Source organism: Notamacropus eugenii, chromosome X, assembly GCF_028372415.1.
Source record: "Notamacropus eugenii isolate mMacEug1 chromosome X, mMacEug1.pri_v2, whole genome shotgun sequence".
NCBI lineage: Eukaryota > Metazoa > Chordata > Mammalia > Diprotodontia > Macropodidae > Notamacropus > Notamacropus eugenii.
In genome coordinates, this window is record NC_092879.1 from 19,671,283 (window position 1) to 19,743,371 (window position 72,089).

General features: G+C 37.6%; 2 pseudogenes; one reads left to right on the top strand and one right to left on the bottom strand.

The window, feature by feature from the left end:
• Positions 1-1,144: 1,144 nt before the first annotated feature.
• LOC140515726 (E3 ubiquitin-protein ligase DTX3L pseudogene) lies at positions 1,145-47,946 on the bottom strand (annotated as a pseudogene).
• Positions 47,947-67,441: 19,495 nt separating this feature from the next.
• Positions 67,442-72,089, top strand: part of LOC140516275 (ubiquitin-ribosomal protein eS31 fusion protein-like) — a 15,004-nt pseudogene continuing 10,356 nt past the window's right edge.

Consider the following 72,089-nt stretch of genomic DNA (forward strand, 5'->3'; position numbering starts at 1 on the left):
AAGCAATTGATTCACTTCTATATTTTCCATTTTGTTTACTTTCTGTTAGGCTTATGCATAACTGACAAGGGTGTCCCTGTGTTGCTTGTGTTACCACCTATGTGATCTTGTAATTCAGTGAATGATTGCTTTGTGAATTTGTATGCTAAGGTATTTGAAGCATATAATTTTATCACTCATATTTTGTCAATGGTTCCTTTCAGCAAAATGTAGTGTTCTTATTTATACTTTTAAAATTTTGAATCTGTTTTTAGTTTTGTCACATACCACGACTGCAACTGCTGCTTTTCAGGATTCACTTGATGCATAGTAAATTTTTTCCTATCCCATCAGTTTTATTTTGTGTATATCTTTGTTTTTTAAATGCATTTCTTGTAAGCCATAGATTGTAAAGTCTTGTATTCTTATCAAATCTGTCCTTTTTAAAACCTGAATTGCTTAATCTATTCACATTTAAAACTCTAAAAATTATATATATTATATATATATGTATATAAAATTTCCATTTGCCTCTGATGGTTTTTTTGAGATTTTTTTCTCTCTCTTTTGCTGTAAACACAGTCCTATGTCTCTTCAGTTACTTTAGCTTAATCTTTTTTTTAAAGTGGCTCTGTTCCCACTGGCAATCTTATCCTCACTCCATCTCCAATTTATTACTCCTTTCCATTTTTTCAAATTAAAAATTCAATTTTCTTTCCTGCATTTAACTATTTAATTCTTCCCCTCTTTTTCCCTCTTAATCAGTTTCCCTTTCCTCTTTTCCCCTTCACCCTGTTCATGCTCATTAGTTTTTTTTTAAATTCATGTTTTGTACCCCTTTTCAGAGAGGATTTCTCTCACTCTCTTATTCATTCTCTCTCTCCATTCTAACCCTCCACTTCCTGGTTCATGAACATTATAATAGTCTCTATTCTTCATCTTTCTCACATAATGAAAATTTTTTGAGGTATCCAGTTGGGACTTTCCCTTCTAGGCAGTTTCTGTCAATACCTTGTAGAACTTGCCCTGGAGATTCTTCTTTTCCAATTTGCCTTACTCTCAGAGTAATACCGATTCCTACAGATGACAGAGAACACAGTGTCCTGTTCAAAGGAAAAGTCTTTGTTTGGGCTTTCACCCTTATTAATGAGGCAAAAGTCAGGAAGCAGAGAATTAAAAGGATTTTATTAAAAGTGAACCTAGGAAATAACATATTGACTAGATGATCACTAAAACATCAATGCCAGGGATCCAAGATGGAGCTAGAATTTATTAATAACTTTCATAACAAAGTAAAGACACTTCAGATAGGTCCACATTAGCAAAAGGAGATGGGATATTGCATCTTAGCTTTTCCCCAACTGCTTGTACATACAGGCTAACCATATATATATAGTACAGCAGCACAACTGGCTTCATCTCACTCCTTTATCCTTAACTGCATCATCCTATTTTCTGCTGTTTGTGCCATAAAAACCTGAGCAATCATCAGTAGGTATAAGCTAGGTGGCTTGAATTTACAATAAGAAACATGTATACTGTGGTCATGAGTATCATAAATCACAATCTAGTGTTCCTATCAGTGTAATAAAATCAAATAAACTTAGGTACAAAGTCATGATCTCATGTATCCTCCAAGAAGACAAATCTTGTTAAATAAGCTCTGTATGTCAACTAAGGCAGGTTACAGATCAAGCTATTTTGAGGCCTCACCATGTACTAATTTTAGAGGGGAGATTTACATGTCAGCAAGATCACCAAGAAAACTCAGTAAATATTAACCATTTAACAAAATACCTGAGTAATACAATAGTGATCATCAATGCTAAATAACATCAATTCTCCTTGTAACCCACTCTCAATGTTCAGTTAATCAACATATTTCTCACTGAGTCCCAGATGTCCCATGTAGCTTTCTGGTCCCTGACAACATCTTCCCTTGGACATTCAGAAATAGGCCTTATTACCAGGACAACTCTGAAGTGGCCTCTTTTCAACAGATTTGCTTCTCTGGTTCCAAGGCACTTGCAGAGATTCCTAGGTAATTCTCCTCAAATCTGTTAGTAATCAAGCTCAATACAATTTAGTATAACTTCTTAATTGTGCTTTTTGTAATAACCAATTCATGTGGTGAAAAAACTGCTCAAGGCTTATGATTCTGGTCTTATTAACAATGAAGCTATGAGAACATCAAATTAGGAACCCATAATTCACCTGAAACTCCAGCAACTCTCAGTTATTACATGCCACTTACTATTTTTATCTTTTATCTTTACAATTATCAATACAATTTTATATGTAAGGTCCTGAACCCAGTTTTTAGAACTTATTATTATAACATGCTTAAGACATATATATATAAAATTGTCTCATCTTGCATGTCTGGCAATTCCCCTCTAGCAGGAGGAGAAACTTTAAGGATCTTATCCTATATATGAATACATAGCTAGTAGCACTCATTGTAAGTAGATGCTTATGAACCTTAGGTACAACAGGTTAAACAAATGAATTTGCTTAAAATATATTTATTTGGTATTGCAATGACTAACTTCCACCTTGATAAGAGCTTTGCTATGAAAGGAAGGGGAGACACAGGTATAACAAGATCAAAACTAGTCCTCTAGTCCTAAGCCTAAGAGCACAGAATGACTCCAGAAAGGCATATCAGGACAAAGCATCCTTAGCTGTGTTTTATTTCAGGTGATAGTTAAATTTTAAGAAAAGGGAATATGTAACAAAGTTCCACCTCATACACAGGGTATCATAATCAGTCAGGCTCAGGATTGTACAGGTGGCAAACAAACCTATTCAAAAAAGAATAGCACCATGGAGAAACTGAGTCAACTGAATCCTCCTTTTGACCATGGCAAGGTCATTCCCTCAACTCTTCTCAGGCTGAGATATCCATTAATAGCAATTCCCAGACTGCACTCCCTTTGGGCAGCATATGTCATCCCACCTGAATGGGGAACTATTGGCTTCATGACAATACAGATAATCATACCAGAAATACAAACTTAGGATAATATCAGGTTACAGTCCCATGAGATTTTACCTCAAATAGCAAATTTTATTAATCAAAGCTTAGAGCTAGATACAGCTGTTATTCTTCTCATGGTGTTGCAATAATAAAAGTTTACCAGGCCTTTAAAAGTTTACTCCACATCTTTTCCTTATTTTTATTTTTCTTCTCCTCTTTGAGTTTAAACTCATCCAGATGTAAAAATCAGTCCTTAGAAATCAAGAAAACAATTACATTTTGGAATTTCACAGAGACAGTGAATATATGAGAGTTTATTCAAAAACCCAGAAAAACCCTGGTCAATTGTTATCAATTTCCAGACTAACAGATATCCATCTCTTAAGGTAATCTATATTCACCCTTCAAGGCAAAAATAAATCTTTAAGATTGGAGTTTGTTGAGATCAAGTTGGATACAGAGATATCTTCATATGTACTATTCCAGGTATAATTCCATAATCTTCACAAGTAATAGGCAAATAACTTTAGGTGAAACTCACTCTTTATTATAAGCAGGCTTGACTAATTCTCCTTCATTTTTGGAAAGGGTAAAGGAGGGGATCACATTTTCTCAGGAAAATAGTTCATTGTTTAGGAATTTTACAACACTAGCAAGTTCTTTCACGGGGTTGATAAGATTTTATGAGGTGATCCAAGCAGATAATCTCAAAAAATCTTGGAAGTTTACAAATAAAAAATTATTTCACAAGGTCTTTCCTTTGTACTTTTTCCCATACAGTAAGGAATTATCAATTTTCCCTTTCAAAATATACCCAATTACACACTTGATAGATTTTTACATTATGACAATAACTGCTAATGACATAATAATTTCAAAGTAACTAGATCAAAAGAAAATTTCTGTACATCTCATACAAAAGTTTCCCAGCGTCCACAATAAAAGTAAATTTAAATCACAATAATGACATAAATACTATTATGGATTCTTAAAACATAACAGAATATAGAAGTACATTTAACTCAATGTCAACTAACATCAATTTATCTGAATGCATCTGACTCCGTTACATAGAAATCCCTTTATTTTATCACTTTTGATAATTTACACCTATCACATCTAAAACCTGGTATAAAGTTATGAAGTATGGGACAAGTGCATCTTATTAAAAATAATAATTTTAATAATAATTAACATGTATATAGTGCTTGTCTTATACCAGCACTATGTTAAGTGCTTTACAATCATATGGTCCTTACAAAAACCCTAGGAGGTAGGTGTCATTATTTCATTTTCCACTTTACAGATAGGGAAACTCAGGTAAACAGAAGTGAAATCGTACAGTCAATAAATTTCTGAGACTGGATTAATTGCTGAGACTGGACTTTTTTGACTCAGGTTTTACTGATCCATGAATTTTTTAGAATTTTTTTCTTCTGCCTTAGTGCCAAATTACATTGTACATTAAGTTCTGTTTTTACCACAATTATCCTGATAGGAGAAGACAGTTCACTATAAATGAGACCACAGAATGATTTAATTACAGGACCAAATCAAATGGTAAAGTGTAAATCTCAATTTTTCCAAGGGCCATTTACTGCTAGCCCTTCAAATTATAGGGCCAGCTACTTTCAGTTGTTTTACTGTCAAAGATTTAAAGTGATGGTCTTGTATTTTTGCCCCTCTTTTAGGATTCACTTTTCTGAAACAAAGAAACATAAACTTTTCTGAAACATAGAAACTGCAAAAATAACTCTGTTAAGGAGTAATGAAATCATAAATGCATATTTCTCACATAAGCACTAAAACACACCCTGTTAATGATTTGCTGTCCCACGTAATTCAGTGCTGCAAATACATTTCAATATTTTCCATATCATGAAGAATAACCAAGTGAAGTTTCTCACATCCTTCTTCTCTGAGGAGATCAAACTCTTTCTCACTTCTCTTTCCTAATTTCCACAACCCTTTCCTTTCAGTGCAAATGAGACAACAGTTTTTCTTAACTTCCTACCTATTTTCTCTTATTCCTAATTTGGTAAAACTTTATCTCTTCCTTTCAAGCTGAGATAAAGCCCTTCACAATTGCACCTGTCTAGTTTCTTTCATATTCTGACCAGACACTTCCCTTACAAATCATATCCCAGACTCTCTATAGAAGTCATATTCAGTTTACTGATTTTTTTTTCTTCTCTTTCTCTTTGGCCCCAGTCAGAAATTGAGAGATTCTCCTTTTTTATGTTTATGTTTAAAAGCCTAGAAAGTTCTATGTTAGCCTATGCTAGCCTATTCCTAGTACCTAGTCACCTCCCCCAATTGCTGTTACAAAGACTCTCTCAATAGCACTGAAAATCTCCGGTTTGCCTAGCCCAGAGATTTTCTAAACACCTTTAGAATCTGCATCTGATAGACTTCAATACCTAAGGTGCCATCTTTTATCAAGTCAAAATATATATTTTTCCCCATAATTTCCCCAGTCCTTATCTATGTTTATTGCTTAGTTGTGGGGCTATCAGGCAGTATGTTTCCTGAACTATTATAAATTGTCTACCCATAAGTCCCCAGAAGGCTTACTCCTCCCATTCCCTTTATGAGTACTGGCATGCAAATTCAGGCAGGGCCATCTACTCACCTGCCTCTTCCTGGTGAGTCTTTTGACTTTCCTTCTGTCTTCTTGGTGCACAAATGAAAAAAAAAAATCAGAATTTTATTTGGGAGCCTATTTCTCCATTTTCTATCCTGAATTTTGGCTACCCAAATTCACAGCTTAACTAATTGCTGGGTTGGGTCAGCTATCAGGAAGATTTTTGGTTCCAGAGGTGGAGCACGCCTACCCACAGTGACAGCCAGGAGTGAAAACCCTCAAAAATTCCAGGTGGTTCTCCATTTCTTAAAAGGAAAACTCTTTGGGCTTTTACCCTAATTAAGGAGCCAAAATTCAGGAAAAAGGCAATTAAAAAGAGTTTATTAAAAGTACATCAAAGTAGCAATACATTGACAGGCTGATCACTAGAGACGGAGCCAGTTTTTATTGATAACTTTCATAATAAGATAAAGACAACTCAAATATGTCCACATCAGCAAAAGGGGATGGGATATTACATCTCTGCCCCACTCTAATTGTTAGTAGGTGCTAGATAACTGGTTGTAGGTAACCTACAATTTGAAGGATAGCAGGAAATACAAAAGCTGAAGACTGGCTGATGCCTCCCCCAACAAAGCCTCCCTTAACAGAGCCTCCCCAACAGTGACTGACAAACAGGATTCTAGACATATGAAAATATGTCCTAAATGACTACTGATTAGGGAAATGCAAATTAAAACAGCTTTGAGGTACTACTTCATACCTATCAGACTGGCTAATATGACAGAAAAGAAAAATCACAAATGCTGGAAGGGATGTGGGAAAATAGGGACACTAAAACACTGGTAGTAGAGTTGTGAACTGATCCATCCATTCTGCAGAGCAACTTGGAACTATGCCAGAGTGCTATAAAATTGTACATACCCTTTGATACAGAAATACTACTACTAGGTTTATATTCCAAAGAAATTTAAAAGAGGGGGGAGGGGAAGGAACTATTTGTGCAAAAAAATATCTATAGTAACCCTTTTTGTGGTGGCAAAGAATTGGAAATTGAGGGGATTTCTATCAACTGGGAAAAGATGAACAACTTGTGATATATGATTGTAATGGAATACTACTGTGCTATAAGAACTTTAAATAGGATGCTTTTATAAAAACCTTGAAAGACTTACATGAACTAATGCCAAGTGAAGTGATCAAAACCAGGCAAACATTGTGTACAGTAACAGCAATATTGTATGATGATCAATTGTAAATGATTTAACTAATGTCAGCAATACAATTATACAACACAATTCCGAAGGATTCATGATGAAAAATGCTATCCATCTCCAAAGAAAGAAATAATGCAGTTGGAAAGCAGATCAAAGCATATCATTTTTCCTCTATTTTTTTCATGTTTTTGTTTGCTTTCTCTCACAACATGAGTATTATGAAAATATATTTTGCATGACTGCACATGTATAATCTATGTCAAATTGCTTGCCTCTTAAAGGGAGATAGAAGATGGAATGAGAAAAGGAACTAGGAACTCGAAACTTTAAAAAATGAATGTTAAAAATGGTTTTAACTTTGAATTAGGAAAAAGAAAATATTACTTTAAAAAATGAAGAGCAGGATGGTTCCAGAAAAATCTGGAAAGACTTCTATGAACTGATACAAAGTGAAATGAGTAGAACCAGAAGAATATTGTACACAGTAACAGCAGTATGCTATGACGATCAGCAGGAAATGACTTAGCACTTCTGATAAATATGATGATCCAAGAAAATTCTGAAAGACTCACGATGAAATATGCTATCGATCTCCAGAGAAAGAACTGATGGAGCCTAAATACAGATAAAATAATAGTAGTTTGACTTTATTTTTCTTGATTTTTCAGCAACATGACTAATATAGAAATATGTTTTGCAAGATTTCACATGTATAATTGGTATCATGTTTTTTGTGATCACCATGGATGAGGGAAAAGTATGAAAGAGAGAATTCAGAACTCAAACTTAAAAAAAGGTCTAAATTAAATAAATAATAAAGAAGAACAGTAATGAAATGAAGAACAGGAGGAAAAGTGATGGTGACAGCAAAATGTCTTAGAGACTTAGACATGGAAATAGGAAAGCCCATCAGGTATCCCACCTAAACCACTTATGAGATGTGTCATCTTGGCAAAGTCCCGTTTCATGTCTTAGCATCACTTAATTCTTCTGCCAGTTGGAGTCCAAAGAGCATCAAAATCAGAAGTCAAAGGAGATATTTCTTGTAGTTGTTTCTGTTTTTTTAGTTGTAGATATTATTGTGGTTTTCATTGTTTTTTTTCTTGTGACTAATCCTGAACAGAAAGGAATAGTCCTGAAACACCTGGAGTGCAAGGATGGTATCTGTCCATTACATTGTGGAGGAGCATTTAGTCAAAGCCAAATACCACCCCCAATGGCGACCTTCCTCCATTTCTCCCCAAAGCAAAAGGAATTGAAGGGACTGACCTTTGAAAAGGAAGAGGGATGGTTACATGAGGAAATTTGCAAACAAAAGGGTGACTCCTCAGATCTTCCAGGACATTACAATCCTAGGAATAAGAAGTACAGAAGGATGTGATGCCACTGGGGGTTAGAGGAAGAGATATGCAAGACTGGGACTAGGAGGAAAAGAGCTGGAAAGACTGTGTGGGTGGCCCTGCACATCTCCCAGATCTCTGGTATCCTAACTAGTTACAATTTATGTTCCTACACGTTCCATTTGATGGAGCCAGGAGAACAGAAATGACAAGGAAGAAGGAAATGTGACCGATGTGGAATAATGGCTCTGTCTTGTGCCTCCTGTCTGAGGTCTCCCAAGCAGAGGGTCTAAAGCACATATCTCTCATAGTCATTGAATTAGGCCTTGGTAAAGCCAAAGAGCCTCACTGTCCTCACTTGTCTGTTAAGGGTATGTCAAGTAAAGGATTCTTGGAAAATTCTGTAGTTCTAGCTATGTGGACACTGATATTTCAGGATAGTATAGGATGGCAAGAATGAATACATATGTGGTAGGATAGGGAATGAATGACTGACAAGTAGGAGCCCAAAGAGGTCCCATCCTGACCTGCATGGTCAGGAAGCCTGGACTTCACATCACAACTCATCCACTTACCAGACATGTCAGCAGGACCAAGTCACAGGACCTCACTCCTCCTTAGCTTTCTGATCTGCAAAGTCGGACCAAGAAAATGACCAATCTCACAGTTTGCTCTGAGACTCAAAAGGCACACAAAACGTAGAGCTTGGTGCATACATGAGAGTATATGTCAACTACTTGTAACTTCTTGTCTGGCAAATTCCACCGGATGGAGCCAAGAGAATGGAAATTACAAGGAAAAAGAAAATGTGACCAATGTGGAATAGTGGCTCTGATCTGTGGCCTCTACCCAAGCAGAGCGTCCAGTGCACATATCACTCATAGTCATTGCATTAGGACTTGGCCAAGATGAGAGCCTTGCTCTCTTCACTTGTCTGCTAAGGGTCTGTCAAGCAAAGGGCCCCTGAAAAAATTCTGTAGTTCTAGCTATATGGACACTGCAATTTTAGGGAATTCAGGGATGGCAAGAATGAATGCATATGTGGTGGTAATGGTGGGGAGGAGGGAAGAAATGAATGGCTGACCAGTAAAGACCCAATTCATTAAGAGGCCATATCCTGACCTGCACATTCAGGAAGCCTGGACTTCACATCCCAACTCATTCACTTACCAGTCATATCAAGAACATGAAGTCATGTGACCTCACTCCTCCTCAGCTCTCTGATCTGCAAAATCAGAGAAAGAAAATCACCAATCTCACAGTTTTCTCTGACACTCAAAATGCACACAAAATGTAGAGCTTGCTGCACATGAGGGAGTGCTTCTTTTTCTGATTACTGATGTGCCTGAGTACTTCCAAGGAAAGATGTGTCAGGAGTGCGGGGGAACTGCTTCAAAGGTCTATCAGGAGGAAACTCTCTAGCTTTCCCCAACTTAGGCCCCCAGACTTAACCTACTCAAATTTCTGAAACAAATGCAAATCTGGAAATTCACCTTTGAAAAGAAACAGTGACCTTGTCAAAATGATATTTGTCCACAGGAAGAAGACTCCTCCTCTCTTCCTGGGAATAATCCTAGAAGCAAATAACAGGGAAATAAAATTAACCTTAAAGCACTGAGTGGCCTAAGAAGGAGAATCTGACATTTGGGGGAAGCCCCAGAACCTGATCCCAGCCTGCAAGAACTTTTGCCCTTGGAAATGTCCACTAATTTTGCCACCCTTGAATATACATAGGATGAAGAAAAATGAAATGGCACCAGGGAAATACAAAAGCGAGAGGAAAAAAAAATATGCCCTTGTCCATCACTTTGGTGTCAACAGATAAAGACTTGAGTTCTTGGGGAAGGTGAAACACCTAATCAAGCCAAGGATGATGGCATGGTGAAAGGAAATGAAATACAGGAACAAAAACAATGGCAGACAGCCAAACCTCTTAGAGCCTTGAACTTGGAGCCAGGAAGGCCCGACTAGCAATCCCACCTCAGCCACATAGGAGGTGTGTCCTCCTGGCCTGAGTAACTTTCCATGTCTTAGCTTCAGTTAATTCCTCTGTCAATTGGACTAAAAAGAGCATCAGAATCAGAGGTCTGCTGTTGGATCAAAGGAGATAACATACACATATGGTACTCCTTCAATGATATTTGCTGTGCTTGTTGCAGATTTGCTAGCTGAAACTATTATTACAGCTTTTTTGTTGCTGTTCTTATTGTGATTAATCCTGAACAGGAAGGAAAAGATCTGGCAGGGCTGTAGTAGAAGAAAGGAATCTGTCCAGAACATTATGGCAGACCCTTTGGGAAAGGCCAAATGCCATGCCCAAGGGCAACCATCATCCATTTTTCTCAAAAGAAAGAACTGAAGAGACTTACATTTAGAAGGGAAGGGGGATGGTTGCTTGAGGACATTTGTGGGTGAGGGAAGCCACTTCTCAAATCTTCCAGGGTATCTCCCTCCTAGGAAGGAAATGGATAGAAATTATGTGAAGCCAAAGGGACTTAGAAGAAAAGAGATGGCAAGACTAAATGCATGGGAGGCCTTACACATGGTCCCAACTGTCTGAAATCCCAAGTACTTGCAAATATTTGTCCTGCTGACATCATTTGATGGAGCCAGAAGAATGGGAATGCCCCAAAAGAATAAGAATAAAATATGGTGGAGGTGGAGGCACACTCAGGGAAGTGTCCAGTGGCCAGAATCTTGAGTGAGCCAAACAGGGGACCTGACAAATATGGCAGACACATTCTATGGATTAGGCCTTTGAAATCCCTGGGGGCCTCACTTCCCCCACCTATCTGAAAAGGAGCTTTCAAGGAAAGGACCCCAGAAAAGGCCTATAGGTCTATGTGCACCCTGAATTTTAGGGTAATGCAGAGTTGCAAGAATGAATACATATGTGGTAGTGGGGGAGGGAGAAATGAATAGCTGACCAGCAGGGGCCCAAATCACTAAGGGGACAATATTGACCAGTCAGGAAGCCTAGACTTCACATCTCAACTCATCCACTTACCAGACGTGTCAAGAGCGCCAAGTCATGTGACCTTACTCCTTCTCAGCTCTCTGACCTGCAAAATCAGAGCATGAAAACCATGAATCCCACAGTTTGGTCTGAGGCTCAACAGGAACACACGATGTAGAGCTTGCTGCACACAAGGGAGTGCTACTTTTTCTTATTACTGATGTGCATGAACACTTCCAAGGAAAAATGTGTCAGGAGCATGGGGGAACTACTTCAAAGGTTCATCAGGAGGAAACTCTGGCTTTCCCCAACTTAGGCCTCCAGACTTAACCTACTCAAATTTCTGAAACAAATGCAAATCTGGAAACTCACCTTTGAAAAGAAACTGTGATCTTGTCAGAATGCAATTTGTCCACAAGGGGAAGGTTGCTCAGTTCTTCCTGGGAATAACCCTAGAACCAATCAACAGACAAATAAGGTTAACCTTAAGGCACTGAGAGGTCGAAAGAAGGAGAAACTAATATGGTGGGGAGGTCCCAGAATCTGAACCAAGGGGAAAAACACACACATATGTATGTATATATATTCAAGTCCATCACTTAGCATAACTTAATTTCTCCATCAACTAGACTACAAAGAGCAGGGGAATCAGAGGTCTGTTGTTGGCTCAAAGGAGATAGCACACATACACTGTATTCCATAAAAGATATTTGTGCTGGTTGTTTCTATTTCAGTATTTAGAGGTATCATTATTATTTCTGTAGCATTTGTTGTGATTAATCATGAACAGAAAGGAAAATACCTGGTATGCCTGGAGTGCAAGAATGGCATTTGTCCATCACATTAAGGCAGGGCCTCGAGGCTGGGCTGAATTTCACCCCCAAAGGGAATCATCACCCATTCTCCCCCCCAAAAAAGGAATTAAAGAAACTCACCTTTCAAAAAGAAGTGGGATAGCTGCAATAAGAACATGAGAGTGACTTCTGAAATCGTCTAGGTTAACACAGTCCTAGGAATGGGAAGTCCAGAAATGAAGTGAAGCCTCCAGGCTTAGAGGAAAAGGGAAGGCGAGAGTAACTGTGTGGGTAGCCCTATACATTGTCCCAACTATTTGAAATTTATTTTCCTGTGGCCTCCATGGATGGAGTCAAGAGAAGGGAAATGCCAAGAAAGAATCTAGTGACCAAGGTAGAGGCACACTCGAGGTAATGTCCAGAAGGCTGCATCTGGAGTCAGCCAAGCAGGGGACCTGATGTATATATCAGACACAGTCTATCAATTAGGCCTTTGAAAATCCTGTGGGCCTCATATCCCTCAATTGTCTGATAAAGAGCTTTCAAGAAAAGTTCCCCTGAAAAGGCCTGCCTATCTATCTATCTATCTATCTATCTATCTATCTATCTATCTATCTATCTATCTATCTATCTATACATCTATATCTATCTATCTATACATCTATATCTATCTATCCATATCTATCTATCTATCTATCTATCTATCTATCTATCTATCTATCTATCTATTTATCTATCTGTCTGTCTGTCTGTCTGTCTGTCTATCTATCTATCTATCTATATATAGGACCCTGAATTTTTAGGGAAGTAAGTATGGCAAGAATGGATACATATGTGACAGGGGAGGAAAAACAAAGGGCTGACCAACAGGGGTGAAAATCACTAAGAGGACACATCCTGCATGGTCAGGAAGACTGGACTTCACATCTTAGTTCATCTACTTACCAGATTTGTCAAGAGGGACAAGTCATGTGACCTTACTCCTCAGCTCTCTGATCTGCAAAATTAAAGCAAGAAAACTACCAATATCAGTTTGTTCTGAGGCTCAACAGGCATAAACAATGTAGACCTTGCAAGGAAAGATGTGTCAGGAGGGCAGGAGAACTATTTAAAAGGTCCATCAGGAGATAAGCTCCCTGGCTTTCCCTGACTTCAGCCCCCAGACCTAACCTATTCAAATTTCTGAAACAAATGCAAATCTGGAAACTCACCTTTGAAAACAAACAAGTGAGCTTGTCAAAATATTTGTCCACAAGAAGATAATTGTCCAGCTCTTCCTGAGAGTAGTTCTAGAACCAATCAACAGAGAAATGAGGTTAACCTCAAGGCACTGAGAGGCCAAAAGGACAAACTGAATTTTTTGGGAGGCCTCAGAATCTGATCCCATTCTGTAAGAACTTTTGCCCCAGAACCATTCACTTATTTTGTCACCCTTGAATACAAGTAGGATGAGGAAAAATGAAATGGCATCAGGGAAATACAAACAAGGAGTAGAAAGACATGCAGGACTTGGGGTCTTGGGGAACATGAATGCCTAAGTAAGCCAAGGGTGATGGTATCGTGAAAAAAAAAAGAAACATGGGAACAAAAATTATGCCAGATGGCCAAAAGTCTTAGAGCCTTGGACTTGGAGCCAGGAAGGCTTGACTAGCAGTCCCACCTCAGCCACATATGAAGTGTTTCCTCCTGGCCAGAGTAACTTCCCATGTCTTAGCATCATTTAATTCCTCTGTCAATTCGACTACAAAGGGCATTGGAATCAGAGATCTGCTCCTGGGCCAAAGGAGATAGAGATACTATATACACACTGTACTCCATCAATGATTTTTGCTGTGCTTGTTTCTGATTTGGTAGTAGAAATTGTTACTACAGCTGTTTCTGTTGTTGTTGTTATTGTGATTAATCCTGAACAGAAGGGGGAAAGACCTGGCATACCTGGAATGGGAACAATAAGAAAGAATAAAATGTGAGCGAGGAAGAGGCACACATATGGCAGTGTCCAGTGGCTAGCATCTGGAATCTGCCAAGCAAGGGACCTAATGTGTACATCAGACACAATCTTTCGATTAGGCCTTGGAAAACCCAAGGACCTCACTTTTCTCAGTTGTCCAATAAGGGTCTTCCACATAGAAGGCCTTTGAAAAGGCCCATAGTACTAGCTATGTGGACCATAAACTCTTAGGGAAGTCAAGCATGGCAAGAATGAATACATATGTGGCGGGGGAGAAAAAAACGATGCTTGACAGGCAGTGTTCCAAATCTCTTGGTGGTCACAACCTGACCTGCAGAGTCAGGACGCCTGGACTTTACCTCCCAATTGATCCACTTACCAGACCTGTTAAGGTAACCAAGTCACTTAACCTGTGTTATCCTCTGGTCTCTCCCCTGCAACATCGGGATAAGAAAATTACTAATCTCACAGTTTGTTCAGAGGCTCAAAAGTGACCCAAAGGGTATAACTTTCTTTACAGAAGCAAGTTATGCTTTTTAATGGTACAGATACATAAGAGTAATTGCAAAGAAAGATGGCTCAGGAGTGTAGTGGAACCATTTCATTGACCCATCAGGAGATACCAGCCTTGGGTTGCCCTGCCCCATCCCCCACCTCTATAAATTTCTTAAGCAAATTCAGTTCTGGAAACTCACCTTTCTGAAATAACAGTGAGCTTTTCAAAATGAAATTTGTCCAGAAAAGGGAGAGTGCTGAGCTCTTCACTGGAATAATCCTAGGACCCACAAATGGAGAAATCATGTTAACTTTAAGGGACTCACAGGCAAAAAGATGGAGAACCTGAAGGGAACTCACTTTTCAAAGGTCAGTGCCAGCTGTGCAGAAGATTTAGACAGCTAAGCTCTTTCTGGGAGTACTCCTGAGGATGAAGAAATGCAGACATAATGTTAACCATAAGGGACTCACAAAAAATATAGAAAACTGATTGATGGTTGACCCTTGACTCCAACCCAGACCTAGGACATCCTGTGCCACTTGCAATGTCTATTTGTCCTCCTTATATTCAACACATGCAGGAATGAGAGAAATGAAAAGGCACAAAGAACAAGAAAAACAAGTTGGAGGAAAATTAAATATATTGGTCATTGTGTCCTTTGAGGGAAAGTGGCAGAGGAAGGTGGCATCTTCATCTGCCCCAGAGGACTTCCCCCTCCATGGGAGTCTACCACTTCCTGCTACCCACTCTTCGCTAGCTTCTTCAGTTGAGGAGCCCAACATTCCTCTATCCCAATGGCTTGTGCCTTCCATCTGCTGCTGGGCTCAGTAGGTCCTCTGCAGGAAGGTGGCAAGAGGCCAGGTTAGGAGTCTTCCATTTGCCCCAAACCAACCACTTCCATCTGTACCAGTACAAAGGAACTTCTACCTCCTACTGCCAGCCCGATCTCGCAACTAAGGTGTGGAGAATCTCTGGGGCAAAGAAGAGCAACCTACCTTTTCACGTCAAGCCTTTCATCTGCTGCTGTTCCTGTCTCTTGAGGGAAGAGGAAAGTTGGTGGGGAATGGGACTTCTGACTTGGTCTCTTGCTGCAGAGGTGTGACTTTCACCTCTTGTTGTACACTTTCCCTGCCTAATTTCCACCTTTCAGAGGGAAGAGGACTAGGGAATCAGGGTTTCCCATCTGACCATCTGAATGTATGCCTCCCATCTCACGCTGTACTTCCTCCAGCCTCCATTGGGAAGAGGAGTGGTACCTCCCCGCCCCAGCCAATAAAGAATATTTTCATACCTGGTCATACCTTTCTCATTGCAGTGATTCTGAACTCCTGGAGATCATCATCCAAACCACATTCTACACCCCCTACCAGCCAATTACTTATTCCCATCCCTCTCAACCTTCTCAGCCCTAAGTAACTCTCATATCACCCAATCTTTCCAATGTTCCTTGTGGAATACCTGTTCCATAGGCAACAAATTTACCTTCATTCAAAATCATTTCTTTTCCCACCTATGTAATATCTCCTGAATATGCCCCCTTCTCTTCTCTGACCTTGTCACCACTCTGGTCCAGGCCCTCATCACCCCATGGCTGAACTACTGCAGTAGCCTACTGGTGGGTCTGCCTATTTCAAGTTTCTCCCAATTCCAATCCATCCTCCATTCATTCAGTAAATTGATTTTCCTAAAGATCAGGTCCTGTCATGTCACTCCCCAATTCTCAATTCCCTCAATAACTCCCAGTGGCTCCCTATTACCTCCAGGAGCATATATAAAATGCTCTCTTTGGCATTCAAAGCCATTCTTATCCTAGTCACCTTGTCCCTTTCCAGATTTCTTATACCTTAGTTCTCTACACATATCCTTTGATCCAGTCACATGGGTCTCCTAAATGTTCCATAAATGGAACATACCATTTGTGGGCATTTTTTTTTGTGGCTGCCCTTAATGCCAGGACTTCCTTAACTCTACCAACTTCCCAGACTTCCTTTAGATCTCAATTAAATTCCCATCTTTCACATGAAAGACTTTCCCAGCTTCTCTTAATTTTGGTTCTTATTTCTTCCATATATAGTTTGTTTATATTTGTTTCGCACGTTGTCTCCCCCATTAGATTATAAGCTCATTGAGGGCAAGGATTGTCTTTTGCCTTTTATTGTATCCCCAGTGCTTAGCAGAGTGCTTGGCCCACAGTAGGTGCATAATATTGATTTACTGATAACAAACTGCTTATATGTATATACTCTGGCTGATACTATTTTGCTCTTTTCAAACATTTATTTTCTTTCAAGAATAGTCTCTACAGAAGTTCATTCCATTCTGAAAATTTGGCTGATTAGGCAAGATTCTCATGCACTGAAGGGGTGGTGAGTGAACTCCAACCAATGCCTTGGGGAATAAAGAGATGTGAAGAAATTGGAGAGTAGGTATTATAAATTAGAAAATGTGTAGCACACTCTCTGAAAAGATCGTGTCTGGATCTCCACTGGCTAAAATGGTGGAGAAATATTGAAAACTTTGTTTGTTGATGGCAAGTCTCTATCACAAGAGTTTAATATCATTCTGTCCTATGTGCCATGTTCCTATTTATGAAAATCCAGATTAGCTGTAGCTACAGGAAGGTTCATCTGTAGTAGGTAAGCTAGCATACTCAGTGATATTTTGAGAAGCACTGTATTCAAAGCAAATGGATTACTGGTATCTTGGCAGTGGGTATTATACCTCCAACAAACTTAAGAAGGATTTGGATAGTCAGAAAGAAGAAATGGAAATAAATGGAAGAAAAGGTAAGAAAGGTAAAAGCTCTCTCACTCCAAATCCTCTGTTCAAATAGGACTTGTAATTGAAAATCATGTTTATTTTGCTATCACTTAATTGATTTGGTGGGAAGAGACGATTTGTGTCCATTATGGAATATATTCTGTACTTCACATGGGGTGTTTTTGGAACTGCAGTAAGAAAAGGCTGTTTTAGGCACCATGTGGCTTCAGATTCGGGAAGAGGATGAGGGAAAGGGGCAGTTTCACCCCAGGCTAGAAAAACACTCTGAAATGAAAGAAATTTGGTCTGTATTGTGGACCTGGTCTAAGAATGATTCTGGATTGATAAAAGGAATTGAAACCATTATAATAACTTATTCCAAGGATAATTTATGGCCATGCATTAAACAATACCCTTTGTCTAAAATTCAAATTGAAGGAATAAAGTCAGTAATTGAAGACTTATAGAAATAAGGACTTACCAAAAAGAGGCAGTGCCCATGTAGTACCCAATTTTACTGGTAAGAAAAGAAGGAAAATTAGATAAAGTTGACCTGTATATCAGGTTTATCCAAATTAAACATTCCTGTGATATACCTACTATCTTTTCTAGACATTCGCAGGAAAATTTAAAGTTGTTTATTCCATCACAAGATCCACTTTAATTCATTATGCCTTCCCAGCCTTCAGCCTGTGATTAGGTCCCCAATAATTTTGGCTCCTGTATTCTCCACACTTGAGACTCAAGCAATCCTCAAGCAATCATGTTTCTCACACGAGGGAATTGCTGATTTCTACCTCATGAAAAGATAAGAGTATAGATGAACTTGTTCAAATACTAAATCATCAATGTCTCTCAGTTTGGAATGATTTTAATAGATATTTAAAGAAAAAGAAAATAAGGAACTGAACAAAATACTAGAGAAACTAGACCATAAAGACTTCTGGTATCTTCTAAATGGCAAAAGAATAAACACATTTCACAGTAGCACAAGAAACTTATACAAAAATTGACTATATCAATTTAGGGCACAGAGATATTACAAATGTAAAACACAGAAATAGTTAATAAATATTTTACGGATCACAGCTTATTTTCTCTGATCATTACACAGTTTTCACTTTATTAGAAGCACAGCTATTAAATTATGTCTCCCCTAACATAAACATAGAGTCACATCCAAATGATTTAATTATTTAGAGAAGAATGAACTAAAGATCACTTGAACTACAATACTTGACCTTTTGCACTGGGGTAACAGGGTGCTGTATTATCACCAACATGATGTTTGTAACTGAAAAAGAAACCTCTCTGTACACAGGCCCTCTTTCATTCTCTAAGCAATGCCACAGGATCCAGCATTTCAGCTCCTAATGAATATTTTTGCTTAGCTTTGTAGCAAATACCAAAGGTGAGCTCATTCAGAGATGAAAGTGCATTTCATCTGCTGTCCCACAACTACCCTTCTGAGGAGACAGCAGAACAATAGCAACTTGAGCAGAAAATTTTGTGCAGGTTAAAAGTCAGAAAATATTTGGTTACGAATATGATCTCACTAAGACTAGACGAGCAGAGCAATTGCCACAAGATACACCCCAAAAGGTGAGCAAGGAATACAGAGAACCAGGGCAACAAAGAAGCGAATGCGAGTTACCTGTTAATGTGGAAACTCTGATTCCCAGGTCAATGAGCCTGCCCATAGTAAGCTAGTTAGTCAACAAGTACTTAAAAAACTACTATATACTAGGCACTGTGCTAAGTGGTGGGGATACAAAGGAACACAAAAGACAATCTCTGCTCTCAAGTAGCTCATAGTCCAATGGCGAAGACAATATGCAAACAACTATGTACAAACAAGCTGCATACAGGACAAGCTGGAGATAACCCACACAGGAAAAGCACTAGCATTAAAGGGGGGTCGGGAAAGGCTTCATGTAGAAGGTGGGATTTTAGGTAGAACTTGAAAGAAGTCAGGGAAGCTGGTCACTGGAAATGTGGAGGAAAAGAATTCCAGGCATGGTGAATATCCAGCGAAAAGTACAATCTGGAGAGATGGAGTTTCTTGTGCAGGGAACATCAAGGAGGCCAGTATCACTGAATCACAGAGTACATAGTGGGGAAGGAAAGGGAGGGGGCAAGGCTATAAAGGACTTTGAATGCCAAACAGAGGCTTTTTTATTTGTTCCTGAAAGTGATTGGAAGTCAATGGACTTGACTGAAGACAGAAATAACTTTCTCCACTCCTCAATTTACATTAAATTTGCCAGAATCCAAGGATGGACGCTTTCTTTCTGAAGTGAAGGACTCATGTAAGTATTTGGAAACTATAATCTTCTTCAGGATGTCTTCCAAACTTTTTTTAATGTTCTTGACTACCATTGCGATTAGAAGGGAGCAAACTATGATGAATTCTGAGGCCACCAACAGCTTATGACAATGTGAATGGTTCTGAGGGTCCATCATCACCTTGTGCAAGTGGTGCAATGGAATATTTCATAAGTCCAGCATCCCTGATGATAGCAAAATGGAGACAGGCAGGAAAGCACTGAGAGATACACTTTGGGTTCTCACTATAGCAACTTGTACATTCCTATGAGGCTCTCAGTTTGTCTAATAGAAAGCAAAATGTCCAAGAAATTAGACAGGTTAGCAGATACCAGTTCATCTCTCTGACCTCTATGCAAACTAATTTCTCAAGTTCTTTTATTTTTTTCTCCAAATGGTGCCTATGCACATGCATTTTCATGACTGTTTTGATTCCTTTGCACACCTACAGCTTTTGCAAGCCCAGCTCTCAAGGAATCCTTGAAGTCAGCACTCTTACTCAATTCCTTTTGCCTTCAGTTCCTGCTTGACACGCTGCAGATAGCCGGGATCAGGGTAGCCAAAGTTTTCTGGCCCACCGAATTGCAGAGTTTTGTGATGAATATCATTCCAAGTGATCACATCCTTGACTCCTGATGTCCGAGACTGTCCTACTGTGAAAATCAGCCTTTGGTCAAAAGCTCTTCTGAGGAGATTCAAAACCTGCCGTCCTTCTTCATTATTTGGCAAGTATGCCACCCGTCTTGTTCCTTCATAACGTTTCCCTGGGTTGGGATGATCTTCGGTCTGTATGCCTCCCCGCATGTCATAATGAATCACAATAGTGCCATAGGAATTATAACCTGGAAGTGAAGATGTTCTGTAAGAGGTTGTCATTGTTCCATCTGGCTGATTCCCTTTCAGGATGCCATAGGAAGTCTGGCACACAGGGCACACTGGCTTATGTTTCATGGCCTCTCTGATACAAGGGGCACAGAACACATGCTTGCACTTTGGGAGGACTTCTTTGTTTTGAATGGTTTCCATACAGATGACACACTCCTCCTCTTCCTCCTTCTCCTCTTTTCCCATGGCCCCCTGGCTAGGCAATCCCTTGATGGTAGGTAAAGCCTTCTTGAAATCCTCAGCATATTTGTCCAAGGGGGATATGGCGTCCTTGTTCCAATTTCCTCCAAGGAAGAAAGGTGGCCCTTGTCTCTGCTGAGGAGGAGGAGGACCTTCAATACCAAAATATCTCTTAACATATCTCATTGCGTCTACAAGATACTTGGCCAAACCAGTCAATATCAGTTCTTGTTCATTCCACTCCAAGTTTACATAGGGGTGCCTTCTTTCAAAGTCTTCAAAGAATGCCCTTTCAGGCCAATACTTTCTTTCTTGGTTGAATGGTTTCAGGGGAACTACCTCTTTGGCAATCTGAGGTAAGAGCATCTGAAAGACATCAATGAAGTTTTCATAAGCATGGGCAGAGAAGTCCAAGCTTAGGTTTTTTGGTTTAAAGACAACGAGGGTTTTGCGAGTTTGGGGATTGTTCACCAGTTCCATTACAGTGTCATATTTCATCTCTATTTCTCTGAATTCTTGGCACAGAAGACGCAAGTGAGCAGTATCAACCTCAATTCCATTCTTCATCATGTTTTGGGAAGCCATCATATCCAGAGGTTGTTTGCGGGAGAAGTTTGTTTCAATGAAATGTTGAGCTCCCAAGATATCCTGTGGGTTTCCCCAGAGGACTAAGACTTTTCCTTCAGCTTTAATATGGAGGTTTTGAAACATGTGCATCAGTGTTTTTTGGACATCAAGTGCCAGCTTATTATCTGTGAAATGAACATCATGACGAGTAACATTCTGGATTTCCTTCTGAAATGCTCTAGTAAAAGCTTCTTGAGCAGCTTTCCTGTCCCCTGAATTATTTGTCTGAAAGTCTAAACACACATTGCCTGTAGTATATGCCAAAGTACTTTTGATACGTACTCGATGCTCACTTTCTATTTTGTCCAGAGTTTCAGCAAAGAAATATTTGAAATATTCGTACAAATATGAAGGAACTGAGATAAAGTCTTCCATTCTGTGTTTTGGGTTTGAGTGAAGAATAGGACTATCACAGTTATTTGGCCTAATTTGTTCAATTTCTCTTGCTGAGGCTGAGTGGGAAAAATCCTCTTTCTGGGCATTTTCCAGGATGTTGTCACTTAAGAATCGATGAACTTTTTCAATATCTTCATATTCGCCAATTACTTTCTCAGGTCCATCATGGTCTCCCTCTATTCTGAGCTTTGGGCAGAGGTTCATAATTGCCTCTCTTTGCTCTCTGGAAAGCTTGAAGTTCAGCTGGGCCTCCACATACAGAAATACCTTTTTAATGTGGGAGTTAGAGGAGCCTGTGGCACCTCCTTCATCTGGATTCTTCTCATCTGAAGATTCCTTTGGGAGTGACTGAGTCTGAGAGAAAACCTGGCCTGTCTCCAAAGTCTTGTTGTCATCTGGGCCTTCATTTCTTTCTACAAAGACATTTACATATGATGTATCACTGACTGCCACAGAGTGATCTCTCCTTGCTATCACACCTTCCTGGGCCTGTCTTTTATAAAACTCTACCCAGAAAGTCCCTTCAGTGGGACCAATTTTGACCTTGCACTTGCCTCCCCCGGACCTCCATGGGTTCTGGAAATACTTCTGCAGCTTCCTCTCCATTCTAGGGTAGGTCTCAGACACCCGGACCAGGACCCGGTACAGCGGGCTGTAGGCAGTGCTGCCAGTGGCCATCACGGCAAGGTAGGGACTCGTGAGTTGAAGAGCCGGGCCTGTGACGTTTGATCACTGGGTGCTGGAGGGGGAAAGTGGGGAGCAGAGAGGGGAGATGAAAGGATGCTGTCAGCTCCCTACCTCCACCTCTCTGCCCAGACCATAACTTAATAAAAATAGTAATTGGTTCAGACAGCACAAACATAAGACAGAGAGCCTAATGGGAACTTAACCATGAAATCCTAAATAACAACAAGTTCAAAGAACAATAAAAATAATAATTACTTGAAAAAATGAGAAAGATGATGAAGATGAGGATGAGGATGATGCAGATGAAATAATATACCACAATTCACAGGATGCAAATAAAGCAGTTCTAAAGAGGAAATATATGTGTATGTGTGTGTGTATGTATTTATAAACATACATTAATAACAGCAAAGATAAGTGGAATAATGAACTGAATATTCATTAAAAAAATTAGAAAGCCAACAAATAAATAAGCTTAAAATAAGCAGAAAGATATTTTTAAAAAGAGAAGAAACAGATACATTGAAAACAAAAAATATTTCAAAGAAATGATATCTAAAACTAAAGGCTGATTCTTTGAGAAGACTAATGAAATTGATAAACCCTTAGCTACGTTGATTAAAAAGAAGAGGGGAGAAAATCAAATCAATAAAATAGCAAATGAGGAAAGTGAAATATCAATAGAACCAGAAGAAAAAACAATCAGTATATTATGTACAGCATTAACCAAAATGAATATTACAAATTCATGAGACAAGGGTTGCAACTTGAGTTATTACAAGAAAAAGGCACATGCATGTGGGAACTCCCTATGCCAAGAACACCTAGCAGTGCAGGGAAAGCCCTGGTATTTGAGTTAGAGAAAAAAAGAAAAGTCATAGGGGAGGGGGAAAGGACCCATTCCTTCCCAAAGGAGAGGAGAAATCATGAATAAATACAATGGCAAAAGCAGAATTCTTTTCCCTTGGGAACTGTTGGACCATGAAGATATAATGGTCTGATCATCTACAAGCATCCCAGCTACAGAAAGAGTTTCTTATTTTCTTTCAGACTGACTAGTACCTGTCTTGACTCCTAAGGACACAGAGGGAATCATCTTGGAGTGTAAACAACAAACTGTGTCAGGTTGGGGGGAAGAGGAGGGATTCATCCTTGACACATTTAGGGCCTCTTGCATACTCTAGGTCCAGTGTTTCCACAGAACATGGCAAGTCAAAAAGATAGGTTCAGGAGACCCCTTAACATTCACTCCCCATACCCCCTTGGTGAAAGGTGACCCTTGGGGATGTCAATGACCACAGAGAGTTCACTTGGTAAAACATTCAAGGAAGGGTCTCTGAAGGTAAAAGAAAGAAACTACAAATAGGGATAAAGGTCAACAGACAGAAAATGCAGAACAAGTGAACAAGGCACTTTGACATCTTGCAGTGGATATAGGATAGTTCCAAATACATAGCAATATCATAACCATAAATGAAGCACAATACAAGTCATAGTAAAAATGTTCAAAATCAGAGATTAGTCCAGAGGGGAAAAATCATACATCAAAAAAGCCAAGAGAACTTAAGATACAGACATGAAAAATAAAAGCCAAAGGGGTACAATAATGGACATAAATATTAGCAAATGTTAAGTGTCTTTGCAATTTAGTAACCCTTCCAATATTCATTCAATGAAGACATTTCATCTTGGATCTCAGACGTCCCATGTAGTCGTCCTGTCCCTGGAACATTTCTTTCTGCATCCTGGAAAATATCGTGTCCTCAGGGGGACCACTTCAGTGGACTTCCTTTCTGGTTCCAAGTTACTTGTAAAGGATACTTAGACATTTTTGTTATAATCTTTTACCAAAGTTTTGAATTCAAGATTTCAATACCAGTCAGAAAGTTTACTTCTCTAACAACTAGTACATGTAGTGGAAACCAGCTGGACCCTCGTTTTTCTGATCTAATCAATAACAGAACTATAAGGGGAACATCAAATTAGGAGCCCATAGTTCACCTGAACTTCAGAGAATTTAGGCTGTAAATATCCCATGTTGTTTCTGTTTTTATCTAAACTCTGTATCTGACATAAACATTGTTAGCAACAAGCTAAAGGATTGCTGTTATGTTGACATATGTGAGACATTCAAATACACACTAAATATTTTAAATACCACAGAAGGAAGAAGTCTTAAACCTTCCAAATTACATATATTTATATATATATATATATATATATATATTCATTTGATCTTGTTTTCTCAACACTTTTACTCATTTTTTTATTTGACAAGTTTTACTTTAATTGTTAATTAATTTAGAACTTCAAATTTAAATACCACTTAATTTAATTCTATTAAAATTCAATTATTCAATTCCCCTCTTAGAAGAAGCAGGGACAGGGGGTGAAGCCAAGATGGCATAGTAGAAAAACAGACCTGCTCTGGCCCTCCTCCCCACAGCCCCTAAAATACCTGTAAAATAACTTTAAACAAATACTAGATCAACAGAAGCCACAAAATGAGAGAGTGAAAGAGATTTCCAGCCCAAGACAGCCTGGAAGGCCAACAGGAAAGGTCTATCTCAATGGTCTCAGAGTGGAGCACATCCCAGCCTTAGCTGTGCAGCATGGTAGGGACAGGACTGGAGCAGGCTTCAGGGCACAGAATTACAGGGAGCAGCTGCAGTTACCAGGTTCTTAACCCACAAATGCCAAAAGGTCAATGAGAAAACACTTTCACCTGGGTGAGAAGGGAACAGGGTATGGCCCTGGCCCCAGGGTGGCGGCAGTTGCTGTGGTAGCAGCATCCATTTTAGGAGACCTTGGCATAAAGACCCTGGGGGAATTGAGCTGCTGATCTGGGTCTCAGTCCTGAGTGGCAGAACTGGGGTGAGGAAGAGCACTGGCATGGTGGAGCTGCTGCAGGCTTTGAAGAGGGAATTCTACTTGTAGATCCTGGGCAGAAAGGCTTGTGGTTGCTTCCAGACCAGAGTGCAGGCCAGGAGAGGAGCAAACTTCTCTCCCTTGATTGTGCTACCTTGGAGGAACTTACAAGTCCCTAGAGTATACCCTCCACTTTACAAAGGACTCAAAAGTCAAGTAACTGGCTGGGAAAACGCCCCAAAAAAGGGAAAAATAAGACTATAGAGGGTTACTTTCTTGGGGAACAGGTATTTTCTTCCATCCTTTCAGATGAGGAAGAGTAAGCATACCATAATAGGAAGATATAAACGTCAATGCTTCTGTATCCAAAACCTCCAAAAAAATATGCAACAGTCTCAGGCCATCAAAGAGCTCAAAAAGGATTTTGAAAATCAGGTAAGAGAAGTGGAGGAAAAATTAGGAAGAGAAATGAGAGTAATGCAAGAAAATCATGAAAAGTGAGTCAACAGCTTGCTAAAGGTGACCCAAAAAAATGCTGAAGAAAATAACACCTTCAAAAATAGACTAACCCAAATGGCAAAAGAGGTCCAAAAAGCCAATGAGAAGAATGCTTTAAAAAGCAGAATTAGCCAAATGGAAAAAGAAGTTCAAAAGCTCACTGAAGAAAATAGTTCTTTAAAAATTAGAATGGAGCAGATGGAAACTAATGACTTTATGGGAAACCAAGAAATTACAAAAACAAAACTAAAAGAATGAAAAAATAGAAGACAATGTGAAATATCTCATTGGAAAAACAACTGATCTTGAAAATAGATCCAGGAGAGACTATTTAAAAATTATGGGACTACCTGAAAGCCATGATGAGAAAAAGAGCCTAGAAATCACCTTTCATGAAATTATCAAGGAAAACTTCCCTGATATTCTAGAACCAGAGGGTAAAACAAATATTGAAAGAATACACTGATCACCTCCTGAAAGAGATTCCCAAAGGAAAACTCCTAGGAAGATTGTAGTGAAATTCCAGGGTTCTCAGACCAAGGAGAAAATATTGCAAGCATCCAGAAAGAAACAATTAGAGTATTATGGAAACACAATAAGGATAACACAAGATCTAGCAGCTTCTACATTAAGGGATCAAAGAGTTTGGAATATGATATTCCAGAAGCCAAAGGAACTAGGATTAAAACCAAGACTAACCTACCCAGCAAAACTGAGTATAATCTTTCAGGGGAAAAATGTACATTCAATGAAATAGAGGACTTTCAAGCATTCTTGGTGAAAAGACCAGAGCTGAATAGAAAATTTGACTTTCAAACACAAGAATTAAGGGAAGCATGAAAAGGTGAACAGGAAAGAGAAATCCTAAGAGAGTTACTAAAGTTGAACTGTTTACATTCCTATATGGAAAGATAATATTTGTAACTCTTGAGCCTTTTCTCAGTATTTGGGTAGTTGGAGGGATTATATAAGTATACATATACATACACACACACACATATATATATATATATATGTGTGTGTGTGTGTGTGTGTGTGTGTGTGTGTGTGTGTGTGTGTGTGTGTAGACACAGGGCACAGGGTGAGTTGAATAGGAAGGCATGATATCTAAAAAAATAAAATTAAGAGGTGAGAGAAAGTAATATACTGGGAGGAGAAAGGGAGAAATGGAATGGGGCAAATTATCTCTTGTAAAAGGGGCAAGAAAAAGCTTTTTCAATGGAGGTGAAAAGGGAGAAGATGAAAAGGAAAAAGTGAAGTTACTCTCATCACATTTGACTTAAGGAGAGAATAACTTGCACATTCAATTTGGTATGAAAATCTATCTTATACTACAGGAAAGCAGGGGAGAAGGGGATAAGTGCGGTGTGGGGGGATGATAGAAGGGAGGGCAAATGGGAGGAGGGTGTAATTAGAAGTAAATATTTTGGGGGAGGGACAAAGTCAAAAGAGAGAATAGAATAAATGGGGGACAGGACAGAATGGAGGGAAATATAGCTAATCTTTCACAACATGACTTATGAAAATCTTTTGCATAACTACACATGTATAGCCTATATTGAACAGCTTGCCTTCTCAGTCGGGATGGGTGGGGAGGGAGAAAGGGAGAGAAGTTGTAACTCAAAGTTTTAGGAACAAATGTGGAGAATTGTTTTTGCATGCAACTGGGAAATAAGAAATATAGGGGTCTATCTTGCACTACAAGAAAAGAGAGAAGATGGGCATAAGGGAAGGGAGGAGTGTGATAAAAGAGAGGACATATTGGGGGAAGGAGTAATACGAATGCATGATGACTTGTGGTGGGTTAGGTGAGAGATGGGGAGAAAATTAGGAACTCAAAATCTTGTGGAAATGAATGTTGAAAACTAAAAATAAAAAAATATTTTTTTAAAAAAGAAAAAAAGAGGAGCAGGGACAGATTTACTCCTCACATTAAAACATATATTATAGAACACTTTTTAAAGAAGACGACTTACAATACACAAGTGAATTTGCATAAAAGTTGCCAAGTTAACTTCAATTGTACCAAAAGAGTTGGGAATGGGATGTGGAGATACACTTAAGTAATCAGTTTCAAAACAGTGCATATCAATGAAGTTGTTGATAATAAAATATGTTTGCACCAAAGGAAACAAGTGTTATTTCCACATCAAATAATAATTTTAAATAACATTGATGTTTCCATTGATGTAACACCAATAATTCTATAGGTTACTCTCCTCTAAGAGAACTGATTGCACTAAAATTTATTTCTTCAAACCAAACTGAAGATGTTTCTGATTTCATTTTAATTATCAATAGAATAACAGCTTTGTCCCATAAACTGTTACAACAACACCCAATTATTCTTACATTATTTTGAAACATTTAAAGATCTTATTTTATACAGAAATACATATTTAATAACAGGCAGGTGACTAGGACAAATACTAATTTACTAAGTTGTTTAGGACATAGAAAAGACTATAATTTCAGTCTAAATAGCTCAGATTATACACACATGCATTTTATTACAGTAGCTCAGATGTGTTCAGCCATATTCTATGGGATAATGATTTAACATTGCGTTCATATCTGTTTCACAAGTTTCATTTAGCTTTGTTTAATTATTTCCGTGGCATTTAGAAAGAATGAGTTATTCCAGGGACTTAATCTTACATATGATTAAGTAAGTAGTAAGAGGCAGATGACAAGCCTAAGTATGATGTTCTTTACTTGTTTGGGATATGTAATGACTACATATTGAGACTGAAAATGGTAAGATCTTATATACTTGCATAGTACTTTTATCTTCTACTGATCACTTGCTCTGATTACAGAAATTTGCCATAAAAGGAAAAAGCAGGGACATGGTTCTAACAGCATCAAAACAGGTCCTTAATGACTCAATACATATATGGCAGGATCCTTAGCTCTGTTTGACTTCAGATAAGGGTCAGAACTGACAACCAATCATGCAGTAACAACTCTACCTCATAGCCAGAGTCAGAATAACCAGGTGGGAAACATTCCTATTCAAAAGGAAGTAACACAATGGGGAAACTGAGTAAGAGGATCCTACCTATGTAGTACAAGCTATGCCATGCTTGTACTCTCCACTTTTTCCCAGATACAGACCTCCACCTGTAACATTTCAGGATCACATTCCCTCTGAACACCTTGTGGCATTTCTGTCTTATGATGCATTATTGACTTAATGATTCATCAGACTATTATACCTGAATTCAGAACTCTATCAGTTACAGTCTGTAATGGTAAGTTAAATGGGAAAATCTTTGCTATTCATTAATAGGTTCTTGTGACCTGCTTAAATCACATGGAAGCCTAAGTCACATGTGTTAGGAGGAGCTTGCTGAACAGGTGGAACAGGAAGGGTGGAGTAGAGTTGGGAGGAAGTTGGTAAGAGCAGTTAGGGAGGAGCAGAGAGAGGACACAGGCAGGCACAGTGGGAAGGCCCTGGGGTGAGAGTGAGGGTGAGGAAAGCTTGGGAATGGCTTTGCCCCTTGCAGTAATCATGTTTATTGACTTCTTGATTACTGTGTGATTTTGCTTTATCGTTCTGGGATTTGGCTTTCCGGTGTCTGAATAAATGTTTTTCTTCTGCCTTCTATATGGAGAGTCTGTTAGACTTTGAGATTCAGAACTATGCCAGCATATTCATAGTCACCCTCAGTACTGTGAATATTGCTTTGATGATACACAGTCCTAAGAGCTTTTATCTCAAATAGCAAGTTTCACTAATCAAAGCTTAGGGTTAGATAGAGTTATGTTTTCTCTCATGGAGTTACCATAATCAATAATAGTTGACCAGGACTCACACATTCGTGACAGATTTCACTTAACATTCCTCACTTGTTTTTCTTTTCTTCTTCTCCTTGAGCTTAGACTTATCCTGGTATAAGGATCAATCATTAGAAATCACTTCCATATTATACACAGACTCACAAATTCTCAGTAAGTCAATATCATTCTTTAGGAACTCCATAACCCTTAACAAGTGCTTTTCTCAGACTAATGACCTTATCCACACAGATGGTTTCCAGAAACCTGGCAAGTTTACAAAATAAGAAGTCTATAAGGTTTTTCCTTTGTACCATTTCTCACACAGTAATCAATTACCAACATTTCCTTTTAAAATACCTATGAAAACACATAATAAGTTTTAACATTGTGACAATAATCTCAAATAACTTAGTTAACAATCTTACAACTTTCAGAACTGATAGTCAAATACTTTTGGCGATAACTTTCTCTTCGCTGTAGGGAAAGATGGAAATTTCCAGTTTTCTAAATTGAAGTTATAAAGCATCATAAAACAGGGTTAGCAGGGCTGATAAAAAAAAGCCTGACAGTTTCCAAATAATTTTTTCCACCTTTTTTAGTTCTTCAGTTCATACTCTAATAAGTTCCAAGTTATGAAAATTTGTTCTTCTAATGACACAATTGTATAATAGGTTATCAATTTCACAGCATAAGAAAATTTAGAAACATAACAATGTCATAAATAGTATATATTTGAAAATTGAAATAAATCCATTAAAACTTAATGCTGAATTCAGTTGAATGCATTTGCAAATTACTTCACATAGAAAATCATTTTATCACCATTTGCATTGCATGCTGAGCACATCTAAAAAAATCTTCATGAAGTTATCATGTATGAAGCAATTACATCTAATTAAAGAAATAATAACAGTTAACATTCATATAGTGCTTGCCCTATGCCAGCCATTGTGTTAAGTGCTTTACAATCATATGATCCTCACAACAACTCTAGGAGGTGGGTTCTATTATTATCCCATTAGAGAATAGTAAACTGATGTGAACAGATGTGAGATAATTTGCTCTAGATCACCCAATTAAAAAAATTTCAGACCCATACATTTCACCAATTTTACTTAATGTCAAATAGCATAATAAATTCTGACGCATCATAAACATATTAGGAGACATATTTCACTTAAAATAAGACAAGAATCAATTCAATTATACCTGGATTTATTTTCCAGCTGGCAATGAATCTCAATTCATTATTTTAATTATATAGTATCATATTTTACACAAAGCCTTGTTATCCCAAGCACTTCATATTATGGAGTTCACTATTTTCAGTCAATCTCCTGCCAAAGATTGTAAAAGTGGCATTAGGTTGAATCTACCCCAATTATCACACTTAAGAGCACATGTTAATTTAGTTCAAATCTGACTTCTACAATCTCAGAAAGAACCCATTGCTTATCAGTTTACTCCTAGCTCTATAACTGTTTCTCTATATACTTCCAAATCAAACAGCAACTTTTTAGTACTACAGTTTATAGTTCATTTACACATGAAGTTTCACACAACCTTCCCAATTAAATAAAGCCAAAACTTTTTCAACCCTTTTCTGTCAACATACACACACCTTGCCAACATGCTTAAACTTTCTGAAACGGATACAAGGGCACTCAGAGCACATGTCAAAGGACAGGATTTGTCCCCAGTTTTCTTTTCTACCATTCATATTTTCCCTCCAGCTTTTATTTCTCTTTCCAAATCTTCCAAAGCAATTACTAAGACTACACAAATTTCCTTTACTCAAATCCTACATTTCAACCATATTCCAAACTATATTCACTCCACTGAAAATTTCCTTTTATAATTTTAGCAAATATTGTTGTTAAATTCAGTGATTTACTAAGACCTTACTTTCCCAGCTGTATGGGGGGGTGGGGGTGGGGGAAGAATTTGGCCACAGTTCAGAAATGTGAGGGAAGAGAACAGAATCTTTCTAAAAACCTAGATTAACTAATGACACAGAAAGATAGCTTTGCTGGCAAAGTTTTTCCTTCTAAGCTCTGTGAGCACAATTACAGATTTTGAGAAACACAAAAACAAAGATACAAGGAATACAACCAGACAGGTAAAAAATATTACTTCTTACCTGCCTTGCTATCTATTTCCAGAGGGGCCATGCTGTCTATTACACAAAAGAATAAAACATGGGCCATCTGCAGACCAATGTTGCTGGTGAATATTAATTCAAAAATTTTAAATAAAAACTTATCAATCAAACTACAACCATGTATCCAAGAAACCATTCTTTTTGATCAAGTTGGATTTATATCAGCAAAGCAAGAATGGTTTAACATTAGAAAAAAATCAGCATAGTCATATTACAAACAAAAACAACCACATGATTATCTGAAGAGTTTTGGGAAAAGTCTGCGACAAACTGCAATGCCAATTGCTACTAAAAATCATGCAAAATATAGGATTTGAGGGTTTTTAATGTCCTAAAAAGTATCTATCTAAAACTAAAAGCAAATATCATACACAGTGGGGATACACTAGAAGCTTTTCCTGTAATGACAGGAGGAAAGCAAGGACACTCATTTTCTCCAATATTATTTGATGCAGAGTTCTGAAAATGCTAGAGAATACAATAAGATGAGAAAAAAAACAAAAGAGAGAGGAGATCAAACTATTCTTTTGCTCATGGTAGGATGGTATAAATGGAACATCCTAGGGAATCAGCAAAGATACTAATTTTAGCAGACAATAGCTTTAGCAAAGTTGCAAATATAAACATCAAAAGGAGGTTAAAAAATACCATCCTACAGACATTAAATTGTAACATAGCAGAATTTTAGGAAGTAGTCTTCCAACATTGCCAATCTCCTGCCAAGAATAGGTCCAAATACTGGAAACAAACCACAAGGGATTGTTCTACCAATTTTATATTTATGTTATTGATGCCCCCAGGTCACAATAAATTTACCAATGAATAAATAAAGGTATGACAGTTTTGAAAAATAATTTTATTGAAATAACTTCTGAGAAACAAGTGTACTAAGTGTTGTGTATTTTTCTTGTAGCCTCTCAGTCTTTCTGCCTAGATGCATTTACTCTGTATGTTCCAATTTTTCATTTTTCAATCAACTCTTTATTGTGTCAAGAATTGTTTCCACATACGTTCATTTCAATGTGGTGATTTGGTATAGTTGACAGGACACCAGAGGAGCAATGAATAAACTCCCTGTAGGAAAATACAGCCACTTTCTAGCAGATAAGAGACCCGAACTTTCTAAAAAGTTTCCTTGCTGGAACTCTGCACACTGACCAGTGACTCACTCAGCAAAAAGCTGTGAAGAAACTAGAGTTTAGGTATTGTGTTTCTGAAAACAGGCAGGATGGGCTCTAAAGAGATCCCTTTGGCTCTAAAGACCCGTCTTCACTGGCTAAAATAGTGGAGAAAGTTGGGAAGTCAGATATGTTGCTGCTACCTCTTTCTCTGTCTCTGTCTCTTTGTTTCTGTCTCTGTTTCTGTCTGTCTGTCTCTCTTTCTGTGTGTGTGTGTGTGTGTGTGTGTGTGTGTATGTGTGTGCAAGCACATAAGCACAGCTAAAATCTCTCTGTCATGGTTGGAATGTTTATACCTAAGAAAGGGTTAGATTTGTAGTGGCCAAATAGGGTTCATTTGAAGACTACAAGCTGGTTTGTCTAAGGGGATTTTTAGAACTCCTTCATCCAAAGCACATGGATTACTACTGTTTTGGAGATGAGTATTATGTCTCCAAAAAAAAAATCTATAAAAAATAGAAGAGGCGAAACAATGAAATTGTCTCTCACTTTCCCCAAACCTTTCATTCAATTGAAAATCATGTTTTTTGGGGGGGTTAATCTGTTGGGAAGAGACCTGATATGTGAATTGTAGGTTACCATATTCTCTACCCAGAAAGGGAGTTTTTAGAACTCCCCAAGAAAATTCACCTGATTTGGTTACTATGTGACTTACGGTTCAGAGGGGATGGAAGAAAGTGAAGTTTCACACTACACTAGAAAAGCACCAAAAGTAAAAGCACAAAGGAAAATGATTGATTCTATATTGTGAAACCACTCTAGTAATGATGCTGTCTCAATAAAATGAATTGAACCAGTTATAACCAGTTATTAGAAGGATAAATCATAGCGACGAATTAAGCAAAATCCTTTGTTTAAAACTCAAATTAAAAGAATGTTGCCAATAATAGATTTAGAGAAATAGTTATTAAAAAGGGACAGCTTTCATGTAATACCTTTATTTTACCTGTAAGAAAAAGAAATTTGATAAAGAAGGCAGACATGTTTATCACTTTGTCGAAGATTTAAGAATTGTAAGACTCATGTTGTTGCTAATCTTGCTACTATTTGGACTTTTGTACCACTGACCAGTTCTTTTCAGCAAGTAATCTATGCCTGGCTTTCTTTTCTATTGGCTCAAGAATCTAAAGTCTTCTTTGCCTTTTCTTATGGGACATTTCAGTATGTATCACAAAGAATTTCCCAAGGATTTTGTGATTTACCTACTATCTTTGCTAGACACTTACAGGGAAATTTAAAGCCCTATTGTCTTAGGGAGAGGCAGAAAAAGAATATGAACTTTTTATGCTGATACTTTTAAAGCTTTCAAAAGATAAAATTAAACCTTTATGTTACTAATTCTGGTCAGGTTGGGAATGCAAAGAGACAGATATAAGAGCCAATGAGAGTCTTTTCCTTTTTGCACAAATTTATAACATTATAAACTAATTGTGTACTAAATTTGAGAACGAAAAGGAAATTTGTTTACCTAATTGTGGCGAAAGTCTGAAAGATCTTAATGGGCTTTGGGGGTTGTAGCCCCCCCACCCCCAAGGAATAAGGCACATATAAACAGCAGAACTCTCTATTACTCTTCCCTACAGAGTGACAGATTTATTGTTTTAGTGTAAGAAAGGAGGTGATTTCACTGACTAGAGGATAAACAAAACTAAAGCCAGTTTGAAGTTTTATTGCTAGTTAAGTCTAAAAGCAGAAAAAGAAAAAAAAAAACATAGAATGAGTTTTACAGTTTTCAAGCTTACCCTATCATTGGCTCAGTCACTTACCAGTTGTGTGACTATGGGCAAGTCACGCAACCCTATTTGCCTCTATTTCCTTATTTGTAAAATGAGCTGGAGAAGGAAATGGAAAACCACTTCAGTATCTTTGCCAAAAAAACCCCAAAGAAAACAAAACCTAAATAGGGGCAAAAAGAGTTGGGAATAACTGAAATGACTGAGCAAAAACAACTTAACTAATAAACTTTTTGTGTTTAGGGGAGGGGGTAGTTCTGAGGTTTCAGTGGAAAAAAAATGGAAAAGCCCAAGTAAAGATGATGATCATAAATAATACGTCTTAAATTTTATCCTGAGGGTAATAGGCAACTACTGAATTTCTGTCAGATGTATCTGAATATCCAAATATATCCATCCATACAAATACCAAAATATATAGGCTTTGGATATGTTTTAATGATTATATTTAGTGATGGTCTATAAGATCTCAAGGTGGAATAAGGATTTCACATATTCAACTGTTTTAATTGTCAATAAACTTTTACGTCATTATGTGTTTTCAAATGCAAAGATAAAAGGGTCAATAAACTCTACTCATCTACACAAAAACTACTTAGCATACTTGGAGTTGCATAGATTGTACATACATACGATGGAAAAAGAAAAGAGAAATACTTGTGGTCTACAGGATAACCAGAATTAGACATCCTTGTCAGATCACCTAATAAGTCAGGAAGGGTTCAATGTGATTTTTAAAGCATTAACTTGATACTCTGGAAAACAAAGGATGGTTCAGTGAAATACTGTCATTCTCTACAAGCAATATGATCTTTTATGGTTTTACAAATGAAAACTAAAAATCCAGTAGCTTATCTGTCCAAGGAGACATATGGTCAGTAAATATAGAATTCAGTATTCTCTGTGACACACTCAGTAGAAATTTCCCTAAGCCAATACTTTTTACTTCCTCTTTTTCCCTTAGTACATGTGGCTAGACTTCATACAAAATAGGAGCTCATTAAATACATCAGGTCTTTACAGTCATACTATGCTAAAGCATTTAGCTTTCAAAAAAAGGTTTGTCTCAATTTGTTGAAGCTCATTTACTACATAAACTGGTTGTCTAAAGCATTTAAGGATGTGCAAGAAGGTTAAAATGGGTGCAACATTTTCAAAAGGCTACAGTGTGGTCCAATTGCTTCCTTAAAAAGCCAGTTTTCAAATTGGGACTAAACTGGAGGGTTATTAACAGTAAAGAATGTTTCTTAACAGTATAATTAATTTTTCTGAAAAATTCAATCTATTTTTTAAAGAATTGCATCTTCTTTTGTGAGCTTTTCATAATTGGGAGATTGATTTTTTCTTTCTTCTCTTTCCTCTTCCCTTCCCTGTATTCTTTTCTCTCTGTTACTCTCTTCCTCTTTCTGTTTTATTATACCTTTCCCTCCCTCCCTTCCTCTCTCCATCTTTACTCTCTTTCCACTCTCTCCCTCTCTCCTCCATCACTTTCTCTTTCCCTTTGTCCCAATCTCTCAGTCTCTTCATCTCCCTTTCCCTCCTTCTCTGTCAAGCTCTCTCTTTCTGCCACCTCCATCCCTCTCTCTCTCTTCTTCCTACCTTTCTCTCTTTCATCCTCATCCTCTCTCCCTCCATACCTACCCCTCTCTTTCTGTTTCTGTATCTCTCTGTCTCACTACCTAATATTTTCTCTGTCTCTTTTCTCCTCCTTTTTGCCCCCTCTCTCCCTCCATCTTTCCATTTCTCTCTGTACCTATCTCCCTGTCTCTCATCTTCCTGTATCTTTCTCTTTCCCTCCATTCTTCTCAATTATCTCTCTTCCTCTCCCTCCTTCCAACTTCATCTCCTTTTCTGTGTCTATCTCTGTCTCTCCATATCTGTCTCCTCCTTTTCATCTCTCTTCCTCTCCTTCAACCCCCAGTATCTCTTTGTATATCTATTTCTTTCTATCATTCTGTTTCTCTCCCTTTCCTTCTCTTTACCTATCCATCTGCTTTTCTTCTCTATTTTCTCCCATCTCCTCTCTTTTTCTCCCTTTCTATCCTCTGTCTCTCCTTCCCTCCTTCCCTTTCCATACTTCTCTCTCTTCCTCCATATCCATATCTCTCTCCCTCTTCCCTTCCCTCCCTCTCCCTCTCACTACTTCTAGCCTCACTTGCCCTCTCCCATATTCTTTCTTTGTCTCTCTTTTCTCTGTCTCTTTCCTCTTCATCTTCACTCTATTCTTATTCTGTCATTCACTCCTATCTCTGTTTTTCTCTCTCCCTTTCAGTTTCTCCTCCATTTCTCATTTACCCTTCCTCCTTGTCATTTTTTCTCTCTCCCTCCCCCTGTCTCTCTCTTTTGATTACTTTATCTTTCCATATTTCACTCCATCCCTCTCAATCTTCTGTCACTCTATCTCTTCTTTCCATTCTATCCATCTCTCTGTCTCTTCTCTTAATCTCTGCTTCATTTCTTTCACCTGCACTCATCTTTCTCTGTTCCATCTCTGTCTCTGTCTCTCCCCATCCTCTCTCCTACTTTCCTCACTCCCCCTCCCCATCTCACTTTTTTGTATCTGTCTCTCTGCCATTATGCTTTTTTTCTCCTGTCTCTTTCCAGTTCCGCTTTTCAACTTCTTAATCCTTTTCTCTTTCCCTTCTCCATATTTTGTCTTTCTCTCCTTCCTTCCCTATCTCATCTTTCTTTCTATATCTCTCTCCAAACTTCTCTCTATATGATGCTCTCTCTCCTTTGTTCTTCCTTTTTTCTTCTCTCCCTTCTTACCTCATTCTCTCTTATTCTCTCTGTAATTCTTTTTCTGTCTGTCACTCTCTCCCCCTCCATGCTTCTCAATGTCTCTCTCTTTCTCTGCATATTATTCTTTCTTCATTCTCTCTCCCTTTCCCCACATCTCCCTTTCTCTTTCTCCCTCGCTGATCCTCCATCTCCTTCTCTTTGTCTCTGTTTCCTTGTTGTCTTTTCCCTTCAAACTATCTTTCCCCCCCTCCCTCCATGTCTTACTCCCTTTCTATATTTCTGCCTCTCCTCTCTTTCTGTCTCTTTCCCTCCATCTTTATCCTTCACTCTGTCTCTCCCTCCCCATCATCATTTAATAAATTTCTTTCTCCCCACTCTCTCTTTTTCTCTTTTCCTTTTCCTCCACCCTTTCCTGTCTCTCCTTCTCTTACATCCCTTTTTTCTACCTTACTCTCCTTCTCTCCCAACCACTCCATATTTTCTGCCTCTCTCTCTTTCTTTCTCCATTCTCTCTATCTCTTTCCCTCCATTTCCCTCTCCATCATTATGTCTCTATCTTTCTCTTTGCAACTCCATCCTCCTATGTTGGGACTGGAAGCTCAATTCCGTGTGGACAGTCTTGGGCAGGTAAAAGTGGGACTTCTAAATCTTAGAGTCTTACGAGGCCCTCCATGAACAGCGGGGGTTCGAGAAGGTCAGACCGGGCTAGCTCGGCTAGCTCGGGTATTTCCGCCTCTCCCCCGGAGATACCTGATGGGTGGAGTCTCCCTGCCCTCGAGGTCATCCCGGATTGGAGCACACCTAGTTACCTAACAGCACGGTATTGAGATGCAAACTGTGTGGCTGAAGATTAAGTAGGATTGAGGAAGCCTAAAAGCTCTCTTAGCACGTGTGGAGCCAAAGAGAAAAGTAGGGCTCCGCTTCTTTTCTTTTCTCTCTCCCCTCCCCCTCTCTCCCCGCTTGTACTTCTACTTCCAATCCCTTAAGATCCTAGCCTCCTTAGGAAATCTCCCCCTCTTCCTCCTAAGGAAGACCCCCCTGCACTTGTAAATAAAGCTCAACCCTTGTTCGACTCTGGAAGTCCTTTCTCTCATATGAGCATCCGGTTTTGGCCAACCGAAGACCTCGGAGGTGAGGTAAGAAGACTCGGGTAGCCCACACAGGCCTCTCGGCCTGGCACTCCTACCTTCCCTCAGTCCACACTCCCTTCCTCCCCATCTTTCTGCATCTCCCTCTCACTTCCTTTTTCTCACAATGTCTTTCTCCATCTCTCTCTCTCTTCTTTTTCTTTTCCCTTCCATTTCATCTCCCTCCACCTTCCACTTCTTCCTTCTCTCCCTCCTTTTCTCCCTAGTGCCTGGCATATAGTGCTATGTAAATGTTAGCTATTACTATAATGTCAGCTATTATGAAGGAAAAAGCTAAACCCAACATGACAGAATTAGAAACCTGTACTTTAAATGGAAAATAACTGAATGTTGTACACAAGTGTTTACCTAAAACCTTAATGTTATCCAGGATCTGAAATACACTGGGAGTTAGTGAAAGGTTTATCTTAAGAGATATTTCCTGAAAGCAAATATTGTTCTAAAGATTCTGATTAATCCTATCATAATATTTTTTTAGTTTCGTTAGTTATACTGCACTTCTATATATATTAGTTAAAGACCTGAGAACCGTACATAAGTACAGTATGGTTATGTACATAAGTCAGTATGGTTCTTGAAAAGATCTTAATTCTCTAAGTGGGTGATACTATAAAATAGCATAAAACAAGAGACTGTAAGGGTAAGTGAAGGTTAAATTTTAACATAGCCTAGTTTTAGGAAGTAGTTTTGTGTAGCTCCTTTCCTTCTGCCATGCCCATGTGCACATAATAAAACCAGACAAATAGATTATTCAGTCAGTGTTTTGCCAATGTTATAGAGGTGCATAGGTCATGATAAACATACCAATGAAAAAATAGCTGGATGAATATTCTGAAAATTAGTTGTATTGAAATAAATTTAATTGAAATAAGACCTGAAAAAATCATATTGATATAAGATCTGAGAAACAACTGTACTGCACATGAATTACTTTTAGATACCTAGAGAAGTTCCCACTCTATGGTCTGTATAAAAAGGACTCCTCTAGTGGATTTCTCCCACAGTCTCTCTTAGGCTACCTACATGCATGCACTCTATTTTCCTCTTTTCAATAAAGTATTATTTCAAGGACTGGCTCCACAAGTTCATTTCAACCTAAGACAAATCACAATATAAACCTTCAAAAATCAACTGCATTTTTATGTAATAATAACAAAATACAATAAGAAATAATAGAAAGGAAAATAACTTCCAAATCAAGTGGGAAAGGCTTAAAATATGTGTGGATCAATCTACAAATACACACAAAACACTTACAGAGATTCAGAGTGTCCCTTCAAGAAATGAAGGACAATATAAATGCCAGCGTTCTTAGCTGGGCTGTGCCAATAGAATAAAGATGATAAAACTACAAAAGTTAATTTAGTCTTCTAATACCATGCCAGTCAAATTATCTGGGGGATACTTTATAGAATTTTATAAAAGAATAACAAAATTCATTTGGAAAAACCAAAATCTAAAATACCAAGTGAAATTATCAAATGAAGTAGGACTGAAGAGTGAACACCTCAAGAATTCAAACTATATTATAAAACAGCAGTCATGAGAACCATCTTGGATTGGTTATAGGTAGAGAGGAAGAGTGATGGAAAAGACTAGACAAGGGAGAATCAATAACAACTTAATAACGTAATAAGGTGGAAAACATATGTTAGAACTCTCAATTTGATAAAAACTGCTGAGAAATGGGAAATCAGTCTTGCAGAAATTAGGCTAAGTTTGCACCATATTCCAAAATGGATATGTGACCTTACTACTAAGAACATATAATACAAATATTAGAAGAGAAACAGATCATATAATCTGTCACAGTTGTGAGTAGGATATGTATTCCTAACCAAACAAGGGATAGAGGCAATTACAAAAGATAAAATAAATAACTTAGATTGCATAAAACAGAAAAGCTTCTGCATAGACAAAATGAATGCACCTTGAATAAGGAAGGAAGTGGTTAAATGGGAAAAAACATCTTTGTATCAAATTGCTCTTAAAGGGTGTTGGTATCCAGATATATAAACAATTAATATATACATAAGAGAGCAAGAGTGATTTACTCTTAGATAAGTGGTAAAAGAACATGAGCAAACAATTCACAGAGGAGTAACACAACCACACACACACGCACACACACACACACATACACAAATGCTTGGAATCAGTGCTAAGAGAAATGATTCCACCTTACACCTTGAAAATTGGCAAAATGACAAAAGATGAGAATAATCAGTATTGGAGGGGTTGTGGGAAATTAAGCACTCTGATGAATTGCTGCTGGAGTTGTGAATTGGTACATCCATTTTGTAAAGGAATTTGGAATTATACAAAGAAAGTAAATAAAATATCCATACCCTTTGACCCCCAAACTCCACTACTGGGTTTATTCCTCAAGGAGGCCACTGACAAAAAGAAATGTCCATACGGAAGAATTATTTATAGCAACACTTGTAGAGTTAGCAAAAAATTAGAAACAGTAGATTCCCAGTTGGGGAATTGCTAAAAGAAACTGTGGTGCACAAATGTAATGGAATATTAATATGCCATAAGAAAGGATGAAGATGAATATGGAGAACTATAGAAAGACTTATAGGAACTGATGCAGAGTCAAGTAAAGAGAGTAAAGAAAGCAATATACACAAAGATTTCAATAATGTAAGTAGAAAGAACAAACAAAATGCAAATATAGATATATGCAAATATACACAGACATAGTTATATAGCACAAAATTATAAGGAAATGTGTTGAAGTGTGTTGAAAGAAGCAGTATTAGAATATGCTCATAGTGCAACCTTTAGCAGAGGTGGGAGGTCCACAGGGATTACATACTGCACATATTTTCAAACCTTTTCAATGTACCAATCAGTTGTGTTCATTATTTTCTTCTTTTTCTCTTTATTTTGCATCAATCTAACATTTGTTGAAGAACGAGATAAGAGGTTGGTAGTCAAATAGTGTAAAGGGTAAAGGTTTGCAAATTATAACATATTTTCTCTGGCCCAATAAATACCTTGCAACCTGGGGAAGGGTGAAGGGGAAGATAATGACAATAATAAGACAAAACCAAAATTTGTGAGATGCAAAGTAGTACGTAGTGGAAATTTTACATCAATAAAGAAGAAAAAGAATGCATCAATGAACTAAATGTGCAACTAAAAACAACAACAAAAAAGGACAATTTCTAACTAAGCACTAAAATAAATACATTCAAAAATCACAGGAAAGACTAATAAAATTGAAAGTTAAAAGACCCATTGAAGTAACAAGTACAACTAGAAGCTGGTTTTATGAAAAAAATCTATAAGTTAAATAAATCATTTTTAATTTGATTAAAAGTAAAAGAAAACCAAATTACCAATATCAAAATGAAAAAAAGAGATGAATGAACTACCAATGAATATGAAATGAAAGCAATTATTATGAGTTCTTTTGCCCAATTATATGCCAATAAAACTATCTCAATGAAATGGACAAAAACTTACAAAATTATAAATTGCCCAGATTAAGAGAAAAGGAAATAGAATCCTTGAATAACCCAATCTTAGGAAAAGTAATTGAACTAGCAACAAATTAGCTTCCTAAGAAAAATCTCCAGGACCAGATGAATTTACAAGTGAATTTTTCCTAACATTTATCTATTTCACAAAATAGACAAAGAAGGAGTCCTACCAAATTCCTTCTATGACACAAATATAGTTTTGATACCTAAACCAGGGAGAACAAAAGTAGAAAAAGAAAGCTGCAAACTCATTTTCAAAATGAATATTGATACAAAGAATTTTAAACAAAATATTAGCAAGGAGATTACAGTTATATGTCACAAAGCATACACTAAGACCAGGTGCTATTTGTACCAGTGATGTAGGACTGATTCAATATTGAGAAATAAGCATAATTGACCATATCACTAACAGAAACAACAAAAATCATATGATTATCTCAATAGGTGCAGAAAGAACTTTTGACAAAATACAACACTCATTCTTATAAAAAACACAGAAATAAGTGCAGGATTTACTAAAATGAATTACTTATCTAAAACTCAGAACAAGCATTATCTGTAATGGAGAAAACGTAGAACCCTTTCCAATATGATCAGGGATGAAGCAAGGATATCCACTATCACCACTATCATTTAATATTGTACTAGAAATGCTAGTTATAGCAATCAGACAAGAAAAAGAACTGAAGTAGGTAATGAGAAAGCAAAACCATTTTCTATAGAAGATATGATGGTATACTTAGATAATCTTAGAGAAACAACTCAAAAACTAGTTGAAACAATGAACAATTTCAGCAAGGTTTTAGAGTATAAAACAAACCCATATAAATCAGCTGCATTTCTATATTTTATCTCCCTTCCAAATTAGTAGGAAGAGCTAGACAGAAAATTTCCATTTAAAATAACAGTTCAATGTAAACTATGTGGGAATCTATGGGCAAGACAAACTTAGAAACTATACAAACACAACTATAAAACACTTTTCATATAAAGACATATCTAAACAACTGGAGAAATATTAATTGTTCATGGATAGGCTGAGTCAATGAAATGAAACTGATAATTCTGCCCAAATTAATTTAGTTATTCAGTGCCATACCAATCAAACTACCAAAGAATTATTGTATAAAGGTAGAAAAAATAATAACAATAATCATTTGGAAGAACAAGAGGTCAAGAATATCAAGGAAAACAATGAAAAAAATGTGAATGAAGGCTGCTAAGCAGTGTCTGATCTCAAACTGTGTAGTAAAACAGTAATCATCAAAACAATCTGTTACTGGCTAAGAAATAGAGTGTTGGATCAGCATTACAGATCAGGCATATAATACACAGTAGTAAACAACCATAGTAATCTAGTGTTTGAGTAACCCAAAGATCTAAGCTTTTGGGTCAAAAATTCAGTATCTGATAAAGATTGCTAGGAAAACTGGAAAGCATATTGACAGAAACTAGGCTAAGACCAACATCTTACACTATACCAAGATAAGATCAAAATGGGTAAAAAGATTTAGACAAATTAGGGGAGTATGGAAAAATATATCTGTCAGATAAGGAAATGAAACCAAATTGATAAAAATAAAAGCCATTTCCCAGCTAATATGAACAAATAATATTAAGATGAAGAAATAAGGTTATCATTAGTCATACAGAAAAAAATGCTCTAAATCACTCTTGATTACTTCCACAGAGAGAACTGATCAACTCTGAGTGCAGATGGAAGCACACTTTTTAAAATTTTCTTTATTTTTCTTGCTTTTTATTTTGCAACAATGGCTAATATGAAAATATCTTATGGATCATGTATATCACATGCCATCTCAATGAGTAGGGGAAGGAATGGCTGGAGAGAGAGTATTTGGAACTCAAAATAAAAAAAAAATGAATGTTAAAATTTTTTTTAAGTTAGCCAAAGAAAAAAACCAAATTCTCCCTAACATTTAAACAACATTAATTCAAATACTACATAAAGAGGTAAATAGTGGTCAAGATGGGATCCTAAAAAATCCATTCTATGACAAAAATCTGGTAACTAAATAAACGGAGTCAAAAGGAGAAAAATATATAAACCAATTTTGATATTGATTATTGATAAGAAAACTTTAAATAAATTATTAGCAAGGAGGCTACATTGATATATACTTGTACAAGGGTGGGGAACCTGCAGCCTCAAGGCTCTCTAGGTTCTCAAGTGCAACCCTTTGACTGAATCCAAACTTCAAAGAACAAATCCTGTTAATAAAAGGATTTGTTCTGTAAAACTTAAACTTAGTCAAAAGACCACACCCAAGGAACTAGAAGGCCACATGTGGCCTCGAGGCCACAGGTTCCTGACCCTTGTACTAGGATCAGGTTCCATTTATGCCAGGAATATAGGTCTAGTTCTATATTAGGAAAACTATAAACATAATTTATCAACAAAATTCACAAAATCATATGATTATTCCAATAGAAGCATAAAAAGGTTTTTATAAAATAGCAATTCCTGCTTCAAAAAATTGAAAAGCATAGGAATAATTGGAAAGTTCCTTAAAATGATAAGAACTATATCTAAAACTAAGAGCAAGCTATAGCTTCAATGGGGATTAGCTAGAAGTGTTTCCAACAAGACCAGGGGTGAAACAAGGATGTCCATTATTACCATTGCTTTTCAATATTTTACTACAAATTCAAGGCATAGAAATAAGACAATAAAACCTTTTTGAAGAAGTAAATATTGGCCAAGAAAAAACAATCACTTTATGCAGATTGACTTTAAAAAGTCAACTAAAAAATTAATCCAAACAATGAACAACTTTAGTAGTGTAGCATTATATATAACAAAACCAGACAAATATGAAGCATTTCTGAATATCATCAATAATCCATGAGGTAGTCTGGTCCTTTGAGGTAGGTACAATTCTATTTTCCCATTCTTTTTAATTATTCTATCCAAGAGGTTCAAGATATTTGGGGAGACTACAATATTATTAAAACAAAAAGAGACACAGGGTACAATAGAGTTAGCAGGGTGCTAGATCCACCCTGTCCACTAGGTACAAATCTGATGGTATAATAAGTATAGCATCATGGAATGAATTTATGTTGTGGAACCCCCTAGGAATTCTGAGGTCAAGGTAAGTGTCCTTCTCTGTCATGACAGAAATCTCGAGATTTTTAATCTGGAACTGAATGGGCAGTACCTTTTTTGTTATATAATTGTTATATAATTATATAACTATTATATATAATTACATGCACCTTGTCCCATTAAAACACAGCCTTGTCCATGTGGCAACATTGTTCATATTGTGTAGTATTTTACAAAGAAAGCCTGAGGTGTCATCCACTATGGTTAAGAACACAAATCATAGGCTATGGAGAAACCAGAAAACCAAGGGGAAAATAATTACCTTTCACATCTACAGATAATCACAGAAAATAAAATGAACAATTTCAATTGCATAAAATTGAAAAAACTTTTGCACAAACAAATCTAATACCATTAAAATTAGAAGAGTAAAAGTATAATGTGGGAAAATTTGCAGCGAATTTCTCTATTAAAGGCTTATAATATGTGTGATATATACATATATACATACATGTGTGTATATGTATGTATGTATACTATATATATATAATTGCTTCAAATTTATCAAACTAAGAGCCATGAACCAATAGATAAATAGTCAAAGACTGTGAAAAGATAGGCTTCAAAGGAAGAAATCCCAGAACTCAACAACCACATGATAAAATGCTCCAAGTTAGTAATAATTAGAGAAATGCAAATTAAAGCAAGTTTGAGGTTCTACCTCCCACCCATCAGAGTGGTTGACAAGGATGAAAAATGAAACCTCCCTCCCTCATACATATACACACACACACACACACACACACACACACACACACGCATGTGTGTGTGTGTGTGTGTGTGTTATCTTCCTCCATTAAATTGTAAATTTCTTGAGACAGGGACTGTCTTTCTTTTTGGTATTTGTATCCCCAGTGCTTAACACAGTGGCTGGCACATAGTAGGTACTTAATAAATATTTACTGACTATTAATGAACAAAATGACAAATGCTGCAGAGGCTGCAGGAAAATGGGCATGCAGAAATCATTGCTAGTAGAGATGCAAATTGGTCCAGACATATTGAGAAACAAGTTATAATTGTACCCCAAAAGTTTGTAAATTGTGGCCCATCTAGAATACCACTAGGCTTAGACTGTATTGGGAACAAAGGAAAAGGACCATACATACAAAAATATTTATAGAAGCACTTTTTGCTTCTATAAAGAAGCACTTATTTATAGAAGCCCCAACCTGGAAACTAAGGGGGTATCCACATACAATGACTGTAATAGTAGTATAATATTTTATTGTACCATAAGAAATTAACAGTTTCAGAGGAACCTAGGAAGAACTCTTAATACCTGATACAGACCAAAGTGAGCAGGACTAGAACAACTTACACAGTGACAACATTATAGAAATTTTTTTTTTAAAAAAAACCTGTTAGAACCCAACTTAATGCAGTCCAGAGGACTGTAGTTGAATCATACTATCCACCTTCTGCCAGAGAGGCAATGGACTGAAAATTCAGAACGACACCTGCCTATTTGGACATGGTCAAGATGGGAATCAGTTCTGCTAGAATGTGCATATTTATTGTGAGGGTTTTGTCGTTGTTGTGGGGAAGGGGGTGCTACTGGGAGGAAGTAATAATAAAGGCTTATAAAAATAAATTTTAAAAACCTTTAAAATAAAGAATTACTCTTCCCAGTCCAGTTACATTGGTTAGATATCCAGTGGTTAGAACCATCCTTTTGTGCATTTTTAACTATTTAAGATGGGCTGTTGTGCATACCTGGCTGGCCTCACAAAGCTATATTAGTTCTGCATTCAGTTCAGTGAGCCTAAAAAAGGTGGGGTTTACCCTTGGAAAGACGTCAGAACTCTGATCAAAGCAATGACCAATTAAGATCCTAGAAGACTGATGATGAAGCACTGGACCCACATCTTGACAGCTGAGGGAATCTAAACGCAGAATAAGACACATTTTCAGATACAGATAAACTGCAGATTTTTTTTTTTGCTTGACCATGTATATATGTTACAAAGGCTATCTTTTTCTTTCTTTCTTTTTTTTATTTTTAATGAGGTGGGGTGTAGGAGGGAGAGAAGACAGAGATAGGGGAAAGAAAAAAAAAGATGGTCGCTAAGGCATCTTACAATCAAACCAAACAAATAAAAAAAGCAAAAAAAAAAAAAAAAAAAACAAAAAACAAACCACCAAAAAACAAAAACAACTGAACAGACTAGAACAGAAGGCCAGAAAGAAGCACTGACAGCTTTGAAAAATACAAATTGAATTTATTATATAGTTTAAAAAAGACCTAAAAACGAAGCTATAGATGACAAGATCAACAGGTGTATGGACAGCCTCCTTTTTCAGTTGTATGATGTACATGGAAATGTTTGTTTGATCGGGCGTTTGTTGAGTCCAGAATAATAATGAATGAAAATGGAAAGATAGAAAAATAAGAGGTATTTAGTAGACAGTCACTGTTTCTCCCCCCCCCCTCCCTCCCCCTCCCAATCCCACTTTCTGGGCGGCGCTCCACAGAGGGGCTGGGGGGGGAGGGGGGAAGCGGTGGAGCTGTAGTGCGGGGGGGGGGGCCGCTGAAGTGGGGTGGGGAGGTGGAAAATCACTGGATGCGTTCCCGGGGGACCTCCATCCCTCACAACAGACAGACAGATGTCTGGGCACATCCAGCTGCAGATCTATCCATGAGTTAAGCCTAAAAGGCCCAAGACTGAGGTCTGGGGGTGCGGGTGGGGTGGGGGGAGCGAACAGCTACACCCCTTTGGGGTTCTAGGGAGGGAAGGGAGGGAGTAAAGGGACTTACCTGCCACACACAGGGGACTCCTACTGGGGAATCAGCCAGGCCCGGGGCCGGGGATAGAAGGCGGATGGAACTAGAGCTGCTGGCAGCCCGTTTTCACAGAATGCGCAACACCCCAGCCCAGGTGAAAACCGCAGAAAGGAGGAGACCTGTGACGTCACCTCGGGAGGCGAGGATTGATTCAGCCAATGGAAAGCATGTCGTGACTTCGGGGTGGGGAGGGGGAGCGTGGGAGAGGGGGCGGCCCCCGCAGAACAAATCAGTCTGACTGTCAATCTACATTTGCTGAGCTCCTCCTACGCGTCAGACATCTGGCCAGAGCTGGAAATGAGAAAGAAAAAATGACAGATTAGAAAAAGAGATCCTCTCATAGAATAAATTGATAAAATGACCCACTATACTTGCAGGATTCAGGCAAAGCAATCCTTATGTACAATTTACTTTTTCCAAATATATTCTTGAATAAGAGAAAACGGAAAGACCAAAAGAAAAGAAATCCTGTAAAAGAAATAAATAGAAAAAACTAAAACTGCACAGAAAGAAAAATTCTGAAAATAAAAGAAGACTCAAATTTGAGGAAATATACACAGACAGCTAATTGGTTTTTTTTAAAGGACAACCAAATTACCAGGATTTTTTAAATGGGAAACAAAAGATGGAGATCAGCCAGTCGGCATTTAATAAGTGCCTACTATGCGTCAATTACCGTGCTAAGCAGTGGGGATAGAAAAAGAGGCTAAAGACAATCCCTGCTTTCAAAGAGCTCACCATACGGGGGGAGGGGAGATAGTAAGCAAACAAATATGTACAGGATAAATAGGAAATAATTAACAGAGATGGACTGTCTTGTTGGTGGAACAGCCAAGAGGCCAGTGTCACTGAATTGAAGAGTGTATGGAAGGGAGTAAGGTGTAAGAAGACTGGGAAGGTAGGAGGGAGTGAGCTTAGGAAGGGCATTGAATACCAGACAGAGGATTTTGTATTTGATCCTGGAGGGAATTGGTTGGTGCTGGAGAGGGAAGGGAGGGGAGGAGAGAGAGAGAGAGAGAGAGAGAGAGAGAGAGAGAGAGAGAGAGAGAGAGAGAGAGAGAGAGAGAGAGAGAGAGAGAGAGAGAGAGAGGAGAGAGAGAGAGAGAGAGGAGGGAGGGAGGGAGGGAGAGGGAGAAGGAGAGAGTATGGTTGGGGAGACAGGGGTGGTATAGTCAAACCTATGCTTTAGGATAATCACTTTGGTGGCTGAACGGAGGATGGATTTATGTGGGAAGAGACCTGAGGCAGATGCAAGAAAGGAAAGTATTAGAAATTCTTTTTTCTCAATTTTATGCTAACAAAAATGATAAAGGGATGCATATTTACAAAAACATAAAGTATCCATATTAATAAAACAAAAAGAAAATGAACAAACCATAAATGAACTTGCAAAGGTTGAGAAGAAGGGAGAGAAAGAACCCAAGGAACATGGATTTACAAATGAATTCTAGTGAATCCTTAAAGAACAATTCAGTTTTACATAAATTGTCTCTTAAAATAGGGAAACTCCAGTAGGAAAAAATATGATTTTAAATACAAAATCTAAGGCAAGAAAGTGTGATAGCCCATTCTCTCTGATGAATATAAATAAAAATACTGAATAAAATAGTAGGAGCAAAGAAGCTCCCAGAATATATATTACAAAAATGTTACCATAGCCAGATTGTGTTTATATTAGAAATGGCTATCTGGTTCAATATTAAGAAAATAAGTCACATTAATTTTTTGAGAAGAAAAACACATAATTATATCAATAGATACTGTGTTTATCTTGATTTTAGATACTGTTCACCCTATTAATGAATTCAGCCTTCATTTCTATACTTCTAATTGTTTTTAACAAAAGGGATGTTATATTTTCTCAAAAGCTTTATCTTTCATGGGGAAGCACAAAAGCCTTTCCAATAAGACTAAGGGTAAAGCAAGAATATTTATTGGTAACACTTTTATTCAACAGAGTAATAGAAATGCTAGGTGTAGCAATTAGACAAGAGGTAAAAAAAGAGGGAATGACCACAGGTAAACAAGAAACAAAATTATCACTTTTTACAGTTGATGTGATATTTTAGGGACCCTAGAGTTAACTAAAATAGTAAAAGAAATAAGTAAAATCTTCGATAAAGTAGTAGGATATAAAAACAAACCCACACAAGTAGTCAATCTTTCTGTGTTTTACTAACAAAACCCAGCAGAGATGGAACGAGCAATTCCACTGAAAACAAACACAGAATTTATAGAGGATATGGGAGACTGCCTATAAAGCCATACTTAGGAATTATATGAATACAACCTCAAAAATGTGCTCTACAAAAATAAAGGATGACTCAGATAATTTTAGACAATCGATTGTTCAAAGATGTGCCATGCTAGAGATGGGCTAGAGAGAAGACCAGTGATTTCATTGTAACAGGGAAATCCCCAAGGAGGAAGCTCCTCCTAGGTCTGGTACCTTCTCTGTAACTGAGACTCTTGGTGAGCTGCCTAAAGCACTGAGAGTTTCAGAGACGAGCTCAGGATCACAGCCAATGTGTGTCAGAGGAAGGACTTGAATCTGGGTAGGACGTCAGGGCTGTAAAGCTAATTGTTTATTCACTAAGCCATATGAGTTCTCATGAGCCAAGCTCATCTAGTAAAAATGATATCAATACATTAAATAACTTGCAGATTTAGCACTATACCAAACTATCAAAGATCTACTAAAATTCATCTGGAGATATACATGATGAAAAAGCCATAGGGAAAACATGAAAAAAATGGAAAGAAAGTAGAGTAGCCATATCAGACCTCAAATTATACCATAAAGCAATAATTATCCAAAGAATTTGGTACCTTTTTTTAAATAGAAAAATTGATCAGTGCAACAAATTAAGCATACAAGATCCCAAAGTCCCTGAATATGATAGCATTGGTTTGAGAAATTCCTAAGTGCCAAGTAGCGGGTTATCCCCACTGTTACCTATCCAGTGGGATGGATAGGTAACAACATATCATTGTACTTGAAAAATTAGAGAACAACATAGAAGAAATTAAGCTTGAACTAATAGCTCACTGTCTATGGGTGGAGAACCTGCTGCCACAAGGCTACATGTGGACCTCTAGGTCCTCAAGTGTGGCCCTTTGGCTGAATCCAAACTTCACAGAACAAATCCCTTTAATAAAATGATTTGTTCTGTAAAATTTGGATTTGGTCCAATGGCTGCACCCAAGGACCTAGAAGGCTGCAGTTTCACCATCCCTGCACCTCACACCATATAAAACCATAAACTTCAAATGGTTGTGTCCTAGTTTGAAGGTCAGATCATTAAGAAATTAGAGGAGAAAAGAGCTATTTTTCCTGCTATGGCTGAGGAATTCATCCATCCATCCATTTATTTATTTATCTGTTTGTTTATTTGCTTATTTATTGATTGATTTATTTATCTGTTTGTTAATTTATTTATCACCAAACAGGGACAGAGAGCAAACAGGGAGAGAGACAGCTTTGATGACATAAAATTGAAAAACTTTTTTTTAGAAAATGAGATCAAAGAGGTCAGAATTAAAAATAAAATAGTAGGCTAGGAGACAATCACTGCAGTAAATTTTCTAGTATGCAAAACATATAGGCAAATTTGAGACAAATATATAAGAATAAAAGCCCTTCCCCAACAGATAAATGGCCAAAGGAAATGAACAGGGAGTTCTCCAAAAAAGGCAAGCTATCAATAACCACATGAAAACATGCTCAAAATCACTAATGATGAAAGAAAAGCAAATTAAAACTTCTCAGTGTTGTGGCCTCATAACCAGAAGATTGTCAAAAAGGACAAGAAAAGAAAACAGTAGCTTAAGTGGTTATTAGAAGGACAGGAACCCTTATTGGAAATGAGAATTGATCCAAACTTTCTGGAAAGCAATCTGGAACTATACCCCCAAAATCACTAAACTGTGCATACCCACTGACCCAGCAATACAACTACTAGGTGAATACTCCAAAGAGAGCAAAGACAGAAGAAAAAGACCCAGCTGTACCTTTTTTAGTAGTGAGGTCCTGGAAACAAAGTGCATACCCATCACTTGAGGGATGCCTACATAAATGTTGAGATAGAAATCTAATGTTATAGTGCTATAATTAGTAAATGACTGATTCAGAGACTGAAATGAACTGATTCAAAGAAAAGTGAGCAGGACCCAGAGAACAGACTGTATAGTAGGACATTGGAAAGAAAAATGATTTGGCCTTAAAAAATAAAGCAATCAATAAGGCTAACAAGAACTCCAGAGACACTGTGCCCTGAGAGTAGCCAGACCACTTGATGATCAGACCAACACCATCTGTCCTTCATAGACACCACACTCCACACCCCAAGGTCATCAGGAACCTCTGGAGAAAGAATGAGGCCAGATGGCAGAGTGATTGGTAAATGCTCTACCTCTCCCCTTGATGATCATAAAATATTTCCCCAGGAAAAATCCTGAAACAGTGGGATCAGGTGAAGGGGCAATCTCTTAGCATGTGAGGCTAGGAAAATCGCTAAGGAGGGTCCCTCTTGCTGTAGCTGAAGGGGAGAAGTGTAGGACCAGAGTTGTCCCAGACAGCCCCACCTCAGCGAACTGGGAGGTGATCATGAGCCCCTGGGGGGGTGGAGCCCACAACCACTAACACCAGGACCCCAGGTGTGCCTCAGCATCCCAGGGGAATCGGGAAGACACTGGTGCAGACAAGTTCACCAACCACTGAGTTTGCCTATGCTCTAGTTCAGCAGAGGAGACCTCTTGTGGCCAGATCACCCCTCCCCCACACTTAACACAGCTGCAGGACAACTCCTGGGAAACCCAGAAAGACTTCACCTGGCCTCTGCTTTCTCACACTATCCAGCTCAGCACCAGGTAAGCTGCAGCATTTTAGCTTCTAGCTGAAAGAACCAGAGGCCACACACGCAAAGCCTCAAGTTCAAGGCACAAGAACTGTCGGACAGAGCCACTTGTGTCCCAGAAGCAGAAATATACTTAAAAGTGAAGAAAAGGGTGACCATCATGAGCAAAAAGCAAAGCAGAAAAGACCATAGAATCTTTCTATGGGGACAAGGACCAAAACACGAATACCAAAGAGGCCTTGAGACTCTATCCCCATCTGAAACATCAGAAGGGAATATGAACTGGTCTGAAACCCAAAGAGCATTCTTGGAAGAGCTGAAGAAGAATTTTAAAAGCAAAATTAGAGAAATAGAAGAAAAACTAGACAATGATTTTAAAAATATGAAAAATGAAATCACAGAAGAATTTAAAAGGAAAATTGGACAAATGGAAAAGGAAGTACAAAACCTAACAGGAGAAAATAACTCCTTAAAAGGGACAATTGGATTGATAGAAAAGGAGATGCAAAAGCTAACTGAAGAAAACAATTTGATAAAAATTAGAATTGGGCAAGTAGAAGCTAATGACTCTGAGATATCAAGAATCAGTCAAACAGAATCTAAAGAATGAAAAATAGAAGAAAATGTAAAAACCTAATTGGAAAAACAACTGACCTGGAAAATAGATCCAGGAGAGAAAAATCTAAGAATTATTGGTCTACCAGAAAGCCATGATGAAAAAAGATCCTGGACAATATCTTTAAAGGAATCATCATGGAAGACTGCCCAGAAGTCCTAGATCCAAACAGCAAAATAGTCATTGAAAGAATCCACTGTTCACCTCCTGAAAGGAATCCCAAACTAAAAACACCAAGGAATATGGTTGCCAAATTCTAGAATTATCAAGTGAAGGAGAAGATACTGCAGGCAGCCAGAAAGAAACCATTCAAATATGAAGGAGCTATGGTCAGGATCACACAGGACCTTGCACCTTCTACATTAAAAGACTGAAGGATTTGGAATATGAGATTCCGTAAGACAAAGGAGCTAGGAATACAAACAAGGATCAATTACCCAGCAAAGTTGAGCATAATATTTCATAAAGGAGATGGACATTCAATGAAATAAGGGATTTCCAGACTTTCCTGATGAAAAGGCCAGAACTCAATAGAAAATTCTATCTTCAAACACAAGTCTCAAGAGAGGCATAAAAAGGTAAACAAGGGAAAAAACTTGTTATTTAATATGGGCAAACTGTTTAAATCCTTATAAAGGAAGATGATATTTGTTAATCTTGAGAAATGTATATTTGTCATGATATATAAATATATACATAGATAGAGGGAGAGGGTACAAAGTAAATGATGTGATAATAAAAATGTGATTTAAGGGTGCAAAGGGATTGTAATGGGAGATATGAAAAGGAGGAGGAAGAAAATGGTAAATTACATCACAGGAAAGGCACAAAAATATATTGCAGTAGAGGGAAAGAGGGGAGGGAGATGAGCATTGTTGGAGAATTACTCTCATCTGATGTGGTTCAAGGAGGGAACAACAAATTCAGTTAAGTATAGAAATCTAACTAGCTCTATAAGCAGTAGGAGGGGAAGGGGGAAAGAAAAGGGAGGGGAGGCTAAAAGGGAGGGATGGGAAAAGGGGAGTAAAAGGGGGGAAGCTGAAAGAAGGAAGGGAAGACTGCAGGAGGTGATGGTCAAAAATTAAAACTGTATTGCAGAGCTATGGTAGACACTTTAAAATATCTGGGAGACTACCTGCTAAAACAAACCTCAGGACTATATGAACACAATACAAAACACTTTTCGCACGAATAAGGTCAGATCTAAGTAAGTGGAAAAACTTCAGTTGTTCATGGGTAGGCCTAGCCAATATAATAAAAATGACAATTCTACCTAAATTAATTTACTTACTCAGTGCCATACTAATCAAACTATGAGATAATTATTTTCTAGAGCTAGAAAAAATAATATCAAAATTCATCCGGAAGAACAAAAGCTTCAAAATATCAAGGGAACCAATGAAAAGAAATGCTAGGGAAGGTGTCCTAGCCCTACCAGATCTCAAATCATATTATATAGCAGCAATTATCAAATCCACTTGTTACTGGCTAAGAAGTAGAGATGTAGACCAGTGGAACAGGTTAGGTACTCAAGACACAGTAGTTAATGAATATAGCAATTTATTGTTTGATAAACCCAAGGACCTCAGCTTCTTGGATAAGAACTCACTGTTTGACAAAAATTGCTGGGAAAAATGGATAGCAATGTGGCAGAAACTGGGTATAGACCAATGCTTGACAATGCATGCAAGAATAAAGTCCAAATGGGTACATGATCTAGATATGAAGATTGATATTGTAAAGAAATTAGTGGAGCAAGGAAGAGTATATTTGTGATTGCCCAGAATAACAGAAGAGGAAGTTGAATACTTAAACAACCCCATCTCAGAAAAAGAAATTGAACAAGCCATCAATGAACTCCCTAGGAAAAAATCTCCAGGGCCAGATGGATTCACAAGTGAATTCTATCAAACATTTAAAGAACAGTTAATTCCAATACTATATAGACTATTTTTGAAAATTGGGGAAGAAGGAGTCCTCCCAAATTCTTTCTATGATACAAATATGGTTTTGATACCCAAACCAGGAAGAGACAAAACAGAGAAAGAAAATTATAGACCAATTTCCCTAATGAATATAGATGCAAAAATTTTAAATAAGATTTTAGCAAAACGAATACAGCATCTTATCACGAGATTAATACATTATGATCAGGTAGGATTCATACCAGGATTACAGGGCTGGTTCAATATTAGGAAAACTATTAGCATTATCGATCACATCAACAACAAAGCTAACAAAAACCACATGATTATCTCAATAGATGCAGAAAAAGCTTTTGACAAAATACAACACCCATTCCTACTAAAAACACTGGAGAACGTAGGAATAAAGGGAACTTTCCATAAAATAATAAGCAGTACCTATCTAAAACCTTCAGCAAGCATTATATGCAATGGGGATAAGCTAGATGCATTCCCAATAAGATCAGGGGTGAAACAAGGTTGTCCATTATCACCACTATTATTCAATATGGTACTAGAAATGTTAGCTGTAGCAATTAGACAAGATAAAGATATTCAAGGAATAAGAATAGCCAAAGAAGAAACTAAATTATCACTCTTTGCAGATGATATGATGATTTACCTAGAGAATCCCAGAGATTCAAGTAAAAAATTACTTGAATTAATAAACAACTTTGGCAAAGTTGCAGGTTACAAAATAAACCCACACAAATCTTCTGCGTTCCTATATATTAGCAACAAAGTCCAACAGCAAGAGATAGAAAGAGAAATCCCATTTAAAGCTAGGGTAGACAGTATAAAATACTTAGGAGTCTACCTGCCAAAACAAACCCAGGGATTATATGAACACAATTACAAGACACTTTTTGCACAAATAAAGTCAGATTTAAGTAAGTGGAAAAACATTAGTTGCTCATGGGTAGGCCGTGCTAAGATAATAAAAATGACAATTCTACCTAAATTAATATACTTATTTAGTGCCATACCAATTAAACTATCAGACAATTACTTTCTAGAGCTGGATAAAATAATATCAAAATTCATTTGGAAAAACAAAAGGTCCAGAATATCAAAGGGACTAATGAAAAGAAATGCTTGGGAAGGTGGCCTAGCGCTACCAGACCTCAAACTGTACTATAAAGCAGCAATTATCAAAACCACTTGGTATTGGCTAAGAAACAGAGAGGTAGACAAGTGGAATAGACTTGGCACTCAAGATGCAGTAGGCAAGGAATATAGCAACCTTCTGTTTGATAAACCCAAGGACCCCAGCTTCTGGGATAAGAACTCATTGTTTGACAAAAATTGCTGGGAAAACTGGATAACAGTGTGGCGGAAATTAGGCATAGACCCATACCTGACACCGTACACAAGAATAAAGTCCAAATGGGTACATGATTTAGGTATAAAGATTGATACCATGAATAAACTGGAGAAGCAAGGAATAGTGTATTTATCAGATCTATGGAGAAGGGAAGAATTCTTTACTAAAGGAGAGATAGAAAGCATTATGAAATGCAAAATGGATAACTTTGATTACATTAAACTGAGAAGTTTTTGCACAACCAAACCCAATGCAACCAAAATCCGGAGGGATGTAGTAAATTGGGAAAGAATTTTTACAGCTAAGCTCGGAGATAAAGGTCTCATTTCTAGAATATATAGAGAACTGACTCATATGTATAATCATACAAGTCATTCCCCAATTGATAAATGGTCAAAGGATATGAACAGGCAATTTTCAGAGGAAGAAATTAAAGATATCTATAATCATATGAAAAAATGCTCTAAATCACTATTGATTAGAGAGATGCAAATCAAAACAACTCTGAGGTACCACATCACACCTATAAGATTGGCAAACATGACAGAACAAGAAAATGATAAATGCTGGAGAGGATGTGGGAGAGTTGGAACACTAATTCATTGTTGGTGGAGCTGCGAGAGCATCCAACCATTCTGGAGAGCAATTTGGAACTATGCCCAAAGGGCTACAAAAATGTGCATACCCTTTGACCCAGCAATATCGCTACTAGGACTATATCCCCAAGAGATCATAAAAATGGGAAAGGGTCCCACATGTACAAAAATATTTATAGCAGCACTCTATGTAGTTGCCAAAAACTGGAAGTCAAGGGGATGTCCGTCAACTGGGGAATGGCTGAATAAATTATGGTATATGAATGTAATGGAGTACTATTGTGCCATAAGAAATGATGAACAAGAAGACTTCAGAGAGGCCTGGAAGGACTTATATGACCTGATGCTGAGTGAAACGAGCAGAATCAGGAGAACTTTGTGCACAGCAACGACCACAGTGTGCGAGAGTTTTTTCTGGTAGACTTGGAATTTTGTAATAATGCAAAAACTTCTTATAAAAAAAAAATCCCAAAGGTGGTTCTCAAGGCAAAATGCCTTCCACACTCAGAGAAAGAAATATGGAAGTCATTCACAAAATGTAGCAGATCATGTTTGTGTATGTGTATGTGTTTGTGTATCATGTTTTGATTTGTTATATGATTTCTTTCCTTTATTTTAGTCTGACTACATAGCATGACTATAGTGAAAATATACTCAATAGGAAAGTATATGGAGAACCTATACAGAATTGTATGTAGTCGTGGGGAGGGAGGGGAGTAGTGGGGGGTAGGTGTGGGGGGGATAAAATCTCAATTTTATGGCAGTGATTGTTAAACATTAAAAAATAATAATAATAAAATATAATTACAAGCTAAAAAAAGAGTATATTTGTGGATTTATGGAGAATGGAGAAATTTTTGACTAAGCAAGAGACAGAGAACATTATAAAGGCAAAATGGATAATTTTGATTACATTAAATTAAAGAATTTTTGCAACTAGTGTCTGTGATAAAGGCCTCATTTCTAAAATATATAGAGAACTGAGTCAAATGTACAAGAATACAAGTCATTCCCCAAGTGATAAATGGTCAAAGCATATGAATAGACAGGTTTCAGAGGAAGAAATTAAAGCTGTCTATAGTCAGATGAAAAAATGCTCTAAATCACTATTGACTAGAGAGATACAAATCAAAATAACTCTGAGGTGCCACATCACACCTATCAGATTGGCTAATATGGCAAAACTGGAAGATAATAAATGTTGGAGAAGATTTGGGAGAGTTGGAACACTAATTTATTGTTGATGGAGCTGTGAACTGATCCAACCATTCTGGAGAGCAATTTGGAACTATACCTAAAGGGCTACAAAAATGTGCTTACCCTTTGACCCAGCAATATTGCTTCTAGAACTGTATTCCAAAGAGATCATAAAAATGGGAAGGGTTCCCACATGTACAAAAATATTTATAGCAGCTCTCTTTGTGGAAATCAAGTGGATGCCCTTCAATTGGGGAATGGCTGAACAAGTTGTGATACATGATTGTAATGGAATACTATTATGCTATAAGAAATGATAAACAAGAAGACTTCAGAGAGGCCTGGAAAGACTTATATGAACTGATGCTGAGTGAAAGGAGCAGAACCAGGAGAACTTTGTACACAGTGTGCAAAGAATTTTTCTGGTAGATTCAGTCCTTCATAGCAATGCAAGGACTTAAAAAATTCCCAATGGACTTTTGAAGCAAAATGCCTTCCACATCCAGAGAAAGAATTAAGGTATTGGATCACAGAATGAAGCAGACCATTTTCTTTTGTGTTATGTTTTGTTTTGGTCATTTTAATTCTTCTATTCAACATGACTACTGTGAAATTGTATTTAATAGGAATGTATATGTACAACCTATATAAGATTGCAAGCCATCTTGGGGAGGGAATTGGGAGGGAGGGAAAAATCTAAGATATGGGGAAGTGATTATAGAACCCTGAAAACAAATAAAATAATTATTAAAAACAAAAAAAAGAATGAGGCCACTGAGGCTCTGCAATTCTGGAGTTCTTAGTTGCCTTTTTCAATGTGTTCCCTACACATACACCTGACTGAATACCAATGCACTTTAAATTTGTGCTCACATTTCCTCTTCCCAAATGTGCTTTTGTGGAAGATTTTCCACAGAGTGTTAAGAGAAATGCTTTGAAACAACTCTTCTTGCTTTGCTATTCAAAGAAATATCTTTGTAGTAGAATTGTGTCTACTGACTGATTGCTAAAGGGAAGCACAGTGATTGGAGCTTGTGAAATAGTGTTAGGAGGGTAGCTGCTCCTGAACATCATAGCAACCACCCTGGGGATGCAATCTGCCAGTGCCACTGTGAGTTAGTTGAATAAGATCCAACAAGTGCCCTGTGTTTCAATTTCTGCCCTTGCAGATTCACAAATGACAGTTGGCTTCTCCTTTACTCCCTTGCCTTCCCTATTTTGACTATAACCTGAGGCACAAAGCCTCAGACATTCTATCCTTTTTCTTTTTTCTTCCTACCAACACATGAGGACAGCAAAACCTTCTTAGATTCACTGTCTGAAGGGTGACAGAAAATCCCCACAGGTGCTGAAGATACCTGGGAACAGGGGCTAAATAGTGAAAGGTCTGGAAAGAATAAATTTTTCCTGAAGCTATATGGGTAGACCCTGCTTCATCCAAGCCTTTTATGACATAGGAAATGGTCTTCATGGGGAACTGTGGCCATATAAATACTAGAGAGACAATATGACACAGTGCATAGAAAGCTGACCTTAGAGCTAGGAAGACCTGGTTTCACGTCCCACTTCTGACACTTACTGGCTGTGTGACCCTTGGCAAGTCACTTAAGTTCTCAGCACCCTAGGCAAAATGGACCTGCATTGGTTAAGGAGTTTCTTACCTGCAGATGTTCCTCAGCACAGTCCTGGTGACCATTGATACAAGGGAGCTGAGGAAGGTCAATGGTGGTGTTGTCATGATGGTGTTCCTGTTTGCTGATGACTGTTAAAGTCCTGGAAAAAAAGAAACTATACAAGAAGAAATTGCACCTCCTATAGACAAATGCCTGTTGTCTAATTATGCCTGTGTCCTCACTTTTTCATAGGAAAATACTTTATCCTTCCTTCCTTCATTCTCCATCACATTTCCATAACTCTTGGCCATCTTCATTTCTCTTCTCTTTCTAAACTTTTTCCATTTGACTTCATAACACCGATGTCATTGAGACTTGGTGAGAATGGGATTATTGTGCCAGGAGGAACAGAAAACCTTCTGGGTATGCATTCAACCCACAGAATTTCAGGTTAAATGTTTTCCCCAGACCCCATTAACTCCTCAAACCTCCAGCAAAGAGAAATTATGCACCAGAAATAAAGCAATTATACTCAAATGCACAAAACAAAGAGAGAATCCCAACATGGCAAAATTTAGCTGAATTAACCCTGGAAGAGCCCAGAAGTCCTTAAAGCACTCAGGAGTCCTCCTTTACCAATCTCTTCTTTTTCAGCAGGGAGTCACCTACTGATGGTTCCATCTGTGCCCAGTATTTCCTTGGAATTCCCCTTTTGTTTCACAAACTTTGCCAACACATTCTTTGCCAATGCCATGCCGCACTCCTGGGTCCTACTGCTCTGTAACAAGCCACAGACACTGATTTCTGCTCTATCATATCAGAATAGGAAGGGGAGAACAGGCAATATGTGATTGTTTCCGTAGGGCTGACCCTAGGTTAGGGACCCTCATGTTTGTAAAGACTGCTTGAGAAATCCTCCTCCACCACCCTGCAGTAGATACTAATTCAGATCAGATACCGAAGGAAAGGAGAAACAAAGGAAGGAAAGGGATAGGGAATGCTTGTTGATTCCAAATCAAAAATGAAATTACTTTCTACTACATCACAGTGAATGAGCAGAATTCATAAATCGCTTCAGGCAGGGGAGAGGGCACTTTCTGTGTCTCTGAAATCATGCTTCATAAGCATAGATGCCTTTTCTACATATGTGAAAGGTCAGCCCTATAGACAAGTTCCACTCTTCCTATGTTGGGATCCTTCTAACAGCAAAGAATTTCATTTTTATAGAAATGTGGAGTTCATGATCCAACCATTCTGGAGAGCAATTTGAAACTATTCCCAAAAGGCTATCAAACTGTGCATGCCCTTTGATCTAGCAATATCATTACTAGGTCTGTATCCCAAAGAGATAATACAAAAGGATAAAGGACCTACAAGGACAAAGTTATTTATAGCAGCTCTTTTTGTGGTGGCAAAGAATTGGAAATTGAAGGAATACCCATCAATTGGGAAATGACTGAAAAAAATTGTGGTATACAAATATAATGCAATTATATTGCACTGTTGTGTTATCAGAAGTGATGAACAGGCAGATTTTAGAAAAACTTTGAAAGACTTACATGAACTGATACTGAGTGAAGTGAGCAGAATCAGAATACTGTACATAGTAACAGCATCATTGTGCGATGATCAACTATGATGCACTTAGCTCTTCTTAGCAATACAATGATCTAAGACAATTTCAAAAGACTCATGATTGAAAATGCTATCCATACCCAGAGAAAGAACTATGGAGCCTGAATGCAGATCAAAGTACACTGTTTTCACTTTTTTATTGTGTTTTTTTCATTGTTTCCTCCTTTTGTTCTGTTTCTTCTTTCACAACATGACTAATGTGAAAATGTTTAACATGATTGCACAAGTATGACCTATATCAGATTGCTTGCCATCTTGGGGAGGGGGAAGGGAAAGAAGAGAGAGAGAAAACTGAAATTTTTATATATCTTATAAATCTTATAAAAATAAGTGTTGATTTATGTGAATTTATTTTATATTCTGCAACTTCACTAAAGTTGTTAATTGTTTCAAGTAGTTTTTTAGTTGATTCGCTGGGATTATCTAAATATACCATCACTTCATCAGCAAAAAATTATGGTTTTATTTCCTCATTCCCTATTTTAATTCTTTCAATTTCTTTTTTTTTCTTATTGCTAAAGCTAACATTTTTGGGGGGAAGGAGGGCCCAAAACCTCATATAGAAAAGATCTTTACTGAAGGTTCTTAAGATACTGCTGTCTGAGGATGGCATTGTATTGGTTGCATCAATCCCTTGGTAAAGCTAACATTTCTAGTACGATATTGAATAATAGCATCCTTGTTTTGCTGCAGATTTTATTGAGAATGCTTCTAGATTTTCCCCATTACATATAATACTTGCTGATGGTTTTAGATAAATACTGCTTTTTATTTTAAGGAAAACTCCATTTATTTCTTTATTTCTTAGCTCTTGTGAATTGGGGGTGGTTCATTCTTTATATTTGTAGCCCACTTCCAGACCAGTGCTCTTCCCATTACACCAGTAGATGTCTTTGCTGGCTCAAGTCTTGAGAATTCAATTCCCCTTTGCTAAGCTCACTACTGCTCTCAGTCCAGGTTATCCACCTCCTCAGCCTCTCAGGATCCTCTAGTTTCCCTGTCAGGTCCTCCCCATTCTGCATGTCTGGAATCCTTCAGAAGCAATCTGAAGGAAACATTCCCCAACTGCAATGCATGGAGGGAGGAGTGGTGCCAAGTCTTGGAATTTTAGGATTTCAGAGCTGGAAGAAACCTTGGAAATCTTTGAGTACAATAACATTATGTTCTTTCTGTAAGTGATTTTGCAGAAATAGATTTTTTTTTTAAATCACAAAACAAATCAAACGAGACACTTTCTCTGGAATGGTACATGGAATGAATTTTTATATAAAGTAGATTTATACAAATGTTTTCATTTCTTGTCCTTTTTTATATCGAAATATGCTCTTTTTTCTGGATGTGAAGTTCAGAATAAAGCAAAATAAAATGTAAACATTTATAAAAAGGAAAAAAAATTGCTTGAATCTTTCAATTGAGCTTCTTTTCTTTTGGAAACCTTGACAAGTCTTGCTGAAGTTGGTGCTGGATATGCTGGAGGCAGCTCATACCAGCTGGAGAGAGCCAATTGTGAAATTGTTGGTGTGAGCCTACACAGCACAGAAATTGGCAAATGCTATAAATCAGAGTTTCATTTATTGTTTTTTGACTGTCTAGATTTAAGAAAATGATGAGGAAAATATCAATCATTTAGATTAAATTAAAAGTATGTCATACATACATTTTTTGGAGAGCAAGCTGTTAAATATTTATTACAGTGGGTTAATCAGATTCCTGGAATGTCAGAGCTGGAAAAGTCCTTGGAGATCAAACACTTCCATCCATCTCCTCACCTGACAGATGAGAGCAGAAAGACCTAGACAAGGGAAGGGGCCAGTCAAAGGTCACAGAGCCAGTGAGGGGCAGAGGGTTCACTGAGAGAGAGAGAGAGAGAGAGAGAGAGAGAGAGAGAGAGAGAGAGAGAGAGAGAGAGAAGGAGGGAGAGAGAGAGAGAGCCAGAGATAGATTCTTATAGAAGCTAGCTGCAGAACAATGTGTATAAGAAGATATGTAAACCAGCTGTGGCTACAAGAATAGAGTCAGAAGGAGGAAAAATCACGCGATTCATCATTCCATTCAAGGACTCAGTGATCACTTGCTAACCAGGTGCCCATAAGTCTGTCCATGGTCCTGAAATCTTTCCTGAAATCTCAAATTTTCCAAGCAAATCTCTGAATGTTAAGGAATGTTCTGTAGATCACAAGTGCTTTCAGGGTTACAATTCAGCTTTTACATGCCACATTCAATCTTGTCAAACCTCCTGGGAATGTTCTCACCCTAATTTCCAGGTAGAGAGTACACGTTATGATGCTCCTTGACCAGATGAAGGGATAGAAAAGCCCAGAGAAGGGAAATGTCCTGCCTGGAAAGAATATTGGTTTCAGGATGACCATGGGACTAAGGTTAGGTCACACAGCTAGTAGATGCTTCATTCCACACCTGTCTCAGACTTCACCTTCCTGATCTTCAGAAACCATGCTGTCAGGGACTTAATCCTTGAATTTTTGAATCCTTCCCCCCACTCATCACCTTCAGATGCCTTCCTTAGTGAGTAAGCACAAATTCACTTAGAACACTCCATCTAATCAACCCCATACCAAGTTATGCTTGTCCTCCTCTCTATCTACAAATTCTACTCATTTACTGTGTCATAGAGGAACAACCTCTGGTTTTGGATTTCGATCAATCAATAAACATTTATTAAACCCCTAATATGCCCCCACAATTTTCCTAAGCACTGGGATGGGGAGACAGCAAATATGGCCTCCTACCAATGTCCTTCCTTCTACGTTTTGGTTCACTTAACATCTACTGTATTTTATGATCATTGTAGGCTCAGAGTGGGAAAGGTCTAAATCAAGGGTAGGAAACTTGCAGCCTCAAGGACCCATAATGAAAGGATTTCTTCTGGGAAATTTGAAGTCAATCAAAAGGACGCATTTGAGGACCTACAGGGTCACATGTGGTCTCCAGGTCGCAGATTCCCTGCTGATTTAAAGCATAACTTGAGCAGAGTGCCTGTAGTCTAGGGGTTCTATCACAGGACTAGCTCAAGACAGAAAATAACTTGTTTTCAATGCCCACCTCCTACCCTCTTCCTTCTGAAATGACTGTGCAGAATCTCTGTCTGCTGCTAATTGAAGGGAGATGTGACAATCTCTCTACAGAAGCGGGAAAGTCAGAATAGACCTCGATCAGGAAGCCACAGGTCAGATGGTATATCCCTCCATCCTGGGAATGTAGAAGATATGGGGGAGGAGTGCTAAGGGAGTGGTTTTCAGGATTAATGTGCCCTTCTTATGTCATGTTATGCTGATTTTATCATATCCTAGTTCTTTTTCTTTGTCCCCTGAGAATGAGGGACAGGGGAATGCTGGCAAAATCTTTGGAGGAGGATAGGATCCCAATATGAACTAGGCTGCAGCCCCACCCTTCAGGAGCAAAGCCCTGTTGAGGAAGAATTGTGTTATTGAAAGCTGTGTCAGAGGGGCCTTATTTCTGGTTGTCATGGAGACTGTCTGTTACCAAGGAAATCTTATCCTGAGCTGCAGGCTCTGATGTTAGCTTCTTATTAGGTTGGTACCATGACAATCTATCAGCCAAGAAGTGGGGGGGCTTCTTTCCCAATTTGCTCTGATCAACTAACTGGGTAGATACCTAAATCCTTATGCACTATAATATAATAAAAGATAATAAATATATCCAAAATCTTATAATCCATACATATATATGTATATATACATATATGTATCAACAAAAAGAGATGAGAGAGAGAGTGAGAGAGAAGCTAACTGCAGAACAGTATGTGAAAGAAGATATACAAACAAGTTGTGCTTACAAGAACTGAATCAGTAGAAGGAAAAAACATGGAATCCATCATTTCATTCAAGGACTCAAGGATCACCTTCTAGGCAGGCATGTTAGTCCACCATCCCTGTAATCCTTGTGGCTGGGGAGGTAGAGGCAGGTGGGTCACTTTGGTTCAAGAGTTCTGAGCTGCAATGAGCTGTATCAATTCAATGTCTGAATAGGGCCTAACATTAAAAGAAATATAACTGTATAGATATCTTTTGTGATCTAAATTTCTCTCAATATCCTACATAATAAGATTTTTAAATAAAAAAGAAGAAAATTCCACAATATTCACCAATACATCCAAAATGTATGATAATATATGTAGTGTTCCATAATGGTGGCCCTGCCACATCTACAAAAGAGGATGGGGAAAGGTTCTTTTTGTATCTCTTCTTTAGAGTCATGCCAGGATTATATAATTTTGTAACATTCACTTATGATTGTTTTGTGCTTGTTCTTTCAATTTACTTTATGTCGTTTTCTTTATTGTTTTTATTTGAGGCTTCATCTGATATTGCAAATCTTTCTATGTTTCCATGTATTCACCAACTTTATTGTTTGTATCCATGTATTATATTCCATGACATGTATGTCCCACAATTTCTTCAGTCATTCTGAAATTGGTGGGGGAATGATTCGATTTTGTTATCATAAATATTTTGGTATATATTGGGAATTCTCATCAGTAATTTCATTGAGTGTATATGTGATTGGTTGGCTGGTTGTTTGTTGTCCTTTGATCCTGATGAGGACCAAACTGACATCATTATCTTAGAGTAAAATTACAGTGTGTGTCCAAGCATGGTTGATCAAAGCAGTAGGAGTTCAGAATGTTCTACCACAGGTTAGTCACAAATAGTTCATGGGAACATTTAGGATAGATTCTCTAAATTTGTGCATCTCATTTTTCTTTTGAACTACTTCAATTCTGTTTCTGCTTCTGGGCTCATAAAGCACAGCTCCTTCTCTGATGAGGGCATGCCATGCTGGGTGACCCCGTGCCAATTTCTCCTATGTCACACAATCATTTCCAAAATTTTCAAGAGAGGAACTTGAGAGTGTCTTTGTATGACTTTTTCTGACCAATTTGTGAGTGTTTGCTTGCCTATGTGAATTCTCCATAAAATTGTTCTTTTGGATTTTGAACAATGTGGCCAGCCTATCAGAGTTGCACTCTGAGATTATATATATACATATGTATATATATATATATATATATATATATATATATATGTATATATATATATATGTATATATATATATATATACATATATATATATAAAATCTGTTTGCTGCATATCTTCAAAATCAAATACTTATCTGAGAAATCTGATGTAAGGGATTCCCCCCGTTTTATTATTTCCCTTCTTATCCAAGATGCATTGATTTTGCTTGCACAAAAGTATTACAGTTTCATGTAATCAAGATTATCTATTTTATCATTTATAATTACCTCTATTCTTTATTTGGTAAGACTACTTTTTCTACCCATACCTATGAAAGGAATATGATCTTTTCTAGGACTTTTTTTTAAAATCAAATGGACAGTTCTTTTCTAATTAATTTCTGCATTGATATTTATTAAGCACTAGATTATTGAATTCTCTTATTTCTAATTCTTCCTTAATCCCTGACTTTTTTCATTATATGCCTTGATATTCTAAATACTTCTCCAATTTTAATGATTTATTGAGGTTTAAAATGATTAAATAGAAATACTAGTGATTTCTGTGGATTTATTTTGTAGATTCTCATTAGTAATGTTTGTTCCAAAAATCTTGATGTACACCACTTTTAGTCACACCATACAAGTGGGCAATGGATTTTCCTTGTTTATACTTAAAAAAGAACATATGTGACAATTAAGGGGAGAAAGGAAGGATCTTAACCATAGGGAAAATGGCCTCTATGAATACACACTTCTTTGGCTATATATGGGAGCTTCAAACTTCTGTCTCTCCTGTCTCTTCCTCCTCTAAGAAAGTGCAGAAAACATAGTAGCGTCACAATAGCCAGTGTGACATCATTTCTGAATTTCATGTGGCCACCACTGCAACTCACCAGAATCCCAGAAAAACAGGAGAGTTGATGTGTAGAGATCAGAGCTAGTTCAATCCTGTCAGTGGCACTTCCTAATTCCTGGTGCAAAGATGCAAGACAAATGACTCTCTTCTGGATTTTAGTGCTCAGAAATCTCGAAAGGCAAATTCAAGCATACGTCACCAAACCAGTTGATTCTGGGTTAGGATCTGCTTGAGTCTTCCATAGCAATACTTTAAGGAGAGGAAACCTGGATTACATTTTCGTGATGATCTCCCTGGCAAAGTTTACATCTGAAAGATAAAGTAAGTTTGAATGGGGTAATTGCTTCAATTATCTTTACTGACACTCCTTAGAATAATTCTCTCTGAGATAGGTAAATATATAAAAACAGTTACTATATTCAAAGAGCTTAAAATCAAATGGAAATGATAGTATGTAAGCTGGGAGGTACATAAATGATCCATAGAGAATAGAAAGAAGAGAACCTTGGAGGAGTAGCTTTAATCAGATGGGAATTGTCTAATCTGCAGAAGGTAGAATTTGATCTCTTAAAAATAATTTCATTTCAGGCATTTCAATATCATTTAAGCACTTTGAAATAATAAGAAAAGAAGGCATCCTCCCAATTTTTTTCTGTGATACAGTCTTGCTTTCTAAATCAGGGAGAGACAACACAAAGAAACAAAAGTATACATTAATAGAACTTTTGAACATTGATGTAAATTTTTTATTTTTTTAAATTTATTTACTTATTTAGCTTTAGTTTTCAACATTCATTTCCACAAGATTTTGAGTTCCTAATTTTGTCCCCATCTCTCCCCTTCACCCAGGCCAAGACACTGTGCATTCTGATTAGCCCTTCCCTCAATCTTCCTCCCCTTCAATCAAATCCCTCCCTTCCCTTGTCCTCATCTCCTCTATTTTCTTGTAGGGCAAGATAGATTTCTATACCCTATTACCTGTGTTTCTTATTTCCCAGTTGCATGCAAAAACAATTTTTAACATTCAATTTTAAAACTTTGAGCTCTAATTTCTCTCCCTTCCTCCCTCCCCACCCATCCCCACTGAGGAGGCAAGCAATTCTTTATAGGTTATACATGTGTAATTATGCAAAAGACTTCCATAAAAGTCATGTTGTGAAAGACTAACTATATTTCCCTCCTTCCACCATGTCCCACATTTGTTCTGTTCTCTCTTTTGACCTTGCCCTTCCCCAAAATATTTCCTTCTAATTTCACCCTCTTCCCATTTGCCTTCCCTTCTGTCATCCCCCCTCATACCCCACTGATCCCCTTCTCCCCTACTTTCTTGTAGTGTAAGATAGATTTTCATACCAAATTGAGTGTGGATATTATTCCCTTCTTAAGGCAAATGCGATGACAGTAAGTTTCACTTCTTTCTTCTCACCTTCCCCCTTTTCTCATCCATTGAAAACGTTATTTCTTGCCTCTTTTATGAGGGATAATTTGCCCCATTCCAATTCTCCCTTTCTCCTCCTAATATATTCCTCTCTCACCCCTTAATTTCAGTTTTTTAGATATCATCTTTTCCTATTCAACTCACCCTGCGCCCTCTGTCTATATGTATATAATCCCTCCAACTACCCTAGTACTGAGAAAAGTCTTAAGAGTTATAAATATTATCTTTCTATGTAGGAATGTAAACAGTTCAACTTAAGTAAGTCCATTATGATTTCTCTCTCCTGTTTACTTTTTCATGTTTCTCCTGGTTCTTGTGCTTAAAAGGCAAATTTTCTATTCATCTCTGGCCTTTTCATCAAGAATGCTTGAAAGTCTTCTGTTTCATTTAATAACCATTTTCTCCCCTGAAGTATTATACTCAGTTTTTCTGGGTAGATGATTCTTGGTTTTAATCCAAGATCCTTTGACTTCTGGAATGTCATATTCCAAGCCTTTTAATCCCTTAAGGTAGAAGCTACTAGATCTTGTGTTATCCTGATTGTATTTCCACTATACTTAAATTGTTTCTTTCTGGTTGCTTCCAATATTTTCTCCTTGATCTGGGAACTCAGGAATTTGGCTACAATATTCCTAGGAATTTTTCTTTTCTGATCTCTTTCAGGAGGTGATCAGCAGATTCTTTCAATGATATATTACCCTCTGGTTTTAGAATATCAGGGCAGTTTTCCTTGATAATTTCATGAATGATGATGTCTAGGTTCCATTTTTGATCATGGCTTTCAGGTAGTCTTATAATTTTTAAATTGTCTCTCCTGGATGTATTTTCCAGGACAGTTGCTTTCAAATGATATATTTCACATTGTCTGCTACTTTTTCATTTCTTTGCTTTTTAAAAAAATTTTTTTGACTTTTCATAAAGTCATTAGCTTCCATCTGCCCCATTCTAATCTTTAAGGAATTATTTTCTTTAGTGAGCTTTTGGATTTCCTTTTCCATCTGGCCAGTTCTGCTTTTTAGAGCATTCTTCTCCTCATTGGCTTTTTGGATCTCTTTTGACCTTTGAGTTAGTCTATTTTTCAAAGTGTTATTTTCTTCAGCATTTCTTGGGTCTCCTTTAGCAAGCAGTTGGCTTGCTTTTCATGATTTTCTGGCATCACTCTCATTTCTCTCCCCAATTTTTGCTCTACTTCTCTTACTTGATTTTCAAAATCCTTTTTGAGCTCTTCCATGGCCTGAGACCAATTCACATTTTTCTTGGAGGCTTTGGATGAAGGGCCTTTCACTTTGTTTTCTTCTGTTTGAATGTTTTGGTCTTCCTTGTCACCAAAGTAAGATTCTATAGACCGATTCTTTTTCTGGTTTTTGCTCATTTTTCCAGCTATTTATTTGACTTTTGAGCTCTTTGTCAAGGTAGTTTTCTGCTTCTAGTGGGGGTAGGGAGTGTACTGTCAGCTGCTCTATCCCTCCACAATCTGTGGACCTAGAGCTCCAGAAATGGTGGCTGCAGCTGCCCTTGCTGCTGCTGTGGCTGCCGAGGGTTCCTCTACCCCCTTCCCCTCAGCTGCCCTGGGCCTGGGGCCAGACCACTGCACTCTCTCATACTGGTCCTACAGTCTTTTCCCATTGACCTTCCCATTTATCCTCTGCATTTTGGGGTCATGAAGTCTGGAAATCAACACAGGTGTGAGTGATTCAGTCTCCCGAAGACCTGCTCAGGTCCTCTCTGTGCACTTGTGGCCCACACTGAACTGTCCTCTGCTTACAGTGTGGCATGATAGACACTTTCCAATGACCTTCCAGGCTGTCTTGGGCTAGAGATATGCTTCACTCCTTCATTCTGTGGGTTCTGCAGCTCTATAATTTGTCTGGAGACATTTTTTACAGGTATTTGGCTGGGTTTGGAGGAAGCACCCTAGAAATTCCATACTGTTACTCCACCATCTTGGCTGATGTAAAATTTTTAAATAAAATATTAGAAAGTAGGGTACAGCAACATATTACAAAAATTACACTCTATTACCAGGTTGGGTTCATATTGGAAATGTTGGGTTGGTTCAACAGAAGGAAGTCTATGAATATAATAATATTAAAACAAGAGCCATATGATTATATCACTAGACAATTAGAAGGCTTTTGAAACATCCATTTCTATTAAATTTTCTAGAAAGCACAGTAAAAAAACAAATGGACCCTTTTAAACAGAGAAAATATTATCTATCTAAATTCAAGGGCAAAAATAACATATACTGGAAAAAAGATTAGAGACCTTCCCAATAAAATCATAAGTAGAGTAAGGATGATCATTATTACCACTACATTTAATATAATGCTAGAAATACTAGCTGTTGCAATAAGAAAAAAAGAGGAAAACGGAGGGAGTGAGCATAGGCAAAGAGGAAAGAAAAGTATAACTTTTTGTAGATGACAAGATGGTTTGTATAGAAAATCATAAGGAGTCAACCAAAAAATGAATGAAAACAATAAAATAATAAAATTTGTAGGACATAAAATTAATCCATGTAAATTAATAACATACTTGTATGTCACAACAAAGTGTAGCAGGAAGAACAAGAAAGAGAAAATGTGTTCAAAATTGTGACAGAAGGTATAAAATATTTATGAGTTCAACTTCCAAGGTGCAATCAGTAACTATATCAATCCAACTATCACTCACTCTTGGCAGAAAGAAAGATTGCTGCATTGTGGGAGAAACAGTAATTGATCATGTACGGGTTCAGTGAATATAACAAAAATGACAATATGACCTAAACTAATTTGCTTATTCAGAGCTGTACCAATCCAACTATCAAATAAATATTTTACAGAGCTAGGAAAAATGATAAAAGACTTCCCTAGGAACCAGACAAACCACCAACCCCTCTGAATTCCAGTTTCCACTGGATCCTATGCCCCAGTTCTATTCCAACAATGAGCTGAGACCCTCACCCCAGAGCTCCTGGAGATGTACCTGAGAACCAATCCTGAAGGATGTGAGCTGAACATATCCTGCAGATAATTTCTTATTACAATCCTATTAAAGGGAGAACTCAAACTTGGAATGTCCTAGAATTCCTGGGTGAAGACAGAACCTTGTTTACATAAGGGAATTTTGAGATGTACGAGAACAGGGAGCTTGCAGCACTTTATTAACCATTGTGTTCTGGTCATGGAGGTTTATTGATTTCCTCATGCTCTGAGAGATGGTCTCATCTCCCCCTCTCCATTTTCTGTATCTGAAGAGAATGAAAATATTTACTTTTATCGTCCAGAAGACTGAAAGGTTCCTCATCTCAACAGATTTATATATTGTGG